The 72,089-nt window shown below is 32.3% G+C and overlaps 2 protein-coding genes across 25 annotated transcripts; one reads left to right on the top strand and one right to left on the bottom strand.

The window, feature by feature from the left end:
- The first annotated feature begins 14,610 nt into the window (after positions 1 to 14,610).
- On the top strand, positions 14,611 to 37,492 carry LOC145310813 (S-phase kinase-associated protein 2-like). Of its 3 annotated transcripts, none has more exons than XR_013876600.1 (17): positions 14,611 to 15,347; positions 15,664 to 15,733; positions 16,766 to 16,968; positions 17,749 to 17,823; positions 18,577 to 18,663; positions 18,948 to 19,022; positions 20,413 to 20,529; positions 20,887 to 20,964; positions 28,040 to 28,131; positions 31,621 to 31,709; positions 32,218 to 32,316; positions 32,963 to 33,060; positions 33,537 to 33,647; positions 33,904 to 34,011; positions 34,300 to 34,364; positions 35,975 to 36,279; positions 36,898 to 37,492. XR_013876600.1 is itself a non-coding variant. In XM_080150489.1 (16 exons), exons 1-16 carry the CDS (start codon positions 15,280 to 15,282, stop codon positions 36,016 to 36,018), a joined length of 1,479 nt encoding a protein of 492 aa, XP_080006615.1. In that variant the 5' UTR covers positions 14,611 to 15,279; the 3' UTR covers positions 36,019 to 36,301. The 3 variants fall into 3 exon arrangements, 1 of the variants encoding a protein (XP_080006615.1); XR_013876599.1 differs by having other exon boundaries at positions 36,888 to 37,492; XM_080150489.1 differs by lacking the exon at positions 36,898 to 37,492 and having other exon boundaries at positions 35,975 to 36,301.
- A 5,472-nt stretch (positions 37,493 to 42,964) lies between these two features.
- On the bottom strand, positions 42,965 to 69,937 carry Calx (sodium/calcium exchanger 3). 22 transcript variants are annotated; one of them, XM_080150469.1, is made up of 28 exons: positions 68,793 to 69,937; positions 68,211 to 68,251; positions 67,008 to 67,107; positions 66,548 to 66,780; positions 66,037 to 66,172; positions 65,638 to 65,799; positions 64,851 to 65,460; positions 64,620 to 64,761; positions 64,278 to 64,346; positions 63,491 to 63,614; positions 63,001 to 63,095; positions 62,248 to 62,345; positions 61,279 to 61,370; positions 60,355 to 60,369; positions 57,119 to 57,258; positions 55,734 to 55,833; positions 52,032 to 52,163; positions 51,699 to 51,732; positions 51,021 to 51,055; positions 50,570 to 50,659; positions 49,208 to 49,303; positions 48,884 to 48,959; positions 48,029 to 48,134; positions 47,358 to 47,508; positions 46,630 to 46,801; positions 46,173 to 46,348; positions 44,677 to 44,853; positions 42,965 to 44,245 (listed from the first exon to the last, which is right to left on the bottom strand). In XM_080150469.1, the coding sequence occupies exons 3-24, from the start codon at positions 67,072 to 67,074 to the stop codon at positions 47,404 to 47,406; spliced, it is 2,757 nt and encodes a 918-aa protein (XP_080006595.1). In that variant the 5' UTR covers positions 67,075 to 67,107; positions 68,211 to 68,251; positions 68,793 to 69,937; the 3' UTR covers positions 42,965 to 44,245; positions 44,677 to 44,853; positions 46,173 to 46,348; positions 46,630 to 46,801; positions 47,358 to 47,403. The 22 variants fall into 22 exon arrangements, with proteins under 22 accessions (XP_080006595.1, XP_080006608.1, XP_080006604.1 ...); XM_080150482.1 differs by lacking the exon at positions 60,355 to 60,369; XM_080150478.1 differs by lacking the exons at positions 46,630 to 46,801; positions 47,358 to 47,508.
- Positions 69,938 to 72,089: the final 2,152 nt, after the last annotated feature.

The raw sequence follows: 72,089 nt of genomic DNA, 5'->3' as shown, positions 1-72,089 counted from the left end.
AAAGGAAAGTCTAGTTCACCAAGACTTTGCCTTAGATTGAATTCAGACTCTGTTAGGAGGGGGGAGGGGGGGGGGAGTACCCAAATTTTCAAAATTGGTAAAAAAATTCCTAAGAGGATAATGCCGTTTCCTTTTATATACACAGATACCAAAAAATCAACAGAAAAATTACTTATTTTTACTTTTCTGTCAGTGATAATAATTAGCCCAAAAAGTAAAATAAAATCATGCATGGTATATTTATCTTTTCTTAGACAAAGATTATTTTAAATGGGGTATTCCTGTCCAGTTTTTTCCTAAACAAAAAACTGGACAGGAATATCATTCTCATTTAAACAAAAACTCATTTTTATGCTAGTAAAATGTGGTTTAATTTTGGTTTTTAAATTTCATTTATTTTCCTGGTATAATTTTTCTTTCTTTTAGTAATTAATAAAAATTATAAAATCTTCCAAAAAAAATTTAAAATCTTCTAAAATCATACCAGGGATATAAATGATCATACCCGGGAAATAAATGAATATTTACATCCACTATTTAAAGGACGCCTGCAAGAAATATCACGCATTAACTGCTGCAAGACTGCCACAAGAAGACCCAATACTCCAAATTTAAAGCCTTTAGCTTCAATAACAAAAAAGTTCTAGGCATTTCAAAATAGCATTTTATGTACAATGCAATTTTTGAAAGATTTCCAATGCTCATAAAAGAAAAAACAATATTAAATTACGTCGCCTAGACACAAAATTATAACCTTATCTTTGTCAGAAACTTAGATTGCCTGTAACTGATTACATTTTTACAATAAAAACACCACATTTCATAGTCAAAATCTATGAAAAAAATTCGATTTAAATTGCATTTTTAAACGAAAATCATAGCGGAAACAAAGGGGTAAACTAATATAAGCTTAGCTGTGATTGGCTGTTAAGCTGATTCAGCCTTCTGATTGGCTACAGTACATTCGGTACAACGCAAGTAAAACTTAATTTTTTTTAATGATTTTGACTATAAAAATGGGTATTTTTATTGTAAAAATATAATTAGTTACTGGAAACCTAAATTTATGACAAAAATAAGCTTATAATTTTGTTTCTAGGCCACGTAGTTTAATTTCAAAATTTTCAACATGAGCATTGCAATTCTTTCAAAATTTTCATTGTACATAAAATGTCATTTTAAAATGCCTAGAACTTTTTTGTTATAGAAGCTGAAGGCTTCAAATTTGGGGTATTTGGTCTACTTATGGCAGTCTTTCAGCAGTTAAAGCGTGGTATTTCTTGCAGGCTTCCTTTAAGGGGTTGTTTATATGGGAATGTGCATTTATTTCAAACCAATGAAAATTCAAACTGAAGTACAAAATAGAATCCAGAAATTTGCTTGTCTATTTTGGCTTTCATTGTAGGTGGATTGAATTTATGTAAAGGTAATTCTTATCTCAGGACTTTAAAACTGTAAAAATAGATTTAGATATATTTCAAATAGCTTAATATATTAGATTCAAAGGCCATATAGATTTAATTAACTTTGGGATAATGGTAAAGGACAATGGAATATTAAGGGGGGGGGGGGAAGTTTGTACAGTTAGAGGAAATGAAATTCAGTATAAAAGTTTGGGAGGGCCGTGTGGGCTTGTTTTTATAGTTATCAACCTAATTCTTTTTGTAGGCTCTCTTATATGACTGGATGTACACATAAAACTTTGAAAATTGAATTTCGGCACTTTCCTTCTTGGGGCTTGTGGAGCACAAAAACCCCCCAAACACAAAAAATATGAGTTCTGAGCTTATTTTTAAAGATATCAACCAGATTTTTTTAAATAATACCTTTTTAACATAACTGAATCAACGAACCATTACAGATTTCATTTTGGGACTTTCCTTCTTGGGGCTTTTGGAGCACAAAAACCCCCGAAACACTAAAAATATGAGTTCTGAGCTTATTTTTAAAGATATCAACCAGATTTTTTTAAATAATACCTTTTTACCATAACTGAATCAACGAACCATTACAGATTTCATTTTGGGACTTTCCTTCTTGGGGCTTATGGAGCACAAAAACCCCCAAACACTAAAAATATGAGTTCTGAGCTTATTTTTAAAGATATCAACCTGATTTTTTTTAAATAATACCTTTTTAACATAACTGAATCAACGAACCATTACAGATTTCATTTTGGGACTTTCCTCCTAGAGGCTTGTGGAGCAAAAGACCCCCAAAAACAATAAAAATATGCGTTCTGAGCTTATTTTTAAAGATATCCACCTGATTTTTTTTCAATAATACTTTTTTAACATAACTGAATCAACGAACCATTACAGATTTAATTTTGGGACCTTTCTTCTGGTGGCTTGTGGAGCAAAAGACTAAAAATATGAGTTCTAAGCTAATTTTAAAAGATGTCAACCTGATTTTTTTAATAATACTTTTTTAACATAACCGAATCAACGAACCATTACATATTTCATTTTGGGACTTTCCTTCTAGGGGCTCGTGTAGCAAAAGACCCCCAAAAACACTAAAAATATGAGTTCTGAGCTTATTTTAAAGATATCAACCTGATTTTTTTTTAAAGAAAACTTTCTTAACATACCTGAATTAAGGAACCATTACAGATTTCATTTTGGACTTTCCTTTTAGGGTCTAGTGGAGCAAAAGACCCCCCAAAATACTAAAAATATGAGTTCTGAGCTTATTTTTAAAGATATCAACCTGATTTTTTGAAAATAATACTTTTTTAACATAACCGAATTAACGTTAACCATTACAGAATTCATTTTAAAAAAAACCAGGTTGATATCTTTAAAAATATGGTCAGTACTAATATTTTAAGTGTTTTGTGGTTCTTAAGCTCCAAAAGCCCCTAGAAGGAAAGTCCCAATATTTTTAGTGTTTTGGAAGTCTTTTGCTCCAGTAGACCCTAGAAGTCCGAAAATGAAATCTGTAATGGTTTCTTAGTTTGGTTATGTTAAAGAAGTATTATTTTAAAAAATCAGGTTGATGTCTCTAAAAATAAGCTCAGAACTAATATTTTTAGTGTTTTGTGGTTCTTTTGCTCCACAAGCCCCTAGAAGGAAAGTTCCAAAATAAAATCTGTAATGGTTCCCTAGTTTGGTTATGTTCAAAAAGTTTTCTTAAAAAAATCAGGTTGATATCTTTCAAAATAAGCTCAGAACTCATATTTTTAGTGTTTTTGGGAGACTTATGCTCCACAAGCCCTTAGAAGGAAAGTTCTAAAATAAATCTGTAATGGTTTCTTAGTTCGGCTATGTTAAAAAAGTTTCAATAAAAAAATCAGGTTGATATCTTTAAAAATAAGATCAGAACTCATATTTTTAGTGTTTTTGGGGGTCTTTTGCTCCATAAGCCCCTAGAAGGAAAGTCCCAAAATGAAATCTGTAATGGTTCGTTGATTCAGTTATGTTAAAAAGGTATTATTTTTAAAAAATCAGGTTGGTATCTTAAAAATAAGCTCAGAACGCATATTTTTAGTGTTTTTGGGGGTCTTTTCATCCACAAGCCCCTAGAAGGAAAGTCCCAAAATGAAATCTGTAATGGTTCGTTGATTCAGTTATGTTAAAAAAGTATTATTGAAAAAAAATCAGGTTGATATCTTTAAAAATAAGCTCAGAACGCATATTTTTAGTGTTTTTGGGGGTCTTTTGCTCCACAAGCCCCTAGGAGGAAAGTCCCAAAATGAAATCTGTAATGGTTCGTTGATTCAGTTATGTTAAAAAAGTATTATTTTTAAAAAATCAGGTTGATATCTTTAAAAATAAGCTCAGAACTAATATTTTCAGCATTTGGGTTTTTTTTTTGCTCCACAAGCCCCAAGATGGAAAGTGCCGAAATTCAATTTTCAAAGTTTTATGTGTACATCCAGTCATATAAGAGAGCCTACAAAAAGAATTAGGTTGATAACTATAAAAACAAGCCCACACGGCCCTCCCAAACTTTTGTACTGAATTTCATTTCCTATAACTGTACAAACTCCCCCCCCCCCTTATCCTTGCCAAACCATTTCATTTTTATGTAAAAAGGTATGATAACCAATCTGCCATTGTCCTATCACTCTTAGATAAAGTTTAACTTTGGCCTATGTTACATGTTATAACACATACTTAAGACTTAAAACTTAATGTAATAAAAAGCTTTCACTTAAGCAAAGCTAAAGGGTGTGCAAAAAAAAAATTTTTTAAATTGAAATTGCGCGGCTTGTGTTAATAGTAGAAAAATGTTACGCATATCGTTAGAACCGTTAGGAAGTCTATTTTTTGATTTTGGTCTACCTGGTTTCCTCTTTCCTATGTGGGGGTTCCAAGTCAAGGCTTGATTTGTTATATCATCATGCCCTTTCCTTAGAGTGTGCCCCAACCATCTCCATTTTCTCTGTCTAATTGTCAGTTTAATGTCTGACATATCACTGCGCTCTAATTTATGAGCTATGTGGTAGAATGTCCCAACTGACTTAAAACTCAAAAAAAAATTTCCACTTTTCTCACATTTATCAATACAGCTTCTAAACTAAAAATAGCACAAAAATCGTACTTATATTTTCAAAAAATAGAGCTTATGTCGGTTCTAACGATATAATTATACATAGCCTTTTTCTACTATTCACACAAGCCAAGCAGTTTGAATTTTTTCAATGTCTGCATTTTTACACACCCTTTTTTTATCTTTAATGATTTAATGCACATCCATAATGATGACGCACTAAATAACCCCTTCTGTAGATTAAAATTAGTGGTTCAAACGTTTATAAACACAATTTAATCAACCAATCAAAGCCAACGAATAAGAAAACGTTATTGTAAAACTTTGTGTACTATTGTAATAATCAGTCAATTGTCTCCTCCCTCTCTGGAAACAAATACTAACTAAGAAAGAATAAAATGCAATGGTACTCTACAATTCACTTTTCTACCTGTCCGTCATTCTGTCCATGATTTTTTATGATTTTCCAGTATGTCTACGAAACCAATTAATATCCGCTGGATCAGACCCGTCTAATCCATACTTGAAACCATGTATTGTATTATATTATAGACATTTTTCTACAAATAGTAAACTAAAAAGTAGTAATATGAACACCAGTTTTGTTAGACTGGGCCTTTGCCCCTTCAGGACTAACAAAACTGGAAAACAGATGCAATTAACAATTAATCTTGTCTGTTTAGTTTTGACAATGCCAGTTTTCATCAACCAATTAAGATTAAATAAAAGTAAACAAATTTATAAATCCAACAAATGTTTATAAAACTTTGGGTACTACTGAAATTTAAACCCTCTGTTATTTTGCTGAAAGTGAACATATTAAAAAGACATAGTTATAGAAACCTGCAAACCATAAGAGTGATTTTTTTAGACATACAGACTTCTACCAACCCTTTTGTAGAAAACGTCACTTAGAATCAATAACATTTTGTATGTATCTTATCAATTTATATTGTTATAACTCTTAATATAAAAAACTTTGTAAAATGTTTTAAATGGACATTCAGGACTTTCTGATAACGATTACAGGGTGCTACTGTCCTTCTCATTCTGTCTTCTCATGTTATTTTAGACAGAATTTATTTAATTTTTCGTCCATTTTTCCCTCCCTGTAGACAACTTTTATTGTACCCAGGGAGGTAGGGAACAATGGACTGAAATTACCTTCTTAGCTGGTCCAAAACCTCTAGGTTCTTTAATTCACGTTTATCGCCACCAGGGATTTAAAGGGATAAGACAATAGCCGATAAATGGATGTACATTCCCAAAAATACCCCTACTGTAATTTGCCATCAGTGGTTGAAACGTTTCGCCACTATACTAAATAAACAAACCAATTAAAATACAGTAAAAGTACCCAAAGATGTTAAGCAAACAAAAATGAAAACGTTATTATAAAACTTTGGAAACTAGCAGGAAGAGAGGTGGACAATGGACTGTTTATTACACTAGTCCCCAAAGTTTTCTTATTGGCTGGCTTAACAACTTTGGGGACTTTTATTGGATTTTGAATGGTTAGGTTTTTAAGTACTAGCGGCTTCGCCCCTAGCCTCTAGATATAAAAAAAATCTGGTGCTGCGACCATAATTTATGGGCATCACCAGAATTTTTTTTTTGGGGGGGGGAGGAATTTTCATTTTTTTGGGGGGGGGATTGTCCCACCCCCCAAGAAAATAGCTTAAAACCACAACAGGACCAATAGGTATATACCCTGAAGAGTAGTTTCTGTTCGGTTCAGTTGTTACCGAGATCTTAAGCAACAGACGGATGGACAGACAGACAGACAGACATGGTTCTACTTTGTATTATAGATAGTAGTGGTTAACCAACCAATCAAAATTCAGTAAAAGTCCCCAAAGTTGTTAAGCCAACGAATAAGAAAATTTATGTTTTGAGATTTCTAATATAAAATTTACTTTAAGATAAACATTTTCTTTAAAAAATTGTTCTAGCTTCAAAAAAAGGTAATTACATCCATTTAACATTTTAATTAACCTTAAAAAATAAAGTTGTTAAATGAAAGGGTGAAGTAAGCGAAAAATGAATTTGTCTCACTTAAAGTCGGAAATTTAGTATTAAACAGGAAACAGGCACAATTTTTTTTGCCATCTAACTCTAATAAGAGCAGAGATGATATGTGGGGGGGGGGGGGGTGGGTGGAGCGTTGAACGATTAAGGTCCGGAAATGGGCCTGATTGTTAAGTGTTAGCAACCTTTATTTTTAGGTTTTTCTTAAAAACTTCAAACTAATAAAAATATAAAAAAAAACTAACTAATATGTACCATTTCTACTATGTCGATTCAAAGATATGATATGTTATCTTGAATGTATTATTCCAGTTTTGGCTCTATTGAAAGTAGAATGATACATTACTATTATGTCGATATAAATAAGGAAATCAATGTTTATGAATACGCTGATATGTAAACATGAATGTATGATTTCAGTTTCGCCCCTATTGAAAGTGGAATCTTATATTTCAAAAATCGTATCAGCGTTGAAGATATCTTCACCAAGAGAGGGGAAAGTGGAAGGGTAGATTATAGTTTTAGAGGGTCCAAACCATAATCATAGATTATAGTTCTGCTTCTATAAAAATGGATTCAACTCCCTAACTGTTATATACATTACATAATTATAAAAAAAACACTAAGATGATTGTTTACAAAATGTTTTACGAGATTTTTCCCTATTTTTTAAAAATGTTTTTTATAGAAAATGTCAATTATAAACAACTACATTTTGTTGGAAGATTATATTTTCTGTGTATGCATTCGTACTCATTCTATAGATTAGTTGCTGAAAAAATGTTTTGATGTAATAAAATCGTTTTTGAAAAATCCATCAAGAATAACAAGTTGAAAATAAGTTTTCCAGTATGGCCTTGAAACTGATTAATATCCGGAGGATGAGAAAAGGTTTTCAGCAATATAGAAAAAATCATGTATTGCGTCGAGTTACAGACAATTTTAAATGAAAAATAGAATAAAAATCAAAATATTCACCATACTAGTTTTGGTAGCCCGGGCCTTTGGCCTCTCAGGGCTAACAAAACTGAGTTATATTGTCTTTTTTTTTATAAGTGAAATAATATCTCATATTCCATTATGATATCGACGGAAAGCTGTCTATAATACGATGAGATAAATAACTTTTATAGAACTCACAAATATTTTTAGTAGCGAAGCTACTCTATAATTTGAAATGTCCGTCTGTCTGTCTGTCCGTCTGACCGTCCGTCTGTACGTCTGTCCGTCTTAGTTTGGGGGAAACGTAAATTTCTCGGCTCCTATAAAAGATAAAAGGCTGAAATTTTTTGATAACATTCCTATTATTAAGGAGCACAATTATCTATAAAACATCAATGGCGGTCGGAACGCTTTTTAGCAGGTTTTAGGCTATTTTTGTATTTTTCACATTTTTCTCCATATCTTTGGTGTTTATGGTCCGATTTCCAAAATTTTTTCAGTTAAAGATATCAAAATTGAATTTCCTGTCGATTTAAGAAAACAACTATGACGGTCAGACTGTCTTTAAGCAGGTTTTAGGCTATTTTTGTATTTTTCACATTTTCTTCCATACCTTTGGTGTTTATGGTCCGATTTCCAAATTTTTTTCAGTTAAAGACATCAAAATTGATTTTCCTGTCGATTTAAGAAAACAACTATGACGGTCAGACTGTCTTTAAGAAGGTTTTAGGCTATTTTTGAATTTTTCACATTTTATTCCATACCTATGGTGTTTATGGTCCGATTTCCAAAAATTTTTCAGTTAAAGATATCAAAATTAAATTTTCTATCATTTGAAGAAAACAACTATGACGGTCAGAATTGCCTTTTTTCAGGTTTTTGGCTATTTTTATATTTTTTACATTTTTCCTCATATCTTTGGTGTTTATGGTCCGTTTTTTTTTTAATTTTTGTAGTTAAACAATTCAAAATTAAATTTCCCGTTGTTTTGAGCATCCACTATGTAATTTACTTTAACCATCAGTCAGTTTATCATAGTACTGAAATATAAATATTAAGAAATTAAAAACAAATGTTGAAAAGGTTTCGTGATTTTTTCCTAATATACATGCTTTTGACAACTAATATCTAAATTCTTATTTAATTGTTTGTGCTTCGCTACTTATGGATGTTGTCATCCTTGTTTTATTATTATACACTAAGTGTTACTAGTTGATTTTTTGTGAATATTTAACTAAGTTTGCAATTTTAGTTTCAAATTATTTCATTGTAAAAACTTGTAATATGAACTATACCAGTGCTTTGTATAAAAGAGATAAAAATTTTAGGTTGAAACCTTTCTGTAATAAATGCACTTTTTAAAATGTCATTCAATAGATAAATAAAGGTACTAAGAAAGAGAGGTAATCAGGCTCCGCCAATAAAAAATCCCTGTGAGAACCCAGCAGACCTGCTATTGGGTAGAAAATGTACACATTTTGGTATGAAAGACCTTATTTTTTTTATTTCTTCCCAATAAAAAAGTCGGCTATAAACGGTCGAATTTCTTAATTAAAACCCATAGATCAATTCGTTTCAATAGTTTTCAAATTTAGTGCGAGAGTGATGTTAGGAACACTACTCCTTAGTTCTTTATAGATTTTTATACATTAAAAAATAGAAAAAAATAGGGGAAAAACTATCAAACTTAAATAATAAAAAACGAGTCTAATCCCTTTCCATTCAAAGAAGATAAAGTATAGAATTGAATCCAGGTAGAAGAATCTGCCTGGCTAGCCTGAAGTAAAATTGGAACTTTTGAAAGACCAAAACGGCTATAAGGCTGATAGTAAATAACATGATTTCAGTAATTATTCAGAAAAAATATTCAAAATAAATTCCTTTTGCAATAGTTTATTAAAAGCCATGTACCCAAGAATCCAGCTTCCTCTTCCCTATTCACAATGGATTAAAAATGAATTTAATGTGCATATTAAGCCTTAAAAAAATTTAATTATGTAAATTTTACAAAAAAAATATTGGTCTCAGTATTTATATTATAAAACTATAGGTTGCGCTCTTATCTTTGTTTTTAAACAGCTGATTTATACATGATAGCAACTACATCCATACATTAACTTGTGGAAGGGGGGGATGGGGGAGGAAGGGGCTGTACCCATTTAGCTGACCCTTTAAAATTACAAATGTGGTCAATTGTACTTACCAAAATAAAACAAGAGTATGTACTAGTGACAACTAGTCATTGTGATTTGTACTTTAGCATTATTGTCTTTACTGCGCAAGTCAAAGATTCCTTCAAATTTCCCAGAAATATTTAAAGTTTTCATTTCTATTCCTCCTTATTCTATGTTTCCATTTTTTATAAGTGCAATTTTAATTTTGAAATTAATTGTCATGATGCATTTTTTAAAAGCTAATGGCTTTAGTCCAAGTTTTTAGAGGATTCGCTAAAAAGGTGGATGAGAGTAACCCTAATATGAAAATTAAAAAAAATATAACATATGATAATTAAGTGTTTTTTCTTTCATTTTTTCTTTCGTCGGTTTATATATTTTACGTACTGATATATTCCAATATGAAAAAAAACTACAAGCCGATATTAACACTTCCTGAAAATTGAGTATAAATTATTATTCTATATGTTGACGAGATCTTAAAAGACATACCATGCACAAACCTACTTAATTTTCTTTAAATATCTTCTTTTAATTAAAGAATCTGGTTTGCGTACACTTAAGTAATCAGTTCTTAATTAACAAATATTTGATTACATTTTTTTAAAAGATAATGTTGGAATCTAAAATAATTTTCTCAAATGCAGAGTAAAAAAAAATTAAATTGTTATGTGCATTATTATTTGTAATGTTTATAAAATTCTTTAATTGGTAAAAAAAATCTATTAAACTAGTTTTGGTTCTGAATAAACATACGGCGATTAAAACTTTTAAAAAAATAAATGATTTTTAAAACCGTTTAAGATTCTACCTTACCTGTTTTTTTTATTCTTTTTTTACAGAAAGATTTTAGCTGATTCTAATGAGGTTTTAACTGTTACAATTTCTTAATAAAGAAACCATCTAATAGTTCCTTTATCATTATGATCAATTTCTTTACTATACATTAGTCTTCTTCCCTCATAATTCTATTAATAGATACTTCGACAAGGATAAAAACATCCATAAGTAGTGAAGCTCTTGAAAGTAAAAATAAAACAGTAAAGCAAATGACAAGAAATTGCGATTGAAACAGACAGATAAATGGATATCAAGTTTTCATAAGCATCTATTCACAAAATCTAAGGAGCTGATTTTTCATAACATCTGATAAAATGTATTTTCGTGAACTGAGCTTGATCTTTAAATCGTTTATAGGTGATTTAAACCAGGGCGATTCATTCAGCGCACCATCAAATTATTAAATACCAATCTTTAAATCGAATTTGCATGGGCGATTTGGATCGGGCAGTGGCTTGGTACCGCGGTACAAATCGAATTGAATCATATGTAATAAATGGATATTTTTTAATTACTTTAATATTTTATTGCAAAACTATCGAGAAAACATTTTTATAGTTATTTTTAAAATAAATTATATATTAAAGGAAGCCTGCAAGAAATACCACGCTTTAACTGCTGAAAGACTGCCACAAGTAGACCAAATACCCCAAATTTGAAGCCTTCAGCTTCTATAACAAAAAAGTTCTAGGCATTTTAAAATGACATTTTATGTACATAAAAATTTTGAAAGAATTGCAATGCTCATGTTGAAAACTTTGAAATTAAACTACGTGGCCTAGAAACAAAATTATAAGCTTATTTTTGTCATAAATTTAGGTTTCCAGTAACTAATTATATTTTTACAATAAAAATACCCATTTTTATAGTCAAAATCATTAAAAAAAATTAAGTTTTACTTGCGTTGTACCAAATGTACTGTAGCCAATCAGAAGGCTGAATCAGCTTAACAACCAATCACAGCTAAGCTTGTATTAGTTTACCCCTTTGTTCCGCTATGATTTTCGTTTTAAAATGCAATCTAAATCGAATTTTTTTCATCGATTTTGACTATGAAATGTGGTGTTTTTATTGTAAGATGTAATCAGTGTCAGGCAATCTAAGTTTCTGACAAAGATAAGGTTATAATTTTGTGTCTAGGCGACGTAATTTAATATTGTTTTTTCTTTTATGAGCATTGGAAATCTTTCAAAAATTCCATTGTACATAAAATGCTATTTTGAAATGCCTAGAACTTTTTTGTTATTGAAGCTGAAGGCTTTAAATTTGGGGTATTGGGTCTTCTTGTGGCAGTCTTTCAGCAGTTAAAGCGTGTTATTTCTTGCAGGCGTCCTTTAATGTTTTATATAAAATACCATACTGACATGGCATTTTATATAAAATACCTTACTGACACGCCTTAAGTAATAAAGTTGTACTGGCGCGGATCGATATTTCAGTGAGTGCGCAAGCGATCTAAAAACACCGCGCCGAAAATCTTTTAAAAATCAATGTTTTATAAGTGCGCTGTGGCTCACCACCAGCGCACCTACAGTTCACCTCTGAATCGCCCCGATTAAATAAACAATGCTTTTAGGGTAGATGTTAATTGGTCATCAAAATTTTCATCAGAGAATAAGTCAATCAAGAAGCAAGAAAAACACCAAAATTTGATGTCCTCTGTAGCATTAGACACAAGATATGGAGTAAAAGTGCATCTAAAAAATATTTTAAGAAGGAAGTGAAGGATTTTTTTCAAATAGAAATCTAATGTCCGACAAATTGACGGACCAAGTAAGATATGGAGAAGGTGGTCACTGGTTATTGATCTTTGTCGGAAAAAAAACAGTCTTCTAACTATCGAAATGGCAGCTAAGTTGTCATCCTTGTTTTTCATTAAACTGTTTTTAACCTATTTTTAAAACATATATCAAAAATATACTATGACACCAGTAGAATTAAACTGCAGAGCCTAAATTTGAATTAAATCCCCAATAAACTTTTTTGAGGGGATTTAAAAATTAATTTTACTGTTGCTGTGGTCTTTTTTGATCAGAGCAAAAGGTCTTTTTTTATTTGGGTAAAATTCGTAGCTTTTAGAGTGTTTTGCTTCATATATATAGTATTCTGGTAAAGAGTAAAATTATGCCTTTTGATTTCATCTAAATTAATTCATTAAAAACTTAATTCTTTACAATATATCAATGAATTAACTTTATCGTGCTTGTTTTCCATCACTTATTTAAAACACAAAAAAATTGGCTGTAAAGGGTTAAATAGTGAAAGATGACAACAAACGTTTACGCAATACAAAAAAATTTTTTTTGTCACATATACAAATATGATAAAATATAAGATTATTCAAACTTATTTTTTTAAATATTTTTAAAAAGCATGTATCTTTTATGTGTATAGTTTTCATTCTTTTCATTTAAATTAAATAAAAATTATTTAACTACATTGGAAATAAGTCACTTTGTGAAAACACTCTTTTTTGAATTGTAAAAAACTGAAATGAAACGTGACTTCTAATTGGTTCAGACTTCAGAATAATATGTTTTATTTTAATGTTACATTTCTTCTATATAAATTATTGTTTTAGAAAAAAATTATTTGCATCGAACAGAGTAGAGTTTTTATTATTGTATTGATATAATCTGAATCACATCAAATTGTTCTGTAAGAAACAATTTTACCCCAAACTAAAAAATGCTTTTGCTTCCATCAAAATGATCACAGCAACATATAAAATTGATTTTTAAATCCCCCCAAAAAAGTTTATTGGGGACTTAATTCAAATTTGGGCTCTGCAGTCTGATTCTACTGGTGTCATAGTATATTTTTGATATATGATAAAAAAATAGGTTAAAAACAGTTTAATTTTTTGAGGAAATAAATTAATTATATATATATATAAAAAAACTAGTTTTGATCTCATAATTGTACATTCTATATCCGCGGAAAGCCGTTTATAATACGATGCGAGAAATAACTATTAAAGTTTATTTATTAAAATCAATAATAGAATTATTGGAGAAAATAAACATGAAACCTTGGTTTATTTTGTATGATGAGGATGGTTAAAGTAAATTACATACTAGATGCACATAACAATGGGAAAAAATATTTTGAAACTGTTAATGCATAAAAGTTTTAGAATTGGACTAAAAATGCCAAAGATATGGGGAAATATATCAACATATAAAAATAGCCAAAAACCTGCTGCCATTGTTTCTTTTCTTAAAACGCCAGAAATTTAATTTTAATATCTTTAACTGAAAAATTTATGAAAATTGGACCATAAACACCAAAGATATGGGTAAAAATGTGAAAAATATAAAAATAGCCAAAAACCTGCAAAAAGGCAGTCTGACCGTCATTGTTGTTTTATTCAAATGACGGGAAATTTATTTTGATAACTTTAATTGAAAAAATTTTGAAAATCGGACCATAAACACCAAAGATATGAGGAAAATTTGGAAAATATAGAAAATAGCCAAAAACCTGCAAAAAGGCAGTCTGACTGTCATTGTTGTTTTCTTCAAACGACAGGAAATTTAATTTTGATATCTTTAACTGAAAAAATTTCGAAAATCGGACCATAAACACCAAAGATATGGGGGGAAATGTGAAAAATATAAAAATAGCCAAAAACCTGCAAAAAGGCAGTCTGACCGTCATTGTTGTTTTCTTCAAATGACGGGAAATTTAATTTTGATATCTTTAACTAAAAAAATTTCGAAAAACGGACCATAAACACCAAAGATATGAGGAAAATTTGAAAAATATAAAAAATAGCCTAAAACCTGCTAAAAAGCAGTCCGACCACCATTGATGTTTTATAGTTAATTGTGCTCCTTAATGATGGGAATGTTGTCAAAAAATTCCAGCTCTCTATCTTTTATAGGAGCCGAGAAAATCACGTTTCCCCCTATTCATTAATATCGGACGGACAGACGGACAGATGGACAGACGGACGGACGGACATTGTGAATTATAGAGTAGCTTCGCTACTAAAAATGCCGCGCATTGATAGTGGAAGAAATAAGAGAGGGGGAGGGTGATGGGATGAGAATGAAGGAAAATGGGGGAGAGGGACAGGGAGGGGTGACAAAAAGGGTGACAGAGAGGGCCGTGATCAGCTGATTTTGAATTTGTTTTGAAAATTGATGAAGCCGCGAAACCTGTGGCGGGAGTCGGGACACAGATTTTTACTTTTCAACATTTTATTTATTTATTTAATTGAATGTTAATTAAAATGTCAATTCTGTTTAAATCCACTTTTTCTCTCTATTAAAACTGAACTAATTATTTATTAGCGGAGCTTTCCTATAAATTATAGGTCTGTACGTAACGGACATCTCTTTATATCGACTTAATTAATTAACGTATGCATTAATCAAATGTCCTGTTGATTTGGCACGATTCCTGTAATAATTTGATGCAATTTAGAAAGTGAAGCAACTCTATTACTTTAATCATAAAGTCCTTAAGTTGATTTTAAAAAAGTTTGATCTATTTCTGAAATATGTGACTATATTATCGTATTCAATCATATTTAATTAATTTTGAATTAAGGAATACTAATTAATTTCCAGAAATATTGAATTTAAGTACGCTTATTACAGAATTTCTTGAAATTGTTGAATACACTAAATGTATTATTAATCTATATGATATGTCAATAATGCCTTTCGCATTTATGAATGTTGTAATCCTTTTGTTTGTTTATAAACCTTACGGAAACGAATTAAAAGTATTTTATCCATGCAAGACATTGAATTAGACTAACAAAATATCCATGAATTAGACTTGCAAAATGAAGAGAAAAACAAGTGAACCCGATGAAGGTGTGAAGGAGCAAGAGAAAAACAACACTGGCAAAAGGTTAGAGAAGTATTCCATGCATATTGCCTTTTTTTTCACATGTTTTTTCCTTTTCAGCGATTTTTATTACATAGGTAATAACAATATAAAAGCTATTTTTTTTCTTTCGAATAGTCTAGAGCAACCAAGGCCTTTCAAGGATTACTCATGCCAAGTTTCATAACGAAATTAAAATTCATTTGCGCACTAATTTTACGAGCTGGTTTTATTAATACTCCCCCCCCCCCCCTCCACCCTGAGGTAAGAGTGAAAGGCTAGAAATACAGTTATTCACTTACCCTTTAGATTTTAAGTGTTTCAAAATAAATATTTCCAGGTTGAAAACTGAGAAACCTCCAAGAACTACTAAGGCTAAGCATTGTAGAACATATTCTGCTAACAGAAAGGTAAATTCTTCTTTTAATTAATTTGTAATAATAAAATCACAAAATATGCATATTTTGTTAGAGAGTTGACATGTTTTTTTACCTGTCCAATTTCATACTCTAGGTACCTAGAGGCCTACAGCACTTAAACTTGAAGGCAGATTTTACCTTTTTCTCTTCCAAAAATATGTACCTATGTAAATAACATATATATAACTAGCGGCTTCGCCCCTAGCCTCTAGGGGCTTTGCCCCAAGAGGTGATAAAAAAATTAATATTTATTGTTTTTAGTGAGAGAATGTTGCTATTCTTTCATTCAAAATAAATGCTGGAATAAAAAATATTTTTTAACAAAGGACCTAGGAAATCTTCAGCAAATAAAAAAAAAAAAAAAAAAAATAAATAAATGAGGGGGGACTTTTTTGTATTTGGGGGGGTTGGGGGTGTCCCACCCCCCAAGAAAATATCTTAAAACCACCACAGGACCAATAGGTATATACCCTGAAGAGTAGAATCCGATCGGTTCAGTGGTTACCGAGATCTTAAGCTTCAGATGGACGGACAGATGGACGGACAGACGGACGGACAGACATCAAGCTACTTTGTATTATAGATGAATGGTCAAGCAGGTGTGTTTGATGCAGGTTTGCCCGGGGACTTCTTCTCCATCTCCCCGGATAGGACCACTCCGGATAAGCTTGCATCCTTGGTCCTTATATATATAATCTAAACCTTAAAATAAAAATATTTATTTTTTACCTGTCCTAAGACCAACTGGTGGCCTTTAGTCTGCAATCTGTATCTGGAGGCGGGTTTCATTTTTTTCTTTCAAAAATATAAATAACCTAAAAAACTGTATATTTTGTTTTATAAGATGACCTCTATCTCTTAAAATAAGAAATTTAGATTTCTCGCCTGTTCAGACTTGACTTACTTGAAGGCGCGCCTGCAGCATATGAACCTGAAGGGCGATTTCAAGTTTTACTTCTTGTGTAAATAAAACCCAAAAATAAATCCTTATGGACCTGAGCCTTCATATCTTTTATTTTGCAGAGTGTAGGACCAGAATTGCTAGAGGACATGGGGGTCAACCTACTCGAGGACGCTTCCAATGATTCCACCGCGTCTACTTCTAGCACAGGCGAAGGACACAATAATCTAGCCAAGAATGCAAATATTAATTTAGTTCTCAAGGATAGAGATACAAATATAAGGACTGGTGTCTGTGGTAGTACTCAGCTAGACAATACATTTTGGTATGTGTTATTTTTAGTTACAAAGGTTAAAAGTCCGTCTGTCTGTCATTTAGTCAGTCCGTTCGTTTTGTCATTTTGTCATTAAGAGTAAAACACTATAGGGGAAAAGTGTTGAATAACTGTATCTCCCCATCGCAACCGCCTTCTGCAACCTTTTTGGGTTATTGAAAATCAACCAATGGTGTCGCTTATATCAACACAGCCAATTAGCAGAAAATATTTTAGAAGCAGACGAAAGAGGTCTTTAAAAAAGGAAGGGATGTAGTTGTCAGCGGTTATTTTGTCAGCTGCTATTATTATTTCTCTATTTTTTTTATGGCAACTGAACATCTATAAATCATTTTGAGCGTTTGTCAATACATGATTTGAATTGTGACAGCAAAAAGCGCAATTTTCTAATTCAATATGTTAAAAACTGTTGTTGATATCAGATTATTAATGAGATTATGTTATTAGTAAGACAATTTTTTCTAACTGTCAAAGATGGTTGTCTGCATTATGTTCGTCTACCACCTTTATAAGCATGATTTTATTTAGTTTAACATCTTTAAGTTCTCAACAAGTTTGTTAAAGATACCTTTGTAATTATATGCACAGCTTTGCATGATCTGGACACTAAACACATCATTTCTATCTCAAATTTAAAAAGTACAAAATCTTTCCATTAAAGCAGATTATGTTTAATCAATCAGTCTATTTTTTAATTTGTGGAAACAGTAAAAGTTCAGTGTTTTATTCATAGCAGTCAATTTTGGTGTAAATAATATTTTTATTGTTTAGTGGTTTGAAACCAAAACCCCCAAAACAAACAGTTCTGGATCAGAACAGCTTACCCTACTCTCAAAGATACACTATGTAAGTATTTAACATAAAAAGATATTCGGCGTTTTCCCTTAAAGTGAGCGTTGAACCCCCCCCCTCCCCGGGCCCCCCCTCCCCCTTGTTTAGGAACTTAACTAATATTTAACTTTTATCAACATTGAGCATATTAATTCATTTGAAAAAAATTACATTCCAAATTTTAAATCAAATGCCTAAAAACTCTCATTTTAAAATTGCTTAAAATACATATATGTAGGTACTAGTTAAAATACGACAACTACCGACAACAGTGGAAAAAAAATAACCTTGTGCAGAATATACACCCCTGACTAAGCATTACGTGGTGTATGCAACTTAAAAAGTTTAACATCATTGCTGGAAGATGGAAGATGCTTTTAATCACTTGCTCTCGTTCGTGCATAATCCCTTTTAATATTAGTTGGTATGTCTTCAGGGGTGTATATTCTGCATGGGATCCCCGGCTAAGGGGGGGGGGGGGGGAAATAAAAAATAAGTGGTTGGAGGGAAAAAAAATGTAAAAATTAAGAAAACTGAAAACATTTTTTACATTTCCCCCCCTCCTTGGAGAAAAAAACTAAAAAAATGTGTGGTATGAGGGATAAAATAAATAAAATATAGAGTTCTTTAAATATTTTTTCATTTACTTGGGAGAGAAAAAACTAGGGGGGGAGAAAAAAATAAAAAATTTTGTAGCCGGGGAAAAAAAATAAATCTTATGCAGAATATACACCCCTGTATGTCTTTAAATTTGTAAATTTATTTTAGAGATAGCTTAGATGCTATGTATGCTGTTCCATCAGATCTATTCCTGGCCTATAACCGACATCGTCCACAAGATATCTTGCCAAAGGAATTACATTTATCTGGATAAGATAGAAAAAAATCTGCGAGTTGCTTAAATAATATTTTTTTTTTACAAAATACCTATGTAGGTACCTTATATGTTATTTTCAGGATAAAAGGGCTGGGTGCCTGAACCGAGCTAAACTCATTGGCTTATGGTGTTCAGGGAATTTCCTACTGGTTTTAAGCTATTTTCTTGGGATAGTTCATTTCTTTTTATTTTGTAACTGAACTATGATCTGGGTTTATAGATAAAGGTTTAAATTATTATTTAATAAATTTGATATGCAGGAGGACAAATTTCACAAGATGTCAGATGAAATAATTCTTCTTGTTTTCAAATGGTTACCAAAATGCAGTCTTGCCAGGTACAGAATATTTTATGTTTGTCTGAAGCTGAAGATTTCAGTAACTACTGAACCGATTGAGTTCTTCATTTAATTGAAGCTTCAAATAGGTACCAGGATGGTTTCAGGTTAGGTATCTATTTTTAAAATTTTAGTCTTAGAATGTTTTAAGCAATCCGAATCCGCCCAATTTTTGGATCCATTTTAGACCCATAATTGGAATCCGCAATCCTCAATTCAAATTGCAGGTTCGGATTTTAATTTTTAATGACTTGTTTAGCACTTAAATTTTTTATTTAACATGAAAAAAAATTGTATTTTATTTTCACTGTAGCTTCTCATGCTTATTTTAGGTTAGGTTAAGTAAGAAAATGGCCGCTGTGCCTGTAGGGGCTAGAATTTTTTTTATTTATAAAAAGACATTTGAAAATATTGCTAGAATCCGCAATCCGCAAAAAAAACCCATCTTCTACAATCCACGGATTAATCCGCTAGTGAAAAAAACTAGAATATGTGGAGGGGGCAGGGTGTCGGAGCCGTATAATTTTGATGCGGCTCCGCGGAGCCGTATTTGGAAATACGGCTCCGGCTCCTACCTTAAAATTAATATATCAATTTTTTTCATTATTGAATTTGATAAAATAAAATAAATAATATAAAATATTTTGCTTTTATTTGATTAAAGCTATATAAAAGTAGAAGGATGTGTGTCTATTTGTTAAGTAACAATAGTTTTTCAGTTTATTATATGGAAATAGACCGTTGCCAAATTATAATATTACTTTAAAAAATCATTTTTAGCTAGTCCGGAGCCGGAGCCGTTTATAACGAAAAATACGGCTTTGGATCCGGCTCCGGCTCCACCAAAAATGTTGCTGCTCCTGGCTCCGGCTCCGGAACCCTGGGAGGGGGGTTAATATGAATAAAATAAAGAGCCCTGAAAATATTTTTTTATTTTCCCCCTTCCTTGCTAAAAAAACTAGGAGAAAAAAATTAAAAAATTGCAGAAGGGAAAAAATGAATCTTGTGCAGAATATACACCCCTGAATTTATATGATCTTAACAACACCTTATACCAGGGGTGTATATTCTACATGGGATCCCCGGCTCAGGGGGGTGGGGAAATAAAAAATAAGTGGTTGGAGGGAAAAAAAATGTAAAAATCAAGAAAACTGAAAACATTTTTTCCATTTTCCCCCCTCTTTGGTGAAAAAAAAAACTAAAAAAATGTGTGTAGGAGGGATAAAATACCTAAATAAAATATAAAATTCTTTAAATATTTTTCCATTTTCCCTCCTACTTGGTGAGAAAAAACTAGGGGGGGGGGGGGGAAATAAAAAAAATTGTCGCCGGGGAAAAAAAAAAATCTTGTGCAGAATATACACCCCTGCCTTATACAATACATTTTTAGATGTGCTTCCGTATGCAAGCGTTGGTCTCGCCTGGTCAAGGATGAAACTTTATGGAAGAGAGTTGATCTGGGAATAAAAACAATTAGACCTGGAGTTCTGGCTGATGTTGTGTCAAGGCAGGACTATGCTCAATATAATTTAAATATCAAATTAGGCCAGGTTCATGTAAAAAAAACTTTAAGGCTCCTCTAATAGATATAAAAGCTTTGATTTAAGCTTTGTAGAAATAAGGTACCTATTATAATTAAAAATATATTGCACTTAAAATTATACTTCTTCATCCAATTTTATCGCCAGCTCTAAACCCTATAAATCCCTGATAATAGTTGTGGAGTTTTAAGGTTATGATAAATTGTACCTATGTTTTTAAACATTCCAAAGGAAATACCTAGTTTTTCTACATCTGCCGTTGAATATTAGGCATTAGGCTATATTTCTATATCTGAATATTTTATTGAGCATTTGCTATTCAGAGGTTGTGTGGTTCTAAGGTTAGCCAGATCAACAATTTCTTCTCCTGTATTTTACCCGGATTTTTCTAGTCAAATTAGGTAAATAACTTGATGATCAACTGATATGATTTGTTTTATTATATTCTAACTTCACTTTAAATTCAAACGGAAAAATTAAAGAAAAAAAGAAGGGTTGAATGTAAGCTTCAGAAAATCTGGATTTTCTTGGTTTATCTTTACATGATGATGAAAGGACAGTACCAAATTTTATTTTTCAGTTCAAAAATGCATCTGTTTATAAAAATAAGAAGTCTTGTCAATTTATTTTCTTTTTTTCCTATGCCTATAAGAAGATTAACTGTAAAGCAAAACCATATCAATTTCTTCACAACAGACAGATAGACACAAACACAATGATAGAGAAACGTCCTGTTACTTTATACAAGAATATCCATTTAAAAACTTTGAATAACTACAAAAATATATAACATTTATTTCAAAAGCTTTAAGTTCACTTGAAATTTATCTGTAATAACTTCCCTTTTTCTAAACTAGTGGCTAACGCCTTAAGTTATCTGTTATTAACGAGATCTTGGCAGACAGACATGTAAAAATACACCCTACCACAGTGGTCCTCAAGGCAAAAGAAGTTTGACAAAACCTACCATAAAAACGGACTTTATGGCCTTCAAATATACACATTGGAGGGCCAGGGACTGATTTTCTTAAAATCATAGCTGTTCCTTCTTGGGGTTTATTCCATTTTAAAGTTAACAGACCAAATTCCCTAAAAAATCAAGGTTGTTTGTCACGATTTTGTTGCTTTGGATTCAAACCTTTATAACTTTGGCTGTATGAAAGACTCATGAAAGCTAAACCTACCATTGGAAAGCCTATTGAATGACAATTTCAGACATAGCTTTAATTTTTTTTGTAGCTTTCTTACTTTTTGCTCTACAAGGAAAATTGTAACCAAAGGGAGAAAATTTATTGATAAATCTATTCTCAGAAAAGCTTTCACTAGGGTATTTTGATGTAAATTTTTCAGAATTTTTCTTATGTTCAGTGATTCTTTTGATGACAAATGCAAAAAATACACTTTTATACATTTAATTTGGTATATTTGCATTTTTTCTACCTTGTGCCAAAAATTTTTTATAAAAATTATAAGTTGGTGTATATTTTTTTGTCCAAAATTGTACATAAATTTCAGGAATAAATATTAAGAACCATCAATTGCTACATTTTACATGTGTAGTTTTAGATTTCCTATATTTATGGTTGTGTAGGAGCCTCAAAAATGCTAAACCTACCATTGTAAAGCTTGTTGAACACTCTATCCAAATAAATCTACAACTTTAAAAAAAAATTGACTTAAAAGGCTTGCACAGGATTTATGTTAAGTGTAATAAATTTCCCCAAAAATGTTTTCTTTCTTACAAAATTTGGAGTAGAAGGGAGGTTACAAAGCAGTAATAGTTATCACATGTCCTGTTTCAACACCAATCTATGGAGGGGGTTTGCCCCCCCCCCCCCAAAAAAAAAAATGGTGCAGGGCTTAGGTGCCTCCCTTTCCCCCTCTAAAAAGGGAGGGGTGTAACATTTTGATAGTTCAAAATAATGCAAAATTTAAAAAGTTAAAAAAATATTTTTTTCAAAACTCAACAAGATATAACATACCCCCCCCCCCCCTGGCCCCCCTCCCCTATCCCATATCTATGGGGAATAATTCACAGTTGGGGGAGAGGGGGGGGGTGTAAAAAGTGCATGAAGAGTCATCATCATTGCCTTTTAGTTCTCGGCAGAACGTAGGCCATGCACAATGGTTCTCCAATCTTCCTTTGTTTGGGCACGTTTTGAGGCAATGCTGAAAGACGGAATTTTTAAATCTTTCAGTTCACTTAAAGGGACTGTAAACCTAAATTTTTCTCATCTTAATATCAAATCTTAACATTATCTCATTCATAATATCTCACAGATGGAGCAAACGCGCTTTTGTTTGCTTAAAAAACGGCTTTTTCCAACGATTATTATAAGGTACAGGGAAAGGAAGAAATTTTACGTATTATATAAAATGTGCATTAAATTCTTTTTTTTCTCCCATTATAGCTAAAATTAAACTTTTTCACATAGTTCTTGATTTTTCCTAACGGTTAAGCTAACTTTTAACATAATCCTTGCTGTAAACCAATGTATAGTTACTTAGAAATTGATAAAATAAGCAATATTTTTTATTGAAAATCAAATACAATAACAAAGCTAGAAATTGTTTTTTTTTAGTATCCAATTAACTTTAGATGGCCCATCTCTCGCCTACCTTTAATTACAAAATTTGTAAATAATAAAATGCAATATTTCTTTATAAACAGTCTGATAAAAGTGTAAACTAATTCTCCAAAGTGGGTTGTTTATAGTCCAACACAATAAAAAAGGATATTATCACTTCAAATAATCTCTGAGATTCAACCCTTTGTAAACAGTAAGGTATTTTTTTGTCAATAATACGAACTTAAAATAAATCTTTATTACTTAATTTCTACGTTATTACAGCATGAATTAACAATTTTATGTCATAAAAAAATGCTTAATAGTAAGTAAATAGTTTAAACTATATGTGACAAGTTAAATATCCCTACAAACATTTTAATAAAGAAAAAAGTTTTCCCTCCCAAAATACCAAAAAATCAAGGCTTAAATCCTTGATATTTTTGTTAATACGACGTTTTTAGTTGATCAGTTTATTGAAAGGTGCTTAGAAAATGTTAAGATTTGATAATATGATGAGAAATTTTTACCTTTACACTCCCTTTAAGTGTTCCCTCCTCCAGGTTGTTTTTGGTCTACCTGGTTTCCTCTTTCCTATTTGGGGGTTCCAAGTCAAGGCCTGGATATATCATCATGCCCTTTCCTTAGTGTGTGCCCCAACCATCACCATTTCCTCTGTTTTATTGTCAGTTTAATGTCTGACATGTCACTGCGCTCTAGAAGCTCAGCATTTGTGATCTTATTTGGCCAAAAGATCTAGTGGATTCTCCTGAGACATTTATTGATATATGTCTGTAGCTTGGAGACCACTGCTGTGTTTAGGAACCAAGTTTAAGCCCCATACAGCAAAACAGATAGAATATCTTAACTTGGTCTTTATGGAGATGTTGTTGGAATTCCAAATTTTGTTCAGGCTGGCAAAGGCTGTCCTAGATTTGTTAATTCTAGCTTTAACATCTGTTAAAGTGCCTCCAGCTTCATCAATTTTACTTCCAAGATACTCAAAACAATCTACATCCTCAAGAATTTGGTCTCCAATAGTAATTGATTCTTGAGAATTTGCATTTAATTTGAGTATTTTGGTTTTAGGTACATTAATTTCTAGTCCAATTTTCTTGGAAGTTTCAGCTATCATATTAGTCCTTCTTTGCATTTGACTTCTATTGCTTGTTACAAAGCAATATCATCAGCAAAGTCCAAAACTCCCAAATATTTTGGATTGCCCAATAGCTCCCAGCAAATGTCATCATTACTTTCACAGTTCTTCATAATCCAGTCAATGGCAAGGAGGAAAAGGAAGGGAGAAAGAAGGCATCCTCGTCTGACGCCTGTTACAATCTCAAAAAAGGTTGATAGTTTACCTTTATACATTACATTTCCACCTCCTTTATGAAAGATAGCTTTAATGATATTGATTATCTTTTCTGGAATGCCATAGTTTCGGCAGATTTTCCAGAGAGATCTTCTGTCTAAAGAATCAAATGCTTTTTTGTAGTCAATGAAGTTTACAAAGAGCTCAGAGTTCCATTCCTTGGATTGCTCTATGATGATTGAGATTCTTAGAGAGGTTACCTGATCAATATTGGAATGGTTTAGTCTAAATCCAGCCTGATTAGGTCTTAGCTTTTCATTAACCTTTTTCTTTATTCTATTAAGAAGAATCTTACTAAGGATACGGCTAGGTACTGAAAGAAGCATTATCCCTCTGTAGTTTCCACATTGGGTCAAGTGTCCTTTTTTGGCTAGTAATGAGTTATGTCCATTCTTCCAGTCCTCTAGGCATAACTCATCATTCCATATCTTTGTGATCAAAGGTAGGAATACCTCAGCTGATGCATCTAGGTCTGCTTTTATGACCTCAGCTGGTATGTTATCAGGTCCAGTGGCCTTGTTATTTTTCAAATTTTTAATGGCCTCTTTGATTTCCAATAGATTTGGCGCTTGACAGTCAATGTCAAGTGCATCTGAGGGTGGAATCTCAGTTTCTTCCTCTGGAACTGGAAGATTTAGCAGTTCAGTGAAGTGCTCTGCCCATCTATTTGGAATATCTTCATCAGTTTTAAGGAGTGAACCATCCTTGTCCCTGATGTGTGATCCTGATTTGTGTACTTTACCTGCAATGCTCTTAGTAATCTCATAGACATCTTTCATTCTATTTTGATTAGCAGCATTTTCTGCTTGCATAGCAAGGTTTTCCAAGTGTTCTTTTTTTGTCAATTCTGACACTTCTTTGGATTTCCCTGCTGAGCATCTTATACAGGTCTTTATCTTCTGGAGAGTTTCTAGAAAGTGTCTTTTGTCTTACATCTCTTCTTTTATCCATGAGATCAATGGATCTTTTAGTGATCCACGGCTTTTGGTTAGCCTTTTTGAAACCTAATTATTCTTATAAACTTTTTTGATACTTTGCCCAATATCTTCAACTCCATCTTCCTCTTGAAGAGTCAACAACTCAAATCTGTTCTTTTGAGTGAGCTTAAACTCTTGTAGCTTTTGAAGGGTTGTTAAATTATATTTCTTCCTGGGGTTAGGGTTTGAGTCCTGCTTTTTAAATCTAAGCCGAACTTTAGAAGATAGAAGATAATAGTCTGAATGGTCCTCTTTCAACCCTGACATCAAGAAGAGAACCTTTTATACATCTAGATATACAGATGTGGTCTATCTGTTTAAAGGTTCTTTGATCTGGTGATCTTCAGGTGGCAGTATGAATCTTCTTGTGTTTAAAGATGGTTCCACCAATGACAAGTTTGTTTTCAGTACAAAAACTTACAAGTCTATCACCATTGTCATTTTCCTTGCCATTACTTAAGCCTAGGCCATATTTGCCCATGACTTCTTCTAAATTCTCATTATTAGTCCCCTCTTGAGCATTGAAATCTCCTAGGAGCATGGTCAGGTCCTTTTCTTTATGACCATTCTTAAATACAGAGTCAAGCTGGTCATAAAATTTGTTTTTAACCTCTGTATCTGCTTGTTCTGTAAGAGCATATGCTACTATAATTCTCAGATTGATGTTTATATCTGAGAATTTGAAGTAAGCCTCCATGATTCTTGGACCATGGGGTTGGCAACTGATCATGGCCTGCTCTGCTTGCTTGGTCAGCATAAGAGCCACCCCTTGCTTATGACCTAGATTCTCATTCATATGGCCTGAGTAAAGTATTTTCAAGCCAGAATGATGTTTAAACTCTCCATTATTTGTCCACCTTGATTCGGTGATAGCCAGGATATCAACCCTGGCTTTAAGCATTTCTTAGCAAATGTTTTCTTTCTGGCCTGACTGAAACATTGTCCAAACATTCCAGGTGCAAATTTTTGCTGGTCTGCGGGAATTCAGAATCATCTGCCTGACTAGTCCTTTAGCAGTTTCCCAGCCAAACATCATATTGTTGTTTCCAACCTCTACTTTTTCCCAAGCCCAAAGTTAAATTGGTCTTTACTTTGTGCAGATTGAACGTGAGCAGGTTTTTTTCTATGGAAGGTTTGTTAGCCCCACCCACACCCCCTGAACTGGGGGAAGTTACCAGAATTTAGAAGGGGAAGAGTTAAAAAAGATGAAAAAATTACCAGAGATGTCTAAGTAGGTGGGGGGAGGGGTTGAAATTTCCCCCCCCCCTAAGTTTTTTAAAAATATAAATAGCAGATAATACCCCCCCACCCCATAAAAGTGTTACCCCTGGGGTAAATATATTTTAGGAAAATAAAATAAATTTCAGCACTTTTCATGCACTTTTTACACCCCCCCCTCTCCCCCAACTGTGAATTATTCCCCATAGATATGGGATAGGGGAGGGGGGCCAGGGGGGGAGGTATGTTATATCTTGTTGAGTTTTGAAAAAAATATTTTTTTAACTTTTTAAATTTTGCATTATTTTGAACTATCAAAATGTTACCCCCCTCCCTTTTTAGAGGGGGAAAGGGGGGGCACCTAAGCCCTGCACCATTTTTTTTTGGGGGGGGGGGCAAACCCCCTCCATAGATTGGTGTTGAAACAGGACATGTGATAACTATTACTGCTTTGTAACCTCCCTTCTACTCCAAATTTTGTAAGAAAGAAAACATTTTTGGGGAAATTTATTACACTTAACATAAATCCTGTGCAAGCCTTTTAAGTCAATTTTTTTTTAAAGTTGTAGATTTATTTGGATAGAGTGTTCAACAAGCTTTACAATGGTAGGTTTAGCATTTTTGAGGCTCCTACACAACCATAAATATAGGAAATTTAAAACTACACATGTAAAATGTAGCAATTGATGGTTCTTAATATTTATTCCTGAAATTTATGTACAATTTTGGACAAAAAAATATACACCAACTTATAATTTTTATAAAAAATTTTTGGCACAAGGTAGAAAAAATGCAAATATACCAAATTAAATGTATAAAAGTGTATTTTTTGCATTTGTCATCAAAAGAATCACTGAACATAAGAAAAATTCTGAAAAATTTACATCAAAATACCCTAGTGAAAGCTTTTCTGAGAATAGATTTATCAATAAATTTTCTCCCTTTGGTTACAATTATCCTTGTAGAGCAAAAAGTAAGAAAGCTACAAAAAAATTAAAGCTATGTCTGAAATTGTCATTCAATAGGCTTTCCAATGGTAGGTTTAGCTTTCATGAGTCTTTCATACAGCCAAAGTTATAAAGGTTTGAATCCAAAGCAACAAAATCGTGACAAACAACCTTGATTTTTTAGGGAATTTGGTCTGTTAACTTTAAAATGGAATAAACCCCAAGAAGGAACAGCTATGATTTTAAGAAAATCAGTTCTTGGCCCTCCAATGTGTATATTTGATGGCCATATAGTCCGTTTTTATGGTAGGTTTTGTCAAACTTCTTTTGCCTTGAGGACCACTGTGCTACCTACAATTTACATATTTGAATTACAATATTCTAATTGTTTTTAGTAAACTTCAGTACCTGGACTTAAGTATGTCAACCATAAACCCGAATTGTTTGGCAGAACTTCTCAAAACCTGTGTTCTACTCAAGAAATTAGGTAAAACATTACATTTTTCATTGTTTTTTTTTTTTGACCAACGAATCGATTATATTAAGTACCTAAATATATAAATACTTTTTATTTTTTTTATTTATTTTAAGTTCTGCTATTATACATATACCTAATATCTATCGTTTGTCCGACTGTTCTTTCGTCTGCTTCTAATAATGAATGTTTACACACAGTTTCACTCACTTCCTCGCATTCATTTCCACTCCTTTACAATTTTTTTTTCTTTTCTATCAATTGTGAAAAGGGGGGGGGGGACGGGGTGCGTAATGACATCTATTCTTAAACCGTGAGCAAAATGGTCTAAATATTGAGCTAGACCCTTCAAACTTGGTATATAAGCCTAGTCCTATAGGTATTACATCTAAATGGCAAAAAAATCCAAATTTTTTTATTTTTAGGTTAGGTTAGGTAGGTAAGAAAAACCCTGCGGAAATGGGGTTTTTAGGCTTTTTTTGGTCTATATTGATGTGGAAACTTACCTTAAATTGTGTTTTCTTAGGGTTTTAACTTAAATACACTGTGTCTATTCATAAGGACATTATTTAAGATAATTCAGCAAGTTGGGGACCGACCCCAGGGGGCTAGGTGGGTGGCCCGCAGGAGTTAAGTGCATTTTTCCCAATATACATGTTGTGACACATCAAATTATAGGTTTTTTAGGTCAAGGAACTCAAATTCAGAGCTAAAATAAGCATTAGACTAATCTGAAGCTAGCCCCAGCGGGCTAGGTTGGTGGCCCGCAGGGGTTAAGTGCATTTTTTCCAATATATATCTTGTTATATATCAAAATATAGGTTTTTTAGGTCAAGGAACTCAAATTCTGAGCGAAAATTAGCATTAGACTAACCTGAAGCTAACCCCCCCGGGCTAGGTTGGTTTTCTGCAGGGCTTAAGAGCATTTACCTAACCTAACCTATTAACTTACTTATATTTTTACAGGTTTTTTTCTTGAATAAACTGTGTCTATTAATGAAGACTTTATTTAAGATGATCCAGCAAGTCGGAACCGACCCCAGCGGGCTAGGTGGGTGGCCCGCAGGGGTTAAGTGCATTTTTTCCAATATATATGTTGTGATACATCAAATTATAAGTTTTTTAGGTCAGTAACTCAAATTCAGAGCTAGAATTAGCATAAGACTAATCTGAAGCTAGCCCCAGCGGGCTAGGTCGGTGGCCCGCAGGGGTTAAATTGATTATTTTTAATATATATCTTGTTATATATCAAAATATAGGTTTTTAAGGTCAAGAAACTCAAATTCAGAGCTAAAATTGGCATAAGACTTACCTGAAGCTAACCCACGCGGGCTAGATAGATTTTCCGCAGGGATTATGTACATTTAGGTTATAACCTAGAAACTTACTTATTCTTTTTATTTTTTTTTCCTTGTATAAACTGTGTCTATTAATGAGGACATTATTTTAGATAATCCAGCAAGTTGGGGACCGCCCCCAGCGGGCTAGGTGGGTGGCCCAGAGGTGTAGTGCATTTTTTCTAAAGTATGTGTTGTCATACAATTATAGGTTTTTTAGGTCAAGAAACTCAAATTCAGAGCTATTTTAAGCATTAGACTGACCTAAGGCTAACCCCTGCGGATTATATTATATCATCCTTATACTAAAGTAACAGGATGTCTGTGTGTTTGTACCGATGGAACTCGCTAACCGCTGAACCGATCGGGTTCTCCTTAACAGGGTAGCTTCTCATAGGTCCTGGGAAGGTTTATAACTATTTCTTGGGGGGTGGGACACACCCAACTCCCCCCCCAAAAAAAAAAATCCTCCCCCCCCAAATTTTTTTTTATTTTTCAATTTTTAAACTAAAATAAAAAAGGAGGGGGAAGGGCACCCCCCCCAAAAAAAAATGTTCACCCCCCAAAAAATTTTTTTTTACTTTTTCTTTAAAATCTAATATAAAAAATTGGGTTATCAAATTCGACTCCCCCCTTCTCAAGTGCCCCTAGAGGCTTCTAGGGGCGTAGCCGCTAGTTTTAAATAAAGTCCTCATTAATACACAGTTTATTAAAAAAAACTGTAAAAATATAAGTAAGTTTCTAGGTTAGGCAGGGGTGTATATTCTGCACAAGATTTATTTTTTTTCCCCTGCTACAAATTTTTTTATTTTTTCCCCCCCCTAGATTTTTCTTAAAAAGTAGGGGGGGAAATAGAAAAATATTTAAAGAAATCTATATTTTATTTATTTTATCCCTCCTACCACACATTTTTTTAGTTTTTTTAACCAAGGAGGGGGGGAAATGGAAAAAATGTTTTCAGTTTTCTTAATTTTTACATTTTTTTTCCCTCCAACCACTTATTTTTTATTCCCCCCCCCCCCCCTGAGCCGAAGATCCCATGCAGAATATACACCCCTTAGGTTAGGTAAGGTAAAATGTACATAATCCCTGCGGAAAATCTACCTAGCCCGCGGGGGTTAGCTTCAGGTAAGTCTTATGCTAATTCTAGCTCTGAATTTGAGTTACTGACCTAAAAAACTTATAATTTGATGTATAACAACATATATATTGGAAAAAATGCACTTAACCCCTGCGGGCCACCCACCTAGCCCGCTGGGGTCGGTTCCGACTTGCTGGATCATCTTAAATAAAGTCTTCATTAATAGATATAGTTTATTCAAGAAAAAAACCTGTAAAAATGTAAGTAAGTTTCTAGGTTAGGTTAGGTAAATGCTTTTAAGCCCTGCAGAAAACCAACCTAGCCCGGGGGGGTTAGCTTCAGGTTAGTCTAATGCTAATTTTCGCTCAGAATTTGAGTTCCTTGACCTAAAAAACCTATATTTTGATATATAACAAGATATATATTGGAAAAAATGCACTTAACCCCTGCGGGCCACCAACCTAGCCCGCTGGGGCTAGCTTCAGATTAGTCTAATGCTTATTTTAGCTCTGAATTTGAGTTCCTTGACCTAAAAAACCTATAATTTGATGTGTCACAACATGTATTTTGGAAAAAATGCACTTAACCCTTGCGGGCCACCCACCTAGCCCCCTGGGGTCGTTCCTCAACTTGCTGAATCATCTTAAATAATGTCCTTATGAATAGATACAGTGTATTTAAGTTAAAACCCTAAGAAAACACAATTTAAGGTAAGTTTCCACATCAATATAGACCAAAAAAGCCTAAAAACCCCATTTCCGCAGGGTTTTTCTTACCTAACCTAACCTAAAATTAAAATTTTTTTGATTTTTTTGCCATTTAGATGTAATACCTATAGGACTAGGCTTATATACCAAGTTTGAAGGGTCTAGCTCAATATTTAGACCATTTTGCTCACGGATTAAGAATATATGTCATTACGCACCCTCCCCTTACATTTAAAATCTTCCCAATGAAAAAGCTAGGTAGGTAATTGTTATTTCATACCTAGCTTTATTAACTTTTTGTTAAAGGGCTTTTTTTTGTACCCGTCTTAGTGTCAGTTACCTTATTTAGATCATAATCCTATTTTTATATGTTTAGCTTTAGAAAACTGTGATTTAAACGATTCTGTTTGTGATGGTATTGGGCAGAATAAAAACCTGGATGTTCTGCACTTAGCCATGGTTCAGGTATGCATTTAAAGGATGGTTGGATTGGACGGGAGGGGGGTTGGGGGATATAAGCAGTGGCCAGTGTTGTATATTCTGCACAAGATTAATTTTTTTTCCTCGATTGAAAAATGTCCCATCTCCCCCCCTAGTGTTTTCATAAGGGATTTTTTTTACCCCTCCCACATATTTTTTCTAGTTTTTCCCTAAGAATGGGGAAAAAGTTTTTTAGAACTCTTTATTTTTCTATTTTTCCCGCTCATATGAATTAACCATTTTCTTTCCATTGGATTAATGTCTATTTGTATGCTAAAGTTAAGGATTATTACCGCAATCTTTCACCATATTTTTTATGTAATATATCTCTCCAAATCAGGCAAAATAACTCAATTATTTTTTGAAGAAAACTGTTGATTTTCCATATCTCGTTGTAAAATAAATTGTAAGAACTAAGTGGGACAAAAAAGATTTTAACACATAACCGAGTGAAATCTGTTGTTATTCAGAAAAACACTTACTTATTTTTTAGGGGTTATCACCAACAGGCGTAGAAACAATTTTGTCATCATGTACAAAGTTGAGAGAGCTTAATATCAGCTGGACAGACCTTACACCAACTGGGATACAGGTATTTTATACATACAGGGTCTGGTGATTTTTTCATTCAGTTTAAAGTGATAAAAACTATTGGTATTAAGCTGTTTCACGTTATATTAATAATATTTCAATACTTTCCCTTAACTACTAATACTAACGTCATTTGCCTAACACAGTAGAGTTTGAAATAATTTCTCTAAATGGAAGCGTACCCGTTTGCCGTGGGGGGAGGGCTGGTTTAGAGTCTGGACCAAAACGTATCATACTAGCGAGAGACGTTTTAAATCGTAACTACTGCTGCTATGTCCGGCTTGTGAGAATAGCAGGAGGTGCTATTCACCCAATTAATTCCATTTGAAATTGCCGAGAATTAAATATTTTGTTGGAGTATAGATGGAGTAAAACTTGTTTTTGGTGTAACTGAAAGCGAAGTGGATAAGAAGGGGGGGGGGAAAGGGATTGGGGTAGGGGGGAAATTTTCACTTAGAATTGTTTGTCAGAATCACATTCCCTTTTCCCTGATTTTAGTAGGGATGATGCATAATCATGTAAAAACAGGCGCAACTCATTTCATAAGCAACACGTTCAGTTTAAAAGAACTAAGGTCTCTTACGAGGTGACCTTGAATATAGAATTGGATTAAAACACGTGTATTAAAAAACTTTAATATTTTTTAGGTTTTGACAGCAAACCTTCCACCGAGCATTGATCGGCTGTGCATTGCGGGCTATAGAGAAACTCTTCAAGATATTCATATTCAGCGTATTTGTAATAGGTAATTTTATTCGGTATAACGACTTGTTGAAGTTTTTACCAGGTTCCATTAGTGGCTGAGTTTAGGCATGCAATGTAATTAAACCTAAAATTGTCTGAAGTTAGGTACCTAAATCTATTAAGGAATTGTGTTAAAAATTGTTCATTAAATGTTTATACCTTGTAATTGGTATAAACAGATGGTTTATAAAGGACATACGATGATATGGATAAAGAGGATTTTTATTATAGCAAGGGGTAAATATTATATCTTCAAACAGAGTTTAATTACTCTCCTACTCTCGTCTCAAACTTATATAGTAAAAAATGATGATAACTTTTTCATCTAATGATTAGGTGTTAAAATGAAAATGCTTTTAATAAGCAATGGGTTGGTACCTACTATGTGTAATGATTTGTTTACTGTGACTTTAATGAATCACCTCTCGCAATAAAAAATAGACGCTTCAACAATTAAGTTAATAATATTTTTTATAGATGTCCAGGACTGATAGAGTTGGACCTATCCGACGCAGCGCAGCTGACAGCTGATACAATATCCATTGTTGTTGCCCGTTTAATCCGTTTGGAGTCATTTTCTACCTCGAGGTATTATTTCTTCAGTTGTGCACACATTACGTCCGAGAACGTTAGGTAACAAATAAATGTATAACTTTTTACCAGAGTCTAGCTGATTTATATTGTGGAAAGTTTTACGAACTAAAATAGACTCAATCAGATTCTAATCGTATAAAAAAAATTTATTTGGTATCCGCAATAATCGGATTCTAAGTTTTGTTGGGATCAATCCGAAACAGATTCGGTTTTCTTCCATCCAGGATTTATTACCTTTTTGTATTTTCAGATGCTATGGAATATCTCCGTATTCCTACCTGTCTCTGAAAAAGCTGCACAGTCTCCTCTGCCTGAACATTTATGGTTTGTTGGGCAATACTGCTCTGGATGAAATCAAGTAAGATTCAATTTTGTATATTTATACACTTAGAGATAAGGAGGAAGGGATGTCATATGTCGTCTCTCCAATTTAAAGTTTAGATTTATATCTATCAAAAGAAAATGTAGGTAACATTTTTTGGGGATATTTTCTGTTTCAAGAGCGAATCCCCCCCTCAAAAATGTATTAAATCTGCTATGGATCTATAAGAAGCTTCTCTGTTCCGGAATTGTATGTTTTCTTACATTAATATCGAATTAAATTTAAACTATGAACCTTTAAAAAGCATAAAAAATTACTATTTAGGACTGCATTAGATGGCGTAGAAGTTAACCAGTATCCACTTTCAAGCGTTGCCAGACCAACAATAGGTAACGGCCCTCAAAATGCCAAGTCGAGCTCTGAATCAACCTCCATTTAAAATTGAAATAAGGGTGGGGTAGATATACCACACTTTTCTGGGATCTTGCCGAGTCAAGTATCAACTGTGAGGAATACCAAAGGATGACTCCATGCAAAATTTGAGCCGAATCCGGCCAAAACCGGCTTAGATTTTTATAAAAAACTGTTTTTTTTTCAGTTTTTAGAGGGTATTTGTAAATCGATTCAGCTGGAGCAAAACCGGTTAGAGGTACAAAAAATTTTACTTCACATGAAATTTAGCCAATGCAATTGACTACAAAAATGTACTTCATCATCAACTTGATTGGACAACTCTTTCCCCTCCTAAATGTCCATTAAAACCTCGGAAACGGCAAGAATCGCCAAAAATCAAGCCGGAGGCGAATCAAACATAAGTAAAGAAATGTCCGCCTCAAACAGTTGTTCAACATCAAAGAGATGCTTGAAGTCTCTAAAACGACTCTTTCCCCTCCTTTAAGGGGAAAGACTGAAAAAACGCGATTTTCAAAAGTATGCCCACTTTGTGGGTGTGGGGCACTGAACCCGTCACCCCAGGGTCACCAAATATAAAGTTTAGGCGGCCCACAATGCTGAATTTTCACCAAGTGAAAGTCTTGTGTCATTATCTCTTATGAGAAAAAAGTTATTAATTAATTAAAATTTCAAATTGTGACTTTTTGATGGATTTCTTTGATGAAATGACAGGCCGGTCAATTTTTAGGCCATTTTTTGCGATTTTCGGCCCACCACGCCCAAACGGTTTGAGATAATCTCACGGGACCTTTTGCCCAACCTAAGTCTGGTTATTTGTGAGGTCTAAGCCGTTATTCGCCGCCGAAGGCTTGATTTTTGGCGATTTTTGCCGTTTCCGAGGTTTTAATGGACATTTGGGAGGGGAAAGAGTTGTCCAATCAAGTTGATAATGAAGTACATTTTTGTAGGCAATTGCATTGGCTAAATTTCATGTAAAGTAAAATTTTTTGTACCTCTAACCGGTTTTGCTCCAGCTGAATCGATTTACAGATACCCTCTAAAAACCGGAAAAAAAAACAGAAAAGTGTGGTATATCTAGGGTGGGGTCACTGGGTGGTAGTTTTTCGTTTATTTATTACTCTAGGTTAGGTTGTTTTGGTTTCTAGGTAGCCCGCAAGGTTAATGCATTGTTGTTGTCAGTTATTAGAAAAATTACCTTTATCGTGGATAGGCTATTTGAGGGAAAGCACCCAATCATTTTTCTAAGTGTATGAATTTTATTAATCTTGAACTAGGCCATACACAATAAATGCTCTGAAATTAAATCAAATTACTGGGTAGAAACCAGTTTTAGTAAGATGCTAATTTTTGGATATTTTGCAGGCAAAGCATATTTTTCTTTCATTATATACTGCGGCTAGATGTGGCGGCTTAATCATAATATTTAATCTGGAATTTTTTATGTCAAAGCTGCTACCGCCGGTCAGTCAACAAACCGCAGACAGAACTTTTTATCTAAAATTTTTCAACCATTGCAGCTGAGCTGCCGTACAGTTGTTATATGTAGAGTATTGTAATTAAGCTTTATTTTTTTTATATTTTTCAGGAATCAAGAGAACGTCAATCTGGAACTTACGAGTGCGTGATTAAGAGTTTTTTTAATAAGAGCTAAGACAAGAAATCAAAATCAAATATAAACTTTATTTAAATTTGAATATAAGTTAGTTAGCGAATAATAATCAGCTGAATAAAATGCTAAATTGTAAAAATACATTTCATGAGGTTTATGTATTTGAGTTATAACTAGATTCTGTTTTTTTACAACAATGCTTAAATATTGCATTTATAACAATTACTGCCTACCAATGATCTCAATTTTAATAGAAAATCTGTGAAATTGTATTTTTATTTGTAAAGAAAGAGAGATATAAGGGGGGGGGGGGGGGCGGGGGGGTTAATGCAACCATCTCGTAATCAATGTATAAATGGCACTTAGAATTCGAATTTTGATCTGAAATTTTGCATGAGTAATCCTTGGTAGGTCTATTTTCCCTAAATCGGACAAAAAGTTGGACAAGTAGCGGCTAACGGCTGGCGGCTCAGCCGTTTAGCCATTTTTGGGCTATTTTTAAGGGAAATTCATCACGAAACCTGTCTGCACATAATACTCTTTTCCGCTCCAAAACGTGTTCAAACGGTTCTAGCCGGTAGTTGATGGTACTAGATAAATGTCTTTTTGTATCATTTTACATGATTTAAAGCAAAAAAATGTTTCAAAAAGTTGATTCCTACGTAATTTATGACAGATTTTCCCTAAAAATAGCCAAAAAAAAACGGCTAAACGGCTAGGCTGAGTCGTTAGCCGTTACTTTTCCAATCTTTTGTTCGATTTAGGGAAAATAGACCTAGCAAGGATTACTCATGCAAAATTTCAGATCAAAATTCGAATTCTAAGTGCCATTTATACATTGATTACGAGATGGTTGCATTAATCCCCCCCCCCCCCCCCCTTATTTAAGTATGAAACAGGTAAAAGGAAACTCGGGTATTTTACAAATATCTCAAACATTAGCTGCCAAGAATTAAATATTTATTTCAATTAAGCTTTCTAATACCTACATATTTAGAGAAAGTTATTTATAGCAGCTAGAATGTAAAAATGTATTAGATACTAAATACTAGTACTTACCTAGGAATTAAACTTTATCACTTTTTGTTTAGATTATTTAATGGGTTGTATGAAAATAATATTTTGTTGTTAAAAATATTTATTTTATAGTAAAACAAATAAAATATTTATGTTAGCAATATTCGAAAAACTTCTCCAACTCTTATTGATTTCATTTATGTGATACAACAATTCTTAATTATTATATTGAAGAATAAATTAGATATTTGATAATTTACTTTTTAACAATCTTAATTTGATCAAGTCCGAAATATAAAAATGTACTTTTTCTATGTAACTTTAAAGTTTACTTCTTGCTGACAAACGACTTGCAAGAAAATTCTTAGCGTTATATTTCCCTTTTATTATGATAAAGTAAAAAATTATTAGATATTATTAGAAAGCCTTATAAAATGTAAAGCGCTGTGAATTAGAAAATACATGTAGACAAAATTATTACCGAGTTAGTTTTTAATCTGTTAATCTTTTTGTAAATTATTATTGTACCTACCCAAAGTTTTATACTTACGCTCTATCATACGCTGACTTAAAACTTTGGGTACTTTTTTAAAATCTTGATTGGTTCAACTTTTCATCATTTTGATATTCAGAAGGGGTATGTTTGTTCGGTACTTGGATGTACTTCAGTCCTCAGTTAATCATCCATTGTCTTATCCTTGAATAATAAGGAACTTAAGTAGGAGAATCTTCTCAATGAATTTCAACGTGGCTACAAAAGTTTCAAATACTATAGGTATATAGCTATTAGAATGATTGGGCACTCTTATTTTATTATTTACTAGCGACTTCGCCCTTAGCCTCCAGGGGCTTTTCCCCAAGAGGTTTCATCGAACTAGTTTTCGTGTTTTAGATTTTTTAAAAAAAATTGGGGGGGTGATTTTTCATTTTTTTGGGGGTTTGGGTTGTCCCACCCTCCAAGAAAATAGTTATAAACCTTCCCGGGACCTATGAGAAGCTACCCTGTAAAGGAAAACCCGATCGGTTCAGCGGTTAACGAGATCCTTCGCTACAAACAAACAGACAGACAAACAAAATCGTTCTACTTTGTATTATAGACTAGCGGCTATCCCCTAACTATGAATAAAACTTGGAAATTTAAAAAAGAAATAAGTTTAACAAAAAATTTTATGAAATATCGTCAAATGTTTTGTTGAGTTTAACGGTTCAAATAAAATAACACGCAAATTCATAATCAAATGCTGTATATTACGAAAGTCCACTTATAAAACTGTTAACAATATAACAAGTTTAAGTTACCAACCATCCCTTTATCTAAATTAACACATTATATTAAAAAAAAGTTTACTTTTGCGGGATCTTGGACAAAGTAGCTTCGGACAAAGTAGCTTCAGACAAAGTAGCTTCAGGACATTTACTTAAGAAAAGTAGCTTTCTAAGAAAAATAGTTTCCAATATGGCCGCAGCTCGCGGGCGCTCGGTTCCCTAGCCTATAACCTAACCTAACCTTATTTATGTTAACCTCAGAACATTTATTTAAGAAAAATATCATCAACTGATAATATTGTTTTTACAAGTTTTAATAATGTTTTTACAATTTTTTGGTTAGGTTAGGTTATAGGCTAGGGGGCCGAGCGCCCGCGGCTAAGCAGGCCAGGGGGCCGAGCGCTGCGGCCATGACCTTTATTAACAGTGGAGGCTACTTTCCTTAGGAGGCTACTTTGTCCTGAAGCTACTTTGTCAAAGATCCCTTTTGCGTCACAGCAGTTTGAACTCAACAAAACATTCAATGATTTATCTATAATACAAAGTAGAACGATGTCTATCTGTCTGTTTGTTTGTAACGAAGGATCTCACTAACCTCTGAACCGATCGGGTTCTCCTTAACAGGGTAGCTTGTCATAGGCCCCGGGAAGATTAATAAGTTTTTTTGGGGAAGGGTACTACCACCCTCCCTAGAAAAAACTTACCTGTAAAATACCTCGTATGGGCAAGGCTAATGTCCAAGAACCAACACGTCCAGGTCCACCAGCCCAGGAAAACTAAGGAAAGCAGTAACGTCTTAGAAAAAACTTACTCCTTCCCCCCCAATTTAAAAAAAAAATTCTTTTAAATACTTTTTCTTTTAAAATCCAAAATAAGAATTTTTTTTATCAAATTCGACTTTCTCCCCCCTCCTCAAGTGCCTCTAGTAGTAAAAAAAAAATTTGAAGCTTTTTTCATATAAAAGCATGGTTAAACTAATTTTTTTTAAAATTGATATAACGATATTAATCATAACCCTAGTATATTCACTAAAAAAAAAAATTTAGAATCACTGCTGGAAGGTGCTTAGAACCACTTGCTCTCGTTCTTAGATAGTCCCCTTTTGTAGTATTCTTCTGCTATATTCCCTTTAAAATTTATTAAATAGAAAATATAAGAAGTTAATTTTTCAAAGCATATTGTTGGTCAAAATTATCTTAACCTTGAAAAATTTAAAGTTTCCTGATGTCCTCTAAAGTTTTCCCCACCTTTTGGTTGATTCTAATGTGCTTATTCTACCTTTGTTACATTAAATTTTCAGCACTATTTTATCATAACATTACTGTGATTGTATTAAATTTAAAGGTTATGAAACCTGGTTTCCCTGGCCCTTAGCATATGTGTGTACTTTTCTTTATTTCAGTCTTACACACCTGTCGCGAGTTTAGTTCACATTATTGCTAGACCTTTGAGTTGGACAAGAATTAAAAATAATAAAAACTGCTGCTATCTCAGATAAGTGACATTTCAAATTAGGGGAACGCTATGGCTAATAATCAAACACATAGTTGAGACTAAAATATAAATTTTAAATAAAATTGTAGGTAAACTGTATTTTGTAGAAATAAAGAAGTCCCTAACTGCTCAAACAAATATTTAAAACTGTCATACAAGTATCGAACAATTAAAGGGTTGATCAAAGCTAAAAAGTTTTCATGGAAGGAAAAGCCTGTGTACATGATTTATCAAAGGTAATAAGAAACTATGGCACTGAATAAAAATACGTAAGAAATATCTTATTACTTCCCCTTCTATATACATATATATATTTTTTAAATTTAGAGAAACTTTAATTGAATAGCATGAGGGTTATAAAATTCTACTTTATTAAAACCTATTACTAGTTAAGGACGTGTGGCCCATCTTTTGTTCTAATGAACATTTAAATTTAACATTTTTCTTTCTGTTGTCCAATGACGTAGGTAAAACTTGTGTTTTTACAAAATAAGGATTTGAACAAAGTATTCTCGACACCATGAATAAGCCAAAGAAATTTTGACAATTTTTAAGGAAACAACAAATAAAAGCTTTAATAGCATATAAAAGACGTATTTTCTGTTCGTCTGTCACGCTTTGGTGAAAATATTATCCTCTTTTTTGTATTAATAATGAGTTCCATAGAAATCGTAACTTTTTGTCCTTCGCTACACACTTAAACTATTTAAACAAGGATGAAAACATTCTCTAAAGCGAACCTCTAAAACCAAACTAAGACATACGAACATCAACACTAGTAGTGTGTCACAACTTGCTCAGCAGAATTCTTAAAAGTCTAAACAAAAGAAACAAAAAATCGCGTATAATAGTGAACCATGTTGTCATGGGAAAAATAAAATGAATAGGATAATTTTATTATACAAAAATTGTTTTCAAAAACTTAAAAACCAAGTTGTTTTAAATGAACGTACAGAGTTTCTGGTAACTATTATAGAATTTCTACGCTTATTAAATTGTATATAATTGTTACATGAATCATCATGCAACAATTCTAACATGCCTGGCCCTAAAGACAGGAGTTATCCTTACTTACCTAATTAATGAAAATCTTCGCGTTTAAAACTGAGAAAAAAACTAAGAAAATTTTTGTGGAGATTCCTATGACTAATGATCATCTAATCGAAAACCAGATTTTTTTCGCTCGTGCACGGCTAAAGGCGCGGCTGCCGCCAGATCCTTGAATATTAGGGCACAGACACTTTACTTGTCAAATAGCTGGGACACCAAAAAAGTAGCAGAAAGAATGTGATTAAGTTGTAAACAACCCCCAGGAGACATTAATTATCCTTAATGTTGGAGACAAGATATATGCTGTCAGTTACAACTAAGAAACAGAACAATTAATTAGGTTGACCGCACACAGATTATTGTGCCTTTACAAAAAAAATACATTAGGTTTCGTATAGTTATGACCCATTATTTCTATTTAGAGAAGGAAATTACTTATGTTACTGTATATAAGACCGAGATAAGCTGCTACTTCGTACATTGGATTCTCTTTAAAATTGTGTGCATTTGCAAAGTTTCTTTTTAACTTTTGACCATGTAGATTTTTTAAAAATTTTTAGTATCAGTATTTTTCTTGGTTATAAAAAAAGAAAATTAGAACTTAATTTCCTTAATTTTGAACCAAAACAAACCAATAAATTTCACAAGATATTTTTTTTCATTCGTTCAATTTTGCATGAATTAGCTCTTATAATCTCCAATTATTTTGCCGATTTTATTTAAAATAACAAAATTAAGGTCCCATCCATACACTTACACAGCTTAATTTTCTAATCAGAATTGCATAATTTCACTTGAAATATTTACGATGACTGTCTGTCTAAAGATTAAGATCTCGGTAACAGCTAAACCGACTGGGTTCTAATCTTCAGGGAATAGACCTACTGGTCCTGTGGTGGATTTAGGCTCTTTTCTTGGGAAATGGGATACCCAACCCCTCCCAAAAAAGCAAAAATTCCTCCCCCACACCCCAAAAAAAATTTTCTTTTCTTTTTGTAAATTAAAACAAATAAGCGGAGTGTGGGAACCCCAAGCGCACTCTGGGGCGAATCCCTCGACCTTATAATAAGGAAACAGTATGTCTTTTTGTTTAAATCGCTGAACCGATCGGGTCCTCCTTTAACAGTTGGCTTCAAATGGGTACTGGGAAGGAGCTATTTTGGGGGAGGGTACAAAAAAATGTTTTTTTTTACTTTTCTTTAAAAAAATTGGGCTAGGGAATTAAACTCACCCTTCTCCAGTGCCCCTAGAGGCTTCTAGGGGGCGTAGCTGCTAGTAGATTTAGAAAAGAATATTTTTAAAATTTTTGGGGAGGGTATTTAATTTCTAGGGGTGCTTTCTCTTGGAAGGTGGTGGCACCCTCTAGGAGAAAAGTTAAAATACTCCAAGGACCTATGAGAAGCTACCCTGTAACGGATAACCATATCGGTTATGTGGTTAGCGAGATCCTTCGGTAGGACACACAAACAGATTTTCTATCCTAAAAATATTAATTTTTCCTTTAATTCCTATTTAGGAAATTTTATTTTGTTGATGTAAGGGTTGTTAACATGGAAACATTATTTAGAGATTTTTTTTAAAATGAATGTTTGTTGATGTTATCCGTCCAAGAAAATAAAAGGATCTCTGTCTGTCTGATCTAAGTAAAAGAAGTGTCTGCGAATTAAAATATTGACGCACGAGGCACTCAAAATTTAGATTTTATATGTGTATGGCTGTTTAACCTTGACTTTCCCCTTGGCCATATTAGAGGTGTGTAGACCCGTGTAAAGGGCGGTGTTGAGGGTTTTCCTCCCCTTAATTTTGCCTTTTCTTTGACCGTGACTATATTAATTGTACGAAATTGTCTAATTAACTTTTTCTTAGCATCCATATTATTACACCTGAAAGTTCTTGTTGTTTTCGTTATTTTTCAATTAAGCTTATTGATTTTTGGATGTGCGTCAAATGCTTTGCAAAGTTCAAGGTGTATATAATTCCATATTTTATTTTTACCGACTATGTTTAAGAACGTTTTCATCTGTTTGTCCCTCGATGATAGAGGACCTGTTATGAAAAAGAGTTTAATCATTCGCTACTAAGGCTGTTACCATCCTTTGTTGTTAGTGAAACATAAAAATTAAAAACAAACAAATGTACTCAGCTTCAAAAATCATGTATTTTCTGTCAAATTGAAACGATTAAATATAACTCTTTCTGTTTAAAATTAAAAATCACACTTCCGTTCAGACATAAAGAGGAGGGGGGGAGACAAAAAATAAAGAAAAAAATGAGGAGGTAAAATTATATCAGCAACAATAAATCACAATTTATTATTATTTATAACTTTCATTTGTATACTTCCATATACATAATAATAACAGGGCCAGGCGTGCTTGACCTGCACGCTAGCTGGGCCACGCGTCTCTTTACTGTGCACGCCCTGCGCACACGCGCATGCCTTGTGTGGACACTTGCATACAGCGATACACGCGCATTTTCTTCTTTGGTTTGACCGACCTGACAATGTTTATTTTTAATATGCTACATATAACACTGCATTCAAATGCGCACACATTAACATCACTTGTGCACAGGCGTGCAAAATATTTCAGAGTTTTTATATTTATTTACACTTTTTTTGCAACATTACTATTTCTAATTGCATCAAAGATCAGAGCACCGCTCTTTGGTTAAGTTTGGCTTCTTCATCTTTTTATTTAATAATTTAAATATCCAAAATTGCTTAAATAATTTTGATGTTAGATACATCAGGTTTTGAAATATTTTATTTGTACTTGGGCAAAAATGATCAATCTATAAAGAAAAATGTGCAAAAAATGTTTTAACAATTATTGATGTTAGGATGAGTGATGATACATTTAGAAGAAAAAGAAAATAATTCTAAATACACTAAAAATATTTGGTACCCTAATATATAAATCAGATTAAAGAAAATCTGATTTATTTTATTTAGATTATTTAATTCTTTGTTTTCTCTCATTTTTCCTAATTGGATATTTCATACTTTATAGAATATTTTGGTCTAGATTTGATACATTTTCGCCGCGTTGAGCTGAACAGCAGTTTCATTTAAGATTTTTTTGATGTTAACACTACACCTTACTTTTACAAGTTTGCTGTTTCTATTTTTAATGATTGTCTATTTTAATTTTGTAGCCTGTTTTTTTTTAATTACAGCATATCTAGAAAAAGACATCTGAATTAATTTACAGGTCATCAATCCACTATTGATTGAATTGATGTTAAAATCCAATATGGCGGATGATTTCTGGGGTGCAGTGTGCTTTGAGGTTTGGTATGGCTGGTTGGTTGTTTTTAGAATCCTGGATCAATGACTCCATAAGCTTCAAGAGCTGAGATGAATACATAGAAGAACCAAAAGAAGACAAAGCAGCCAGAGGAAATAGTTTTCACTGCCTAAAATTATAGATTTGCATAAGAATCTCAGTATATCCATAAAAATATATTCAAAAATTTAAATCTATCTACTTATGAAGATAAAAATATATGAAATAATGAAACAAATAAGTCAAAGAATTTACAGTTACATGCTTACATTTACAGAGATTTTGATTATGAGTTTATGCAATTTCAAGATTGTAAGATACCAATTTAAACAACCAAAGTGTCTTTGTATCAATTTAACTTTGAACCAAATATTTTACAGTAAGGGGATTCAGATAAAGTTAAATCCAAAATAGGCATTTAAAATCTTGAAATAGCTATCATCATAATTGAATAATTTTAATGCTTTAATCACCAAATGACAAACAATTAAATAAAATCAGGAAAATTCAAAAATAAGATTTCCCTCAATAATATAAAAGTCAGCATTTCTGCCTAATTACGTTTTTTTGAGGGTTATGAGGGAGTGTGGTAGCCAAGTATCCAAGGCTCCACTGTTCTTTCAGGTTAGAATCAATTTAGAATCCAGGATCAATGACTTTGTACGCCTCCAGGGCGGAGATGAACACATAGAATACCCAGAAGAATACAAAGCAGGCCGAAGATATGGTCTTGATTGCCTAAAATAGTTTTCATAATAATGGTTCATGTTAATAATCTAAACTACTAATGATAATTTGGTTATGGTTTTAATGAAATGATAATGAATGAATTTTTTTTCTTAATAATTCAGAACAATTTTGAGGGGCTAAAATTCAAGAGCTATTCTGATTAAGTTGTTTTATGGCAAAAAAGCAGCAGCTATTGAATTAATAAATGTTAAATACAAAAAATATTCAAAATTATAAAGCATTCTATATATTTTCAATATCTGCTCATAAAACAAATTAAAAAAGAAAGGCCTCTCAAGGCAAAGACAGAATATATTAAAAAGTAAAAAAAAATGTTCTGTAAATTACGTTTGAAATGATGGATATGAGCAGTTGGTCTCTGGGTATTTAGAATCCAGGATCAATAACTCCATAAGCCTCCAAGGCTGCGATGAACACATAGAAAACCCAGAAGAACACGAATATTCCAGAAGACAAAGTCTTGATGACCTAAATAAAGGTTTGAAATTTTAGCTTTTTTTGTTATTGAACTGGTGTCCCAATAAGTTCTTAAGGGTTTTTAAGGTTCAACTTTGGTAAATACAATGGTCAAATCTTTATAATGAAGGTCAACAGGGTAATCTTAACTAAAAGGATCTTTTAGGCTTTAGCTCAATGGTAATAAAACTATACAAGTAGATGTTTAACTAAAGTAGAATTCCATATTATAGTTTATTAAAAATTTGGTTCCTTTGTATTTTCACGAGTTGTACTTAAAAAACTTTAAAAGTTGTTTTTGAGACTCCTTAAAATTAGAGATTTTACATTATGGTTTTAATATGATTTGCTATTTGCAAGGCCTAGATGACCTGAAATGTCCATTCAAATTAATGGATCTATATATTCTCCCAAGGTTATGGTTTTATCCCTCAAATAAAAAAAAAGAAAGCATTTCTGCTTATTTACGTTTAATATGAGGGTTATGAGGAGTGATGAAGCCAATAATATGATGACTCCATAGGGCTCCATTGGTGATTTTTAAATCTAGAATCCAGGATCAATGACTTTGTAAGCCTCCAGGGCTGCAATGAACACATAGAATACCCAGAAGAAAACAAAGATACCAGAGGTAACAGTCTTGATTGCCTAAAATAAGGTTATTAAACATGGTTAAAGTGATAATGAGGTGATAACTGGTTTTGATGATTCATACCCAAGTTAAATCTAAGATGAAGTAGTATGAAGGCCTTAGAAGTCTTAGCATACATTTATGGCATGCATGGTTGTATAGATGGCCTTATAGATTCCCTCATACTTTATTAATAAATGCACTTTTGCCATATGTTTACGTTAGATGTTATGAGGGTTTGAGGGGAGTGGATGCCAAGATTTGGGGATCCACTTTTCTTTCAGGTTTACATATTTAGAATCCAGGAACAATGACTTTATAAGCCTCCAAGGCTGATATCATCACATAGAAGATCCAAAAGAAAACAAAGATGCCGGCTGTGAAGGTCTTGATTGACTGAAAATATTCAATTATTAGTTTTTATCCAACTTCCAGCAAAGATCCATTTGGATTCATCATCAGCACCTAAAGAAGATCAATTTAATTTTACCTAAAAAAGTTATTTAAGTATTATGATATGTTAAGAAATAAACCATGCTATAAATAAAAATAAATAAACCCCCTTGAAGTTTAAATAAAGTTTATAATTTAGAATGAAATAGATAAAAATTGAAAATTTCTTTTAAGGCTCCTATTAGATAGATTATTTAATAAAAGCACTTTTGCCAGATTTTTACATTTATTATGTGTGAGGAGGATTGTGGATAACCATGAAGTGGGGATCCACTCAATATGTAGGTCATGAAATTAAACTCCAGGAACTATGACACCGTAAGCTTCAAGGGCAGACAGCATGACATAGAAAACCCAAAAGAAAACAAAGATGCCGGCTGTGAAGGTCTTGATTGACTGAAAATATTTCATTAGTAGTTTAAAATCAATTTCTGATAAATATCCATCTAAATGGTCGTCACCACCTAAAGAGAAAATGTGAATTTTAAGTTCCTTAATATAATTATAAAATTTAATGTAAGTAAACTAAGCTAAGACGTGTAAAAATGAGAACTAAATAAAATAAAAGAAAATTTTAAAATGCTTTTTCATGGAAGATTAACTCATATAAAGAAAACCAATTTTGCTTCCTCATTATTTTACAGTCAAATCTTATTATCTTTTTATACACTTATGTGCAAGTAATCTTACAAGTAAAATGGTCAGAATTAATTGCTTGGATAAAATTTAGGCAAAATAGCTTTTCTTCTCATGACCTATCCTGACATGTGTTGTTAGTTAACTGTCTAATCTAATTTAAGCACTATAAAACTTGCATCTAATTTAATCATTACTTATTTGCATTGGTTCCAAAGTTTATATATAGTTTTACGTTGGAAACTTTAAAATACAAATGTGCTTTCAAAGTTAAATATTTAAAAATTAATGAAAAGCACTTTTGCTATATCTTTACATTTAAATGTGTGAGGAATGTAGGTGCCATGAAGTGGGGATCCACTTTATTGTGCACCAATATCAATAACTTTGTAAGCTTCAAGGGATGATAGCATAACATAGAAAACCCAAAAGAAGACAAAGATTCCAGCGGTAAAGGTCTTCATTGCCTATAAATATATCATTCAAAGAAAAGGTTCTCGGGTCAGCACTTATCCGTACTGGGTAATGTTAATGATATCTAAGGGAAAAAAACTAATTATGTTGATGGATCGCCTAGAATTAGAAATGCACAGGTTAGATTAAATTAAATCACTTTGTTAAATGGCATAAATTAAAAAAAAAAGTAGATAATATGTAAAAATTCTGCCATTTACCAAGTAATTGTATTTGTTTTAAAATTGTTAACTTCGTTATTTACTACCTCTAATGCCTTATATAGTCTTTAATAAATTAAAAATTTGTAAAGTTATAATATGAGGAAGGTTTAAATGCTGGGTAATTTTTAATAAAAGCATTCAATCTATTCTAATGATTCTTAGCTAATGTTCAAAAGCTCAAATAATATTGTAGTCTAAATCTAAAGTTATGAATATTACATCTTATTTTAATCTTACCTATTCTTATAGGTTGTATATTAGTTAATGACTAAGTTTAAAAATTATTAAAGAATGGAAATAAAAATTCTACCTTGGGGCCACCAAGTTCACCGCCGACGGCAGGTGATCTTCTGGCCAACAGGATGGCAATAGCCAGCAAAGCCTCAATACAGAACACTGTCACAGAGAAACCCAAGCTAAAATATGAATAATTGGTATTATCCTCTTAGAAATTTTGTTTTTAATTTTGAAAATTTGAGTACCCCCTCCCCCCCCCCCCCCCCCCGACAGCGAACTATGAACTCTGGCCGCAGCGCTCGGCTCTCTAGCCTGCCTAGCCGCAGCGCTCGGCCCCCTTGCCTGCCTAGCCGCAGCGCTCGGCTCCCTAACCTAAAACCTAACCTAACCTACAATTGTTGTTCGTCGTTGTCGGGGGGTGGGGGGGGGGGATGGGAGATAACGCCGAATAATTTGCTTATTAGAAATGCTCTCGTACCGAGATCAATCTACTACTGACTCTCAAACACCACGCTAAAGTCAAACTAACAATAAAAGAGTCACAAAGTCTATTTACAAACGAGATATTTATTATTCACAATGCATTTTATTAATTATACTACTGGAATTAGGGATAAAAAATCTAGTACTATATTAGACAGATTTAGGCAATTACATTGTAAAAAAATGGCTTGGCTAACTTGCATTTAAAAGTATAGTTATTTCAATCAATTGAAATTAATAAAATATCAGTGAACCGCCTATTATTATCCTACTTAGTATAAAGATGTGTCGCGTATATTTAGGGTAAGAAGGGAGAGGAAATTGCTTAACCCTATCCAGGAACCTCTATAAAGCTTCCTTAAATGAAGAACTCAATCAGGAGCTAACATCTTAACGAAAAAAATCTTATTACTTTAGACATTAAGATATTGTGTTATTGGTTTACCTGCCGACGGGAACATCGAAGGTAAGACCCTGGGACTCCCAGTAGATAGCGGCCATACTCCATGCAATACCAATACCTGACAAAATAAATATTTAGAATCTTAAATACTTCAATTTTTTCCTACAAAAATTGTTAAAAACTATGTAGATATTTTATTGAATTGAGCTTTGTTTGACTGAAATTAGTAGTAATAGATTTTTCTACATTTTTTATCAAATTTAAATTTGTTTGTATAGTAAATACTGTAAAAAAGTGTAATTTATTCATAGAAATTTAATTAAAGAAATGGGGCACATACAGAAATGAACAAGAAAGATAACTTACCAAGGAAGACGTTGACGGCATTGGAACCAGTGACATTACCAACGGAAGCATCGGCAGTTTCGTCCTCAATAGCGGCGGTCTTGGAAGCAAAGGTGTCTAAGAATATTTGAATATGAGTATTTTAAAAACATGTTTAAAAGTTTATTAAAATCTTAAGAAAAAACCTCAAAAAAACATTCTTTCCCTTTAATCTCAATCTAACTTCTTTTTTATTTTCCTTATTCATTATTGCGAAAAAATGTATATCATTTATACACATTTTTAAAGAATAATTAAAGCTTTGTACAAAATACAGTTTAAAGATATTAAACAATGTTAAATTTGATGTTTTATAAATTGTAAGATGCTTATCTCTAAATTAAAATGCTAGAAAGGGCAAAGTAAAAGTTTACAAATGACCATTGAAAAAAGCAAGAAAACAAATCCAAGGCCATGTTTATACACACGGACAAACATCTACAAACAATGTTGAAAACACACACAGACACAAACTTAAAACACATGCAGGGAATATATCTATCTACAAAATTCTTTCTGTCTGAGCTCAGGCCTTAAAAACTTTAGTATCTTGTTTCAGGGATTTAAATTTAACACATCAATTTATAGTTTAGATTTTGTAATCCCCTATTTTAGAAGAAAACATAATTGAATTCTTAAAAATTAGAATCTTAAGTAGAATATTCTAGTATTGATCACAAATAAATTAAAGCTTTGAAATGCTCTAGTATTCATCATTATGTAGCTAAACTTCAACTTTTCATGCAGTTTTTTGACAAAATACTTGGGTTAATATTAATAAAAATCCTACTCAATTGAGTTAGTAAAATGAAAACAAAATTTGTTAATATAAGATCAAAACTAAACCAAAAAAATTATTAAAAATGTTAAAATTTCTGTAACTGTTTCCATTAGCTTCAGGGCTTACTGTCTTTTTGTCTGCCTAGAAATGAAGTTGTCCTTGTTTCCTGATAAAAATCTAAATATCAACTCTTTAAAAAATGTCATAGAATCTTTTTGTGGGGGTAAAAAAAATAATAAATTTTATTATTACCGGGCACAGAGGTGCCAAGGGCAACAAAGGCGATAGCATTGACAGAATCCTTGAGGTAGATAAAGCAACCAAGATGACCGGCAACGTCACCAATGACAGCTGTGCAAAGACCGATGAAGACAATGGAAATAACGAAGGTGGGGTATCCGTCGTAGATGGCTGAAAAATAAAAAAATGTAAACATAAAATAAATAAAAATTATCCATTTTCCGATGGGACCGAAATGATGCACACTTAACTGAAATTTGAATTAAATTATCCATGCGCGTTTTTCATGCAAACAATGGTGCGCGGCATCCACGCGCAGTTACCGGGTACACTGGTGCCCAGGGCAACAAAAGCGATGGCGTTCACAGAATCTTTGAGGTTGATAAAACAGCCAAGATGGCCGGCCACGTCACCTTACAAGTCCACGACACCATCAGTTTTTAAGTTCTCTATAAAGCTTAGGATCCGTCACTTCGTATGTCTGTCTGTATGTAACGCATAATTTATTTAGTATTTTTTCAAATAACATCTTAAAATTTTACTATTTTATTATTCAACCAAATTGTTACTTTTATGTTAAAGTTTCGAAATAATGGAAATATAAGGATCTTTTTAAATACCAATTATTGATATCTTAATAAGACAACATTTTATTGTATTCCCATTTCTATCATCTCTCTAGATGACAACATGTTATAAATTTAACAAAGAGGGAATGAATGTTTTTCTTATAACGCTGTAAAAAAATTCATTATTCTTGAATGATGGCTTGACCTATGACAGCTGTGTTTGCACCAATAAACAGGATACTTAGATAATAAAGTGTTGAAAATAACATTATTTTGTTTTCTATTTAATGGATAATTCACATTAGTCTTGCCTTAAATTAGATGGTGTCTTAACCCTTAACAGTCGGGCCCCTTGCCGTTAAAGCTTAAAGTTTAAAATTTGAAGTCTCTAAGTCAAAAATTGAGGCCACAGGAGCCTTTCAAAGATTTTTGAAGACCTGGAGGATCAGGACCTGCAGGATCATACCTGGAACCTGAAATTGACTTGAACACTTTTATTTAATATGAGGATGTACTACTAGAGGATATTTTAGTATTTTGGTAAGATATAATGCTTTGTTTAAGTCAAAAAAATATTTTTGCTCTTTAACTGGATGACCATGCCAGGTTTGTTGGCATCCTGTGCCCGCCAGGATGGAGATATTCAAAAAATTCCAACTCTCAGTTATGTGTCATACCCATACTTAAAAAGTCACGCAGTTTGGGCTCTTTATCTTTCACACACAGAAAATGAGATAGAAAAAACCGGAGGAGGCGTTCAACGCCCCCCCCCCCCCCGACCGTTATAGGTTAATATTGTTATAGTCAAATTTTTTCCTCCCTAATGAATTATTTTGAAAACTTTAAAAATAGGAATAGATAATTTTCAGCACTGTGTAAAAACCTGATGATAAATGTTGGATACCCATCTAGCATACCTAATCAACGTCCAAAAAAGAATAAAAATAAATTATTACCTATATGTTTTTTCCTATAGTTTAAAAATGATAAAAAAACCTTAAAGTACAAATCTTGTTAATATATTAAGAACAAATGTCAAATATGAACTCTAAGATCTTTAATTAGTTCTTCTGTATTTGTTGTAACCCCTTTCGTTCTTTTTCTTTGCCAATATTTTTAAAAATATGATAAACACGCAACGTGTGTTCTATATTTTCATGTTCCCACCTTTGAAATTAGTGTAAATGTTTTCTAATTAACTGAAAAGAGAGATTACCTGTAGGGGGAATGAAAGCGAAGATAAGTTTCCATGGAAGAGTGAGGAAGTGCATGATATAGTCTCCGCAGGATGGCATCTTCTCCTCGCCATCGCCTTCTCCTTCTCCCTCCTCCTCTTCATCCTCATCGTCTACACAAGAATAAAGTTAATTGTTGAGTATAAAAGTACATTCATGTCTCTAGGGGCACTTCAGGAGTGGTGAGCTTAATTCGATAACCCAATTTTTTATTTTGGATTTATAAAGCAAAAGTGAAAGAAAGTCCCTCCCAGGACTTATAAGAAGCTATCCTGTCGAGGTTATTTAATAAAAGGTGTAAACCAATATTTGACTTTGACATTCAAATACAGTTCATTATAATTATTTCTAGCTTCATCCATGCGAATTTAGAGGCCGGCATTAGCACTGTGCAGTGCAAAAATCCATATAAGGTTTATTTTTTGTCAAAAATCCCCTAAAAAATCTTTTACTATTTTTTTTAATAGAATTAAAATCATACCCTAAAGCCTTTTAAAAAACTAAACAGGCTTATCATATACAGGCCTAGCTAAAAATTGAATAACTAATAAATACTAGAAAAGGCCAAGGGTAAAGAACAAAAAGGGGAACTATATAGTATTGCAAGAAATAGGAAAAGGGGAAATGTTTGACCAGGATTGTTACTTAATATTCTGCAATTGCTTATTTAGGGCTTCTCTATCTATTCTCTTTTATTCAACTAATAATTTTATATTTTTAACACAGACAACAAAATGAGAATTTGTGCTTAACATAATTTGATTTCATTTACATAAAAATAAAAGCATATAAAATATATATTTAAAACCTAAATAAAGCTTTGAAATTTTGAAACTTCTTATAAATAAGTCAACAAGGCGTTAAAACTAAAAGATGTTTAAATATTACATTTAATTTTTTTGTATTCAATTTTTGATTATATGTATTGACTTTTGAAAAGTTGTTATCAAATATCATCATAATTTATAATTTTAATGCAATAATGAATGAAAATTTTTAAGAAAAAAAATTCAATCAAGAACTTTTTATAAGACTAGAAAAGAGAGAGATTATTAATATGTTGTATTACTGGTATGCCTTACTACAATTTTCTAAAAAAATCTTAAAATTGTGTGTACTGACAATTTATTACTGAACCAGTATACCTCAGCACTGCATTCTTATAAAACTGATCAGACAAAATATAAAGAAATAAATTGTAAATAAATTATGTAGGGATTCTTTATCACACTGTTCTATCTGCTGTCTTTAGATAACAAATATATTCATAATATAGCATCCTTCTAGTTGTTCAAGTAAGGCAATTCTTCTTCTTTACACAACTTTTGAAAAAATATTTCATTGAAAAAATAACTTTAACAAGTAATTTAAAGTAATGTTGATTGGTTAGAATATTACAAATCTACACTATCAAATTAATTTTCAATTAAGAAACTATCATGAACATTGAAAATTAAATTTAAAACATCTTTAATTTGTGTAAGATAGTATTTTTTTCTCAAGAATAACGGGAAGGATGAAAAGTTTTTTCCTTATCCTAAGAAATATTTCTTGACTTGTTTTACTAGGGGCGTTACCCCTATTCAATAGAGGGTCTTAGTAAAACTTAATGTCCATCCACCCGTTTACGAGATCTTAATGGATATACAAACATCCTAAAAACCTTTTAATTATGTAATAGGTTGTTTAAATCATAATGCTTATATGATTATTAGTAGTTTCACTAGGAAGTTTATTAAGAATATTTAAGGGTAAAAACTCAATTCTAAGCAGCTATTGGCAATAAATCAGTGAAAATAATACTGTTTTCAATAGTTTAAATCCCTGTAAACCTGAGCGAGCTTGAAAAATAAATGATTTTCCTTTCTAAATTTGCGTTGTAAATAAACATTTTCTGTCATCTTTTCTATCAATTCAAACACAACCTCCATCAACACGAAAAAGTTAGGACTTTTTTGTACATTTCAATGGGTCTGTTTTTTTTAATTGAAAAAGCCTTTACCTAGTTTAGATATTCCTTTAGTATTTTGGATTGGTTAAACGTATTGAAATTATTCTTAACTAATAGTAACTTTTTTATTTTGGTACTATTACATGGATAATGGACGACAAATTTATTTTCCTCAGAATTCACATTTCCCTGATTTTTGTTATTATTTTTGTATAATCTTTAAACATCTCCAAAAACACAAAGGTTATTTTTCTCATGTATGTAAACATGTTTAAATAAGGCATAATTTGATAACTAATACCTATTTGTTAAATTAATTATTGAGATGTAAAGTTCTTATATCATATTATGCGAACGAAAGGAAAGCATAGAATTTTAACTTAATTTTTGAGGGTGCATTTGTCTCAGCTTTATTCTTAGAAATATTTGGAAAGCCTGACTATGACTTATTCTGGACATCATATATAGCATAACACATATATAATCCGGTAAAATCCGCTTTTCCTGCAGAAAAAATGAACTTGAGTTAAAAGTGTATAAATATTTATAAAAGTGTTGCTACAATATGCTTGTTTATATGTGTACTTTTCTGTCCAACTTAAGTAGATTCATCAGAATATTCCCATTTAAGATGCTTGATTATCAACATTATGAGATATTTACATTATATATTTTCTAGGCTATGGATATCTATAATACAAAGTAGAACGATGTCTGTCTGTTTGTCTGTCTGTTTGTCTGTCTGTTTGTCTGTCTGTTTGTTTGTTTGTAGCGAAGGATCTCGCTAACCACTGAACCGATCGGGTTCTCCTTAACAGGGTAGATTCTCATATGTCCCTGGAAGGTTTATAACTATTTTGGGGGAGGGTACCACCACCCTCCCTAGAGAAATTAAATATTTTTAAATTTCTCAATTTTAGAAAGAGAGTTCAACGAAAAACAAACATCAAACGTAAATTTTTTTTACTTTTTCTTTTAAAATCTAAAATAAGAAATTGAATTATTAAATTCGACTCTCTCCTCCTTAAGTGCCCCTAGAGGCCTCTAGGGGCGTAGCCGCTAGTCAAAGATAAAGTTTGCAAAGTTATTTACAAGTTATAATATAATGTAATATAATTGTTTATTAAAATATTTTGAGTTGAGGGGAGGGGGTAAACACCCCTTTTCTCCCCCCCCCCCTATGCGCCTCTGGTTAAGAATAACACAATTTCATAAATATCATTCAATAAAACTTTTTAAAAAAGTTTTTATCTTCTAGGTTTACAAAAGTGGTGCATATTCTAGACATTTTTAAAAGGAAGCGCATTATAATTTTTTTATCGCAACGTATAGTAGACAACTTTAAGATTTAAGAAAATTAAGATTTGTTAACGAACACAGTAATAGTGTCTGACTGATTATGACGTAACAAAAAAAAATAGCCAATGAGAGGCCACTATAAATTTTACCATTGGTCAATAACGGCCTCTCATTGGCTAATTTTTTTTGTTACGTCATAATCAGTCAGACACTATTACTGTGTTCTTTGTTAACCCCCTAGTCTATTGATAATGAATAAAACTTGGGAAAAATGCCCTGATTTCTTTAACAGATTAATCACACAAAATTCTACCTTTGATGGATTTCAAACTTTGAAAGAAAAGAAAGAGGTCTAGTTTTATTGGGTGCAATTATTAGAACAACCTCTTTAATTACAAATATGTTATATAATTTAAAAATAAATGTTTCTTACCAGCCTGGACAACAAAAGCCTCAGTGAACTGTTCCAACCAGGAAGATGAACCAACCATCATGGAATTATTAGCCTTCTTCATCATTTTGTCTACAGAGTTCTAAAATAATATTATTATGCTAAGTGAATCTACAATCATGAAACACATTAGCTTGCTTTATAATTGTGTCTTCAGAATTGTGAACAACTATTTTCATGGAAGTAATTGTCTGTTTAATTATGGAAAACTTTGGTATTCTAATCACACATTTAAATGATTATTATTTATTAAGATGATAATTTTACAGACATAACTTTTTAAAACTAGCTTTGTAAAGGATAAATTTTGGCAAAATTTTAGAATAGGCCAAATAAAAAGAATTACCCTAATGGAAAAATTGAAAGAAAAGTGATGTAAATTTAGGGATAGATATTTGCCACTTTTAACTGTCATCCAACATTTAGAAATATTTGCCTATTGCGCGCATAAAAAGAATGCAAAAATGCTTGTTGTGCATTTAAAAGATTTTAAAATTTAAGCAGCAAAAATGCAGGTTAGGTTAAAGGAGAACTAAAATTTGCTAAATGTTTAAAATATTGAAACATGTTTTACAAATATGTTAATTCAACTCATAATATAGACATTATTGATTTAAAGTTTTAATTTTGCTCATTTCATAATATCTGCCTTCTTTTCCTGATCATATAAAATTTATATTAAACTTATTTTCAGCCTTTCTGTTCATATTGAATGGGGTATTCCTGTCCAGTTTTTTGTTTAGGAATGAATATTTCTTACCCGAGGGAATAAATGATGGACCGATAGGTCATCATTTATTCACGAGGGTAAGAAATATTCATTCCTAAACAAAAAACTGGACAGGAATATCATTCTCATTTAAACAAAAACTCATTTTTATGCTAGTAAAATGTGGTTTAATTTTGGTTTTTAAATTTCATTTATTTCCCTGGCATAATTTTTCTTTCTTTTAGTAATTAATAAAAATTATAAAATCTTCCAAAAAAAATTAAAAATCTTCTAAAATCATACCAGGGATATAAATGAGATACCAGGGAAATAAATGAATATTTACATCCACTATTTAAGGGGGTGTTTATATGGGAATGCGTTAACACAGAGAGAGAGAGGGGACAATGGGTTATTCATTACCCTAAAGTTTTATGATAGTCTTATCATATTCTTTGGTTTAACCACTTTGGAAATTTTAGTGAAATCTGTTTGGTTGGATCATCAAGTTGAGTGTCCAAAGATTTCAACCATTAATTGTAATCTGCAGAAGGGTAATTTTATATATCATCTTTGGGGAATTACATAAATGTATCGGCCATTGTCCTGTCTCTTTAGATACCTGATTAAATTATGTTTAAAAATGTAAAATAATCACCTTGAATTCCTTGGATTCCCTGATTCTGATCTGGATTCTGCCATTTGTGCCAAGACAAGGTCTACCCAGGAGGGCAACCTTCTCTTCCTCGGTCAGGGTCTCGGGGTCCTTAGCGTCCAAAGCGGAGTAGTCAACACCCTCTGAAGGACAAACATATATTAGGTTAATGTATATAATACTATGTATAATATGTACAGTAAAAGAGACACAAAAACAAATTTCAAAAAAGGCAGAAATTTTATTAATTTGAATTTGAAATCTTATATTAATTGCAACCTTTCTATGTGTAACTTTATTTTATTTTCAGTCCGATATTTTCTTTGAATATTTATTTTTGCCTCTTTGTCTGCAAGATTAAAAAGTTATTCTTTAAAGCTTTAAGATTTAATCCATAAGAAGACTTTAAAATTTCTTTAAAACAATAACTTTATAATTCTAAACATCTATATAAATAATCTAAATTTTGCATACTTCTGTCAGTCATACAGACAGTAATACACAACAATCAAGGGTTTCAATAGACAATTGTATACTATAATAGTTTTTTAAAAAGTGTCTTTTAAGACTAGTTTTATATTAGTGCTATGTGCAATTTCCATCTAATTTTGCAACATCTATCTAAAGTGCATATTTAACATGAATTAATACAAATAGGAGTTTTTGATTAAAATTGACAAATTCAATTACAAATTTGTTGATTTTTTGACAGTTTGTTCAAAAGAAATGCTTTTTTGCATATAAAAGTTAATATTTTTTTTCTGAGTGAAAATTGTGTGAGTGTGTCATTTAAATGCTGCCACATGGATTTTAAGGAAGTGGAAATTAACATAAAATAAAATGCAAATGTTGCTCAACATTCCAAAGACGCAATCTCATGAACCTGCATTTGTTTACAGGGAAAGGGATCTTTAAAAACTAAGCAGTTCAAAACAGATCTGTAAGTATTTTACTTTACACAGAAAATAAAATTTAAGAATTATAATGCCAGTTTTTTACCTGACATTTATGTTGTGTTTTTTTGTGAACAATATTTTACCCCACAATTTTTTTGCTTCCTTATTCCAATTCCTGTTTGCAGTTACATGTTGTGCATAGGCATATTTAAACAAAAATGTTGGAAAAAAGTGTCCAACTAAAATGTTTATAAACTAGGTAAAGTGACCAGAAATTTCCTAATTCGTTTTGCCAGCCATGTAATTTTATTAACATAATTTGACATTTTATATGATATTAATTTTGCTTTTACTAAGATAATTAATTTACTTCGATAAATTAGTTTTGAAAATATGACTTAAAATTTACAAATATGTGCAACATTGAAATATTACTCTTTATGAAGGCTAAAAATATATTTTGAATATTTACAAATTTTGTTTCATGTTTTGGACATTTTATGAGAGTCATAAATATTTCTTTCAGCTTGCAAATAATTTGTCCTTGAATTTTTGCTGACCCTTCCAACTTATTTCAAACATTTTTTTATTTTAATAAGAATAATATTTCAGGCTTAAGAATTTTTTTGACTTGATGCCTTTTTCTTATTCATTTTAAAGAAAGATGACTTTGAAGTGACAAAAAAAATGTTGATAAATTTGTCCATATTTGTAAGGCATTCTGGATTGACTATAAATAAGTCGGACAAATAAAGTCAAATTTATTTCAAAATCTCGTAGGAAAACAAAACTACGTGATTTTAGTCCTAAGGGATAGTTCTATGAATATTTACCAGGAACACTGGCAATGATTAAAACTCCAATTCCTCGTTTTTGATAAAACAAAAGCATTTGATACTGTGCTACCTAGTGATCTACACACAAAGAATGCGTTGTAGAAGAAAGTGCTGAAAAAATCGATTGCCACTGTCTGCCTGGCTAACTACATTGCATACTTCTTCCATTACTCTGTGTGAATATACTGCCGTTGCTGAGAGCCCCCCGGAGTCCCTGGCCACCACCAGGGATAGGTCCATTGTTATTGTGAACACTGGATATACTATTGGTATCATTCATCTGACTTAAAGTACTTTCTATTGTAGCAACTCTGTGAACTGTGGCATTAGTTGACATTCTCTGTCTAATAATCTTCTCATTTTCTTGAAAAATCTGAACAGGACGACATCTACTGCTTAGTTTTTTCTTCTTTTTCTTTCCGGTTTTATTGGATTTAGAAGTGGGTTGTGATGAATTGGTGGATTGTTGTTGAGAAGCCATGACTTTAATTCTTGGCCGCCTCTCTTCTTTTTTATGCATTGATGCAGAGTCCATAGAAATGTAGAAGCTTTTGCTTTGCAATAACTTACTATTTCTGCATTTTTGCAGGATTGTGCACGAGTCCTCTTCATCTTCTATACCATGAAAATAATAACAAAAAAAGATTTAAAAACAAAACAAAGCAAGTGTAACAAAACAACCAAAGTCTATTTGAAAAAGCAGCCCCCCCCCCCCCCTAATAGTTAAACAAAGTTGTCTTCCAATTTATTTAAAAAATAGAAAGGTAGAGGACAAGACAACGGCAGGTAGAAAATGACACATTACAATTGAAATTATCCCTGATTTACTTCACAGTTTTTATCTATAAAATAATTGTGTATCCTGTAATGCTAAAATTGAAGACTGATAATATAAGGCCTACTATTTCAAATAAACTTTAAAAGGATAATTCTCCAACAGTTTCAATATATATCATTTAAAAAAAAACACTTAAATATGCACTTCAGACATTATCTATGAATTTTGACAAACATAAATGATCATCTTTTTTTAAGTTAACCTCTATAAATTTGTAAAAAGATCCTACAAAAAAAGCATGCAAACAACATTTAACATTAACAAATTAAAAGGGTTATTATCAATATCAATAACATACACATAATCCATTTTATACAGCCCATCTCATACTTTATTAATCTTTTAAGAATCTCAAAATTGTCCCTAGATTATTTGAGATCTTTTTGATAACACTAATACATTGAAAAACACAGATTCTAAGAATAAGGGGATTATAACAGACATGTAAACACATCAATTTTTTCTGGGAATAAGATTTTCTGGACATTTTTAGAAAAAACATTTGATACTTTTTGTCACATGATTTGAAGTGAAATGTTTTTCATAAAAATTCTGAATAATATTAAGGGGAAACGACAATATTACAAAGTCTGAAGCCATGTTTTGAATCGGCCTTTATGCAGACTTGATAAATTTATGAAAAAAATAAAACTCCACATCTATGCATACCTCCTTCCTTGCCCTCTGTACATCACAACAAATATGAAATAAAGATTGCATCAGCTATTACACCATGAATGATTAGAATGTTAAAAGTTGCAACATCCATTCGGTAAAACCTTTGATTTGCGTTTATTTACAATTTGTTAAAAGCAACTATATTAGAATAAATGATAAATTAATATTGTATGTATGTAATAACTTTAAATTAGAACAATAATAAATAATGTACTTTTTATATAGTATTTAATATATAAGAGAATTGTTTAACTTGTAAGATTTACAGGAAAGTTATGAAGGTTATTTAAGTGTTATATAATTATACCTTCCCCTATTTCTTGCTTTATTAACTTCTCCCTATATCTTCCTTTCCCTTTATTTAAATTGAACTTAGAAGGATTCCTAAACCAGACTATAAACCATTTCTTTTTATATTTGCCAATTATTTTGCATTTAAGTTAGCATAGCATGGCGGGACAGCCCTACAGGTAGGCAGGCAGCCCAGCCTCCAGCCAACACAATATCAGTAAAAATTTTTATATAGTGCTATGTATATTGACGTAAATTGTAAAATATCTGGATTCAGCCATCTTGTATAACATTAGTCCTTCTTATCATATTTAAAGCTTCAAAATTAAGGAAAATGTTAAGGAATCAAACATTTGGATAACAAAAATGTAGTTTGTTTTAGTTAAAATTGATTAAGAAACTTTAAGTAACTAGTTTTGAATGTGAGGTCATACTGTTAGTTGTCTATTAGATTATTATTTAGTGTACTTTTGACTTGATAGTGGCCTTTAATCAAAATCTTTAATTCATTCAGCAGTTAATGATGAAGTATAATACACTTATTGATATCATTTAATTTTACAAGTATAATTTATGAATATTAAGTAAAAATTTATTATTTTTGTAAAAAACAATAATACTGACCAGCAATTTGTCTAGGTTCACCGAGGTTAACATACATAATCAGAGACTTCTCATAAGATTCTTCGTCAATAATGGGCAGCTCAATAATCTTTCTGTAATACAAAAGCTATAAAGATAAAGAAGATACTGTTATAGATATTTTATATTTTTTCATTTTTCATTTTTATTAAAATATAGTGACCTTTCATTTAAATCTATTTTACTTTTATTCATTGGTAAAAAAGGGTTTTATTTATTTTGTACCTATAATGAAAACCTTATATAGTAGGTAATAGTCTTCAGTAGTTCTCCTAACCCTTACCTTACTAAACAAGCACATTACTTCTTTTAAAAGAGTTAATTTTTTTGGTCCATGTTCGGTATTCAAGTGAAATTGCAAAATATTTTTAAAATCCTGTTCTACTATTTAGGACTGCAATATGTGGTATTTTCAAAATCATAAATGAAATATGTTTTTGCATTTATTTATGTCAAAAGCTTGTAAAAGTTTGTATGTTGATTTATCTTGTTTTAATGGCATTTGAAAGAAGTTAATGTGTTTAGAGTAAAGTTGAGGAGAAGAAAAATGTTTTGATAGCGCAGAAAGTTTTGCCAACTACAGAGCAATGCACAAGTTTAAATCCTTAAGCTTTTTTTCACAAAGACAAATGGTAGTGCTAAATGCTTTTGTCCGTCTTAGAATAACAATCGATTTTAAATAAATCCTAGTCAGTTTAGTTTAGAGTCTAAATTGCTAAGAAACTTTCTAAGGATAATCTAAATACCAATTAATTAACATTAACCAAGTAGTTCAAATAATTAATAAAAAAAACAGTTTTGATTCATTTTTTAAAAAAGTGTAAAAAATCCAGAAATTTTGAAATCTTTATTAAATGGAATGTAAGACTGTTCTAATTTCACAATGGCAACAATTTTACAGTTTATTTGCTTTTCAAGCAAGTGCCTCAAAAATATTTTAAAGATACTTACTCAGTTTCCTCATTTTCAAACATAAGTTCACCCTCAGCCTCTTCGTAGTGAGTTCCAGCCTTGGCGGTACCATCCTCAGTAGAGTAGGACACAGCAACCTAGAGTACACATAGTACAGAATAGTATAGTACCATCCTAAGTAAAATAAGTTAGCCTAGGAGGTAGGGTTTCTTAAGCCTAATATAGAAATAAAGGAATATGAACGTCTTGAGAAACTCCTTTATAGGCAAGCCAAAGAAATGTTATAGAATTTGCTCCAATAGTTCACGCTTATACAACCATCATTAATAACAAGATATTAATAACTAATTTTATGTAAATCTATAATTAATATCATTAGAAATCATTTATTATTCTGTCTCTGATTAATAATCTTATATATTCAGACAACTACATTATAAAATTGTATCAATCCTTAACATCAAATAAAGATTTTAATTTCAGAAATTTAGGAAAATGGACTTATATGATCATTAAACATTAAATGACTCAACAGTGGCAAGCAATTCATGTTTTTGGGCGTTAGTTAAATTTACACTTATTTGAAGAAAAAATACAATAAATTATGAATATTTTTGACTCGCCAACTAATTTTTCTTACAGCTGAAGAAGTATCTTTCATCGTTTATAAATGAAAATTATTTTTGCAAGTTATATTAAATTGAAATCGGTGGATGGTTTTAAATAAATTTGATAGGTTAAATACAAAGAAGGCAATAAATGCATACACCTAACAAAACAACTGGTGCTTACCTTGCCACGAGCACCAGAGATACGCTGGACCTTCAGTTCAAAAACTCCAACAGATTCAACAATCTCGGCCTCAGTTTCCTCAAATCCGAAGATACCTAAATTATGGTGAATATCTTGCTATGTTTCTGAGAAAATTATAATAAAAGAAAAGCTGTTTTGTCACTGAATATAATTCTAAATAATACTCTTTAATCATTTCACTTTTATACAAATCTGATAATTTCATTCTTGAGCCAGATATTGCTAACTATGTAATTTTTTTTTTTTTTACGTTTTTTTAAATACACAACAATTATAAACCTTGTAGAATTTATAGCACTATACAATTACATTTTTTTGATGTTTTTTTTGTGATCAGTAACGTAAAAAAAAGTTGCGCTGCATACTGAGACAAAGGACGCTTTTACTTTCCACTTGACGCGCATCCTTAAACAAACTACTGGCTCTCTAGATACTGTGGTAAAGACAACAAAGAAGGAATAATTTCTACCTCCGTGATCGTCGTCCAGAATCATGATGGTGGCCATGTGGGGGGTTCCGAGCTGGATGGCGGGCTGCTTAGTCACAGCGCCGTCATCGCCTTCAACGTTGATCTCAGCGATGGGCTTACCGTCCTGTAAAATTGAATAATTGATAAAATAATTTTTTTTCTGTCCAAAACATTTAGGTACTAACATTGAACGAAACTTTTTTTATTGTATTTACAAATAAAAGACCAATAGAAGACTTTAGTCTTATAATAAAACAATTAAAGATATTGTTTTTACAAGAATTGAATACCTGAAGAAAACTATTTTTTAAGAAAAATATACATATAATATTTCTTTTCATTATAATGTAAAATAGTAAGTATTAATTATAGAGAGGGGCCAATGGACTGAATTACAATATTCCCCAAAGTTTATAATAACGTTTTCTTATTCTTTGGCTTAACAACTTTGGAGACTTTTGTTGAAATGGGATTGGTTGGTTCATTAAGTTGATTATCCAAACATTTATACCACTAATTGTGATCTACAGAAGGGGAAATTTTGTGGGTCATCAAAGGAGATACACATTAATTTATTGGCCATTGTATTTTCTGTATTTTGATTTGTCGGTTCATTAAGTTGAGTGTTCAAACGTTTCAAATACATCGGCCATTGTCTTATCCCTTTAGATCCCTGATTAATATTTTGATGGTAATATTATGGGCTGACTGGTGAAAGTTGTAGTAATATTCTATCTAGTTGTCTTATCCATATTTTTTGTTTTTTTTTATATGAAAGGAAGCTTACCTTGCGTCTCAGGTTGGAGATTCTGATGTAGAAATGCTCATCATCCTCAAAAACGTCGTCATCCAAAACCTAAATTGTGATATGATTGAAGTTTAAGATCTCCGAAACAGATGGATTTTTAAAAATGTTTGGTTTCTAAGGTATTTTTTCAAAATGAAATTTGAATTTTTTTGTTAGGATAATTTCAGTTAAAATAAAATCATACATTTTTCTCAGATAATAACGTTAATATAGTATACCTTTTTAGCATCATATTAGCTGTTTTTGTTACCATTATAAATTTAATCAAGTGCAAAAGAATCAGGAGAATAGAGTAATAAAAATAGAGTACTAATAATTTACCTCAAGAGTGATCATCTTCTGGGTTTCACCGGGTCCGAAAGTAAGAGTTCCAACAGCCTCGATGTAATCACCCTGGGAGCTAGCGGTACCATCCTCTGTCTTGTAATCAACCTGCACAGTTGTGTTCATGTCTCCTCCCTCCCTAAATACAAAAGATAAACCTTTACAAAGTCAAGAATTTTTTAAAAGTATTATCTATAAGTTAAAGTGTCTAAATGACTAAAGTGATACCTGATAACAGTAACTTCAAAGGTGCCAACAGATTCCATAACAGTGTAGTGGGGAGGGTCGAACATAATTCTGCACACGTTGTCGTCCTTCTTCTCTTCAGCCTTCAGTCCTTCAGCCTTCATGGCCTCTTCAGCAGCCTTCTCGGCCTCAGCCTCAGCGGCCAGAGCCTTGGACATAGCCTTCTTGGCATCCTCCTTACCGGCGAGTTTGCGGGTGGCCTGAGCTCTGTAGTAAGCACGGGACTTGGGGCCCTTGGACATAACCTCCTCGCGAGCCTTGGTCTCAAGATCAATCAGGCTGATGTTGGGGTTCTCCAGACGGATTCTCTTCATGGCGTTGATGTATTCACGACGGTTTCTCTCGAACTCAGCAAGGGCGGGGTCCATATCCTCAAGATCCTCGAACTCGCGGAACTTCTCGCTGGCGCGGGCCTCGATGTCACCCTTCTCAGACTGGACAATGACACCACGCTGGGCACGGTACTTCTTGTCGAAGTATTTGTAGAAGAACATACGACGGTCAGCAACGAAGGCGGTGTAGACGGTCATGGGGAAGAAAAGGAAGGTCAGGATACCCTCCCAGGATTCAACAACACCATAAGAGATGGGACCTGGAATAAAAATATTAACGTCATAACTAGAATTTCGTCCATTACAGGTTTCTTATAGTAATATTTTATGATATATGGGGTTGCCGACGCGACGTAAAATTCAAATTGTCCATTAGAAAATTTAAAATGTCAAAAAAGTTGACTATGGTGTGGCACTACAAAAAATTTCCAACTTACCAAGAATGACGTAGAGCCAGATGTAGGCGAAGACGGACCAGGTGGCAGTCACAAAGAAGACACGCAGATGCTTAATCTTTCTCACTTCATCATCAGGGATGACATACTGGCACAGACCAATGATCATGAACAAGTTGAAGGCGGCAGATCCGACAATAGTACCTAAAGTTTTCAGAATATGAATATTTGATTGGTCTAATAGTACCCCCTTCTAAAATCATTTAAAAATGTAAAAAAGACTAAAATTTATCATATACAAATATCAACAGTGCAGTGCAAATATTAGTAAAAATACTGGAAAATATTTTCAGATTCTAAAAAGCTGATTTCAATATATGTGACAAAAAATTCTTTTAAAGACCATTGTTTTAGAGGTCAATGTTTGCTGGGCGTACTCACCGGGTCCTAGGTCACCAGCCTTGAAGTCCTTAGCCCAGATCTCAATAACAGACAACATGATCTCGGGGGCGGAGCTACCCAGGGCCATCAGAGTCAAGTTGGCAACAGTCTCGTTCCATACTTTTACAACAACAGCCTAAATTCACAAAATTAAGGTATTATTTGTTTCATACAATTTAGAGCAAATTTTGAAGGTTTTTTTTCTTTCTAATCCAAATAAATATTAGATTTATAAAAATCATGTTTTGTTTTCTTGTCTCAGTATAATTTGATAAAAGTGGTACTTTTGTTATTCTTACTTATTTTACTTTAGTGCTTCGTCTACCTTTTTCGTCAGTAAATCATCCATACCCCACCCCATGGAGTAAAAATATATTGTGTAAAATTTAGTAAATATCCCTGATTGCTCAAGTTCTACAATTTGGGTAAGAACAATGTATTTGAAAAAATTGATGGTGTCTATTGGTGGGTAGTTAAAAGGAAAAATATAAAATATTGGCGGATTTTTTACCTGAGTTTTACCAGTACGGGGATCCTTGATTTGAACCTCCTTCTCCTGGGCAGTGATCATCTCAATGGACTCCATGAATTTGTCAGATACAATAGCGACGCCGATAAACAGGTAGATCATAAGGGTTCCGTAGAGGAGACCACGGCCAAATCTGTCACCCATGCTCATGTGGTCGGTACCGGGCCACAGGGGAACAATCAGACCATCCTCGCAGTTGATACCGGTAGAGTTTCCTAAATAATTATTATGGTTATAAAATGTTTTTTTTATAAGGATGAATATCTAAATACTTTAAGCAACCTTTAAAAGGAAAATCCTTTTTCCACAAATATAATTGTTTTGTACAATCACAAATAATAGAGAATGAAAATTGTGTGATTATTAGTAAATGAATTCTTTAAAAAGTTACATTCATTTATAAAATGTTATGAAATTATGTTCGCTGCAACTCAATAATTACCTTCTTCGCTAGCCATGGCCACTGCGGCCAGGCACGCCAGAAGCACAGCTTCTTTTATCAACCCCATCCTCAATACAATTTCTCCCCCTCTCGGTCACTCCTAAAAAAACAATAAAAATTAGATAATTTTTTACCATTTCTTTTAAAACGAAGCCAATGCTTCTGAAAAAACTTCCAAAATTAACATAAAATCAAGTAATCTAAAATTTCTTATAAATAAGGATTTTAATCCTATTTCTTTTAAATTCTTAAAAAGTTTCAGTCCCTAATTTTGCTGATTTGAACAACAATTAGATACAGAAATAAAGTATAACAAAAATGATTATTTTTACTACTGAAAAATTTTGAAATTCAGTATAACCCTCTTAAATTAAATTACTGATTTTTATGTTGGGATTAATGATTAGGTATTTTTTCTCCTTTTTTTGTACCCTTTATTCCTGCCAAAAAAGTCATTAAAAAGAGACAATAAACATAATTTGTTGTACTTCATAATTGGCCAGTCCTAGGGGAATATTGTTAGGACACCTCGTACTATAGCACAATAGAAACAAAAATAGGCACAATTCATGTATATATACATTCAGCTTTCAAAACATTTTTACCAAAGGTGTGATTATTAGATTTCAAATATGTTTGTGCAGGGGGGAAGGGAGGATTGTCATTTTTGAGAAGGTTGGGGAAAATAGATAAATGAAGAAAGCCGAACTTGTAAAAGAATGTCATACTGTGTCTTGAATGCTTGTGCCTTTGATAACACTTTGCTAGCTTATTTGACCGCTTAGGTAGCTAACTAACATTACATACATATATGTATAACACAGAAACAAATAAATTTTAAAGTAGGCATTGTAACAAATTTAAAGTTGCTGTATATTTTTCACTTAAAATCAAATCTATTTGCAACACCAAATTAAAGTATTTGAAAACGATCTAATGCTTTTGAAATTTGCTCCAAAATGCAAAAAAGTTAAGCTTTTGTTCTACTTGTTTTGAAAGAAAAAATTTAAATGGCCTAAATTGCAAATGCAAACAGGTCAGCACAAAAAATGCATTTTTGAGATATTTGACCCTGTCTAATTCAAATCTAATTTTGGGACAAACTCATTAATTTTACAGGCACATTCTGACCTAGAAATAGCTAATACATGAGTTCTGAAACCCCTTTTTATTATTAATTGAATATGTAAAATAAGAGTCTACCTATTAACTTGCACTGAACTGAACTTCTGAATTACATGTACCTATTCATTTATAGATTAAATCACAATACTGGAAATTTTAAAGTGCAGATAAAAATCATAAATAAAGAAAAGTATTTTTTCAAATATTCCTTTTGTTAAAACTTTAAGCATAATATATAAACATTGAAAACTATCCAGTAGAATTAAGGTTTTGTCAAACGCCTTGGTGATGTCAAATCACATAAAATTAAAATGAACTATGCTAAATTTGCAAAGTAAGTGATGATAGTACAAACATATTTAGATATGGAAGAGAAATCTTAAACACTTCTGTTTATATTAAATACATCATCTCTTTCAAAAACTTTCACCCCACAAAAACATGATTCTTGCAAATAAAATCATTGACAATAAAAAGAACTTTAACATAATCTTACTATATATCCCTTTAGACGCATTTTTAGAGATTTTATGAGGTTAAAAACATATGATGTAATATTACACTTTATAATTAAGTCACACTATATGTAGTTTTGATCACTTAACTTTGTTTTCTGACAACTTTTTTTTTGTGTATTGTGATTTAGGTAAAAAAACTGGCCTTGTTGTTTATTTGTTGTAATTTGTATTACTATTCTAACTGGATACTGTTGGATGCTGAGGGTGTTGGGTGCATCCCTGACAGAAGCTCAGGAGTAACAATTCACAGGGTACAGTACTCCCCACCAGAACACACACACACAACCTAAGCTTTAGTTAGAGATGTCCATAGGTGTATGTGTGTGCATGTGTTTGTTTGTGTGTATTAGGGGGGTTTATTTTCGGGGGGTAAGGATAAAAGAAGCACCTACACCACACAAAATCCTCCTTTTTCTCACTCACCGTTTGCCTTCTTCTTATAACTAAAATATCCTTCAAACTGTTCACCTTCTCCTAAATTGTAGTTTAACAGTTTTATTTCACTCCTTCTCCTTTTCTCTTTAAGAGACAGGAGTTCAATTTTTAGAAAGCTTTGGTTAGAAAGTTCTAGCGCACAGACAAATTCACTGTTGCTTACGTTTACAGGTATCTAGAGGAAGCAGCAGCCTCCTTTTTATCCCTTCAAAACCCCCTCTTTTCACAAAGAAACAGGTGAATGCCTCCTCTCAAATCACTTTTGGGTTCTTGAGCAAAGGGAAGTGGGTATGGATCTCCTCTGACATACACTGCCCTTCTTGATCTTGAGTAGTCAACAAATGACAACTACTTTTTGTCAGTGTCTTTCCCCTTTTTAGCAGAATTATTTTTTTGGGGGGAAAGGAATGGGGTTTGTGGGGTGAAACAACAACAATTCTTACTGTTCTCTCTGGGCTTCAATTTAACATGTGGCTGACATTTACTACATCCACATTTATACATCCCAAGATCATTGAAACACACCACCACACCTCCAAAATAATTTGTTCAAGTGCAGCATCGCTCCAGGGAGCGGACAAAATCTTTTGGGGGTCGTCGCATGCTGCGGGGGAAGTTTGTACTCTGCCACTTCCCCCGTCCCTCCTGTCTTCTTATCTGTATGATGTTTATTCGGCCGGTCAGTACAACCTGTTGAAAAACGTGGTGGGAAGTGTCCAAGCTATGCCTAGGCAGATTGATGGGCATGGGAGGTTAATAGCAGAGACAAAATTGGGGGAAAGGAAATTATTCCCTCCTTTTTTTAGTATTTATCTTTCACTAGGTTAATAACTGTCTCTTTCTTAATATTTCCCCTGGTAGAATGAGTTTCCTGTATTGTTGTATTATCTTACTTACCCCCTCTCCTGCTATTATTGTGTTCACCTTTACTATGTATTGTTTGTATTATTCTGGTCAACACAATAGAAAATTCCCCCTGAAAGAAGGCCTCACTTCATTATAATGCATTAAACGTTTAAATTTAATAATCTAAATAATGTTTATTCATTTTCTCATCACTAATTTAAACCATTTTATTAATTTACAATTAGATTATTTTGGTTCATTTTTTTCGAAAGTTTTTTTTGACACGCCTTATGTGAATGTAATTAAAGCTGGTCAACACACACTCACGCACACAGGCTGTGTACAGAAACACACGCGCACAGTAGCGCGCGCGGCATTGAAGCAGTTTAAGGCCGGTCAAACTTGTCTTAAGACTTCTGAAATTATTATTCTCATTATGAGTTGAAAAAGTCATGATTGACAAAACAGAAAATTTAGGCATAACTAAACTAATTTTATCGTATACTATTCTATCTACGAATATACATCATGGGAAACAAATGAAAAAGTGCAATTTAAAATTTTGTCGATTTAAATAAAATCTTAGGTATGCAAACATAGAATTTAAGAATATAAAAAAAGGCCGGAAATTTTTGTTGACCAGTACTTTTCTCTCTTTCAACTTTCATTATCTCTCTCTCTCTCTACCTCTCTTTATTAGATTCCCAGGGATCTCTAAGGATAAGAAAACGGAGGTAAATTGATTTACAATCCCAAATTATGATATTATTTCTTCTGTAGATAAAAATTGATTGTTGAAAAGTTTGAACACTAGGTATTCGTTTGTACCAACTCATTAAGATTTAATGAAAACACCCAAGCCAACGAATGAAATACTTGGGTAAAGTATAATTTTCCAATGTCCTCTCCCTGACTGATGTATATCTCCTTTTTATACTTAATTTCTCGTATGTTTTAATCTAAATGTCAATCTCTTACAATAAAGTAAAAGGATCTTTGTCTGTCTGTGTGTGTGTACCGAAGGATCTCACTTTATAACTGTTTTGGGGGGAAGGGTCCACCATACTCCCAAGAGAAATCGCCCTTAGAAAATATGACCCCAACAAAAAAAGGGCACAGTAGCGAAGCTATTATATAATTCCGTCTGCGTGTCCATAAGACGTGAAGTGTTGGAAACATCATTTTCTCGGCTTCTATTTGAGACTACTGAAACTACACGTTCCCATAATTATGAAACTGTTTATTTATCGTTTTTTCATTTACAATTTTTCTAAAATTTTGTCTTACAAATACAACTACAGATAAGTTATTATTAGAATTTTGCAAAAAAAGACCTTAAAATAATAATTTGTCTAAGAATTTGCACAGTGTTAACTCCACCTAAGGGACTAGGATTTAAGTCCTGAAGACTATTCTTTCTCTGGTATTATTGTAATTCTAGTTATACCCATTCTACTAACCCGCGACTGTGGCTGTGTTGCATGAACTCATTGTCGGGAAGGTGATAGGTCCGAACACTGCGTCACAACTAAAGACGTTAAAAATTGTTTCTACTGATGGTATGTCATGTGCGATACATAAATAGTTAGAATAAGGGGGAATGCCTTGGCCCAAATCGGGCACAACTCATTACCATGCACAGTTAGTACTTCCAGACAAAAGTCTAACAATCAAAGGGTTGGTTGTCTGAAGGACGTTTGACCATATAACCATGCAAATCATTAAGCGAGGTTTGGTTCAGAGATGCATTAAAATAAGATCTCGTTGTGTATTCCGTCCTCCTTAGCTATACGAGGCTATACCCAATCTATTCCTACTATTTTCTTGATTTTTCAACATTTACACCAAAAACCTATTTTTGAACATAACATTGCCTTATATTTTCTGTACATAATGTAAAACCAAGAGCTAGATGTTAATTTGAAAACTGAAGCCCTAACAAATAACAGATATAGTTTTATTGTTCCATTTAAAGATGAAACTTAATAACCTCTCTACGACAAATCATGCTCTAAAATAGACATAATTGTCTTTTTTTAGAAGATATATCCCTGTCCAAGTCTCCATCTTACTGGCGCTAAGGCAAATCTTGGCGCAATTTTAGTAGATTTTTTTGATTGCGTACACTTTGTTCAATTCACTTTTTTAAATGTCGATT

Source organism: Acartia tonsa, chromosome 2 (assembly GCF_053477335.1).
Source record: "Acartia tonsa isolate MP-2025a chromosome 2, ASM5347733v1, whole genome shotgun sequence".
In the NCBI taxonomy this organism is placed as follows: Eukaryota; Metazoa; Arthropoda; class Copepoda; order Calanoida; family Acartiidae; genus Acartia; species Acartia tonsa.
The sequence above is the reverse complement of the archived record's forward strand: the minus strand, read 5'-3'. Positions and strand labels throughout refer to the sequence as shown.

What these genes read in the sequence shown, in the direction of transcription:
- LOC145310813 (XM_080150489.1), top strand. Translation starts at nt 15,280, where the DNA reads ATGAAGAGAAAAACAAGTGAACCCGATGAAGGTGTGAAGGAGCAAGAG. An exon ending in TTACACCAACTGGGATACAG is followed by an intron (nt 32,317 to 32,962) that starts GTATTTTATACA and finishes AATATTTTTTAG; the next exon opens with GTTTTGACAGCAAACCTTCC. An exon ending in CGTTGCCAGACCAACAATAG is followed by an intron (nt 34,365 to 35,974) that starts GTAACGGCCCTC and finishes TATATTTTTCAG; the next exon opens with GAATCAAGAGAACGTCAATC.
- Calx (XM_080150469.1), bottom strand. Translation starts at nt 67,074, where the DNA reads ATGGGGTTGATAAAAGAAGCTGTGCTTCTGGCGTGCCTGGCCGCAGTG. An exon ending in CCCGTACTGGTAAAACTCAG is followed by an intron (nt 66,173 to 66,547) that starts GTAAAAAATCCG and finishes TTGTGAATTTAG; the next exon opens with GCTGTTGTTGTAAAAGTATG. An exon ending in GGGAATCCAAGGAATTCAAG is followed by an intron (nt 55,834 to 57,118) that starts GTGATTATTTTA and finishes ATATTATTTTAG; the next exon opens with AACTCTGTAGACAAAATGAT.